General features: G+C 39.8%; 1 protein-coding gene across 1 annotated transcript; it reads right to left on the bottom strand.

Annotated features, from left to right (window-relative positions):
- Window positions 1-33,536: 33,536 nt before the first annotated feature.
- LOC137815670 (uncharacterized mitochondrial protein AtMg00810-like) lies at window positions 33,537-35,248 on the bottom strand. The gene is made up of 3 exons (XM_068618781.1): window positions 34,805-35,248; window positions 33,938-34,573; window positions 33,537-33,557 (listed from the first exon to the last, which is right to left on the bottom strand). Exons 1-3 carry the CDS (start codon window positions 35,246-35,248, stop codon window positions 33,537-33,539), a joined length of 1,101 nt encoding a protein of 366 aa, XP_068474882.1.
- Between the last annotated feature and the right edge of the window lie 36,841 nt (window positions 35,249-72,089).

Raw genomic sequence — 72,089 nt, 5'->3', positions numbered from 1 at the left:
GAACAATAACAAAGAAAGGTGGCTTCAAGGCCATAAGTTCTAGTACCAGTAGGGGGTAAACCTGACTCGTGAAGTATCCACGCCACTGCTGGGAGACCCTGAGACAGATACGACCCACGAGAGGGCCATGACCAGGGGAGAATCACGTGCATGATACGAGAGAAAGGTAGATACACCCCCAGGGCGAGTGACTAGCGATTGGGGCGTATAAGTTGGCGCCCCGAAAGTCACCCCACGCGCCAGAAGCACTTCGAGGAAACAGGGCTCACACAGTGGAATAACCCTAGGTTGGGTTGTGGCGCTATGGGACCCTCTGCGCAGAATAACGATCAAGTCAGAAGGGCACGTGACGATGTGCACGTGCTCATTAAAGGTTTCAGTGAAAGTTTGTCAAGGTACGCGTTGATTCAGTTAAGATTTGAACGTTCTAAGGAATATTTTTATACGCTTTCAATGCACTTTAATGCGCTTTAAACATGAGAGATGTATAAAAAGGGACCTTGGGGCATTTAAAGGGGAGTGTTTTTTTTGACCTAATACTCATAGTTACACAGAGCACAAACCCTAGTTGTTTTCGCTGCGCACCCACTGTGAGCACAAGGCAATTAGGGCAACACAGTTTCAGTGATGCAGTGCAGTTATTTTCGACCACCTCCAAAGGGTGTGTCACCTTTGATGTTTCTCGCTAGCTGACTTGATCGTCGAAGTGCAAATGGTCGTGAGGGCGCCCTTTTTTCACTTTTTTTCAGGTACTCTGAGACAGAGCAAACGAAGGTGCCCTAGCTGGCGAGGACAAGCCACGCGCAAAGACGATTCCGGCCAACCGGCGAGAACATTGGCGCCCACCGTGGGGCAGATATAAAACATCAGTCCCACCACACACGTTTTTCAGTTCCAGTTCTCAAAACCAAGATAAGTTAAGAGGGTTTCCAGAAAGCCATGACCACCAGACCTGCACGCGCTAGGAGTGAAGAGATGACCATGCAACAACTCATGGGCATGATGCAAGGGCTGCAGGAAGAAATGGCAGCGTCGAAAGGGGAGCAAGAGCGCATGCAGGCAGATCTCGCATCTTCTCAGGTGAGAAACGATGAGCTCCACCGTGCCAACGAGGAGTTACGCCGTGGATGGCGCGATGTAGACGAGCCTGAGGCTGCCTCCCCACCTAGAGAATTCACAACACCATTCTCACAGGCGATCCTAGAGACAGTGATCCCCAACACGTTCACAGGGCCCAAGGTAACCTTCACAGGGATGGAGGATCCTGAGGCACACCTCACTGCATTCCACACACAGATGATTTGGTTGGCGGTTCTGATGTCGTAAGGTGCAAGCTCTTCATGAGCACTTTGACTGGGATGGCTATGGATTGGTTCATCAGCCTCCCAGAGGGTCACATCACGTCTTTCGCACAACTCTCACGACTATTCAGAGAGCAGTATTTAGCCAACAGGGCCCCAGCCCCAGTTTCGTACGACCTTTTCGACGTGAAGCAATACCAAGGGGAAACTTTGAAGGAATACATAAGCTGCTTCGGAGCGTAAGTGGTAAAAGTGGGTACTACAGATGAGCCCATGATCGTGTACGCATTCAGGAAGGGGATGCGTCCCGGGTCTTGCAGTAAATCGCTTAACTGCAGCCGCCCCAAAACTTTTGCTGAAGTAAGGCGAGGAGCGGTAGAGCACATTGCCTCAAAGGGCGAGGCATACGAGAAGTGCATGACTGCTGCACCCACACGGCCGAGAGCGCAGATACGCACGCAATCTGCTAGGGTTCACGAGGCTGCCACAGAGAGAAGGAACCCAGACAGGAAGCGCACCTACGAGACAAGGAGGACCCAGCCTAGGGGTCGAGCAGAAGGAAGGAGAGAGGGAAATAGGCCACTAAGGCACAACTTTGTGGTGGAACTCAAAGACCTCATCGTTGTGCCCAACATAGCTGACAGGTTGAGGCCACCAGTAAAGTCTGACAAGGTGCTGGGACCTCACAAGGAATCATGGTGCGAATTCCACGAAGCATTCGGGCACCATATTAACAACTGCTTGGCGCTGGGCTATTAGTTGGATGAGCTCGTGAAGAATGGTTTTTTAAAGGACTACCTCGCAGGGTCTACTACAAGTGCGGCCACGACGGTGCCAGAGGAAGGCCAGGCACACGAGATGCCGATCCATGGGGAGGTTCACACCATTTCTGGTGGCTTCTCAGGAGGAGGGCCCACTGCCTCTCAACGTAAGAAGTATGCAAGGTCCGTGATGTCAGTGGAGGCTTTTGAGGACCACTCGCCCAACGTGGACATCACGTTCACCAAAGAAGATCTTAGGGATGATGTGCCTCATGACAATTGATGGAGATCAAGCTCAAGTGGACATGGAGGCCAATCATCAAGAGCAAGACGAGGATGAGGCCCATGGAGGTCAAAGCCCACCTCAAAGGCTTACAAGGAGCATGTTCAAAGCTTTAGGAGCTAATGGACGTTTATTTTCTCTTTTTGTAATTTCTTTGTTTGAAGATGCTTAGAGGGAAACATTAGAAACCTCTTTTGTTAAAGCATCTTTAGGTCTTTAGATTAGGAGTCTTAGGGGGGGTGCGTTAGTAGATAGGTGTAGGAGTAATAGGGAGGTGCCAAAGTAAGAGAGAAGGTCACACCTTCCTCATGACTATAGTTGGCGCCACTTTCATTTGTATTTGGGGGGAATTTTGAATTTATTTAGCTTTGCATTTCAGCACCTCTAGGCTATAAGTTAAGGTGCTGCCTTTGTATTTTTCAGATTTGAATTTTGATTAGAGAAACTATACTCAATTTTTAAGAGAGCATTGGAGAGCTTTGTGCCTTCCTCACTAGTCTTATCTTGAGAGTTTCATGGTTACCTCAAGTGGTGGCTTGCACACTCATCTTGAAGTCACCATCCTCTAAGTGGCATGATCATCCAACCATTCCTCCATCTTCATGAGCTTTCTCTTCTCCTTCCTTACTTCTCTTGTTATATTCATGTCTTAGTTTGCTTCTTAGCTTTTTCTGTTCGGCATTTTTTATTTCTTGTTGTTTTGGCTTCGGTCTTGTGTTTTCTGCCGATTCATCTTTGCTTCCTTTTCATTTTCTAGCTTATATGTTTGGTACATTTCAGTTCTAATACATTTTGTTCGGTGCATTTGCCTTTCTTCCAATTTAATCGGTTCAATTTGACAATACATGGAACTTCCATATGAGTTTGGGTTTTGGTACTAGTTTTAGTGAGTTCTTGATTATAGAACATTGATCCAATTCTATCATAAAGTGCCTATCCCATATCCAACTCAAGATGATTCCTAAGAATGTCAAGAATCATTCATATTGTGCTAGTGGAATCATATCATGTGGTATCATGAGTTTAGGTGTGTTCTTGTTTAAATTTTGAGTTGTGTTGCACTTTATTTCAAGAGCTCTTTAAATTTCTTGCAATTTACGTTTCTGTTTTAGGCTTATTTGAGTTTTCTTGCTGTTTTCTTTATGTTTCCTATCATATGTTTGAGTATTTTGCTTTTTGAATTCATACAAGTTTTGTCTTAGTCTTGTTTTTCCATAATTGTCATCACTTCTTGTAGTACTTTTATTGAATTTGTTGTTTCTTGCTTTGGTGTCATATATTTTTCTGAGTTTGATATTTGATCCTTTGTGCATTTTATGTTTTAGATTGAGTTCATGCTTGTATTCTAGACCTATACAAGTTCATATACATCATTTTCCATTATGTCTTTGCTAGTTCATAATTCTGTTTTTCATTCCTATTAGGATTCCTCTGTTTTCTGAAAACGTGCTTACTGTTTTTCCTTATTGCAATTGATTTACTCACTGGAAAATTATGAAATTCTGGATTTGTGATCTTCAAAGTGTTAGAAAAGAGTAGAAAAAAGAAGTACTCAAAAATTTAAAGTACACAAAAAATGATAAATAAAATACAAAAAGTGTACAATTCTGCCGAAAAAAATACGGTAATCTGGCAGCGATTTTGAAAAATTTATCTCAATTAATTGGCTTACTTTTTTTAAATGATTCCAGTGCAATTTTTGAGCTAAGATCTTGAAGTTTGTGTGGTTAAAATTTCATAATTCAGTTCGCTTTATATCATTCCAGTTAAATCAGTGAACATCAAGCACAATTTGCATAAATTTTTTTTTTCCAGTAGCTAATTTTTGTTTTCTTCATCTACTCTAGTGCTTTTCTTTAAGTATTCTTTTGTGTGCCTACTTTCTCATTGAGTTCTTTAATTTTCTTGCTTGTCTTTTGTTCATTAATCTTTGAGTTTGTCAAACATCTAGTATTCCTTTTGTTCTAGCCTTTCATTGCTTATACTTTTTCTTGTTTGTCTTTATTGCTTCATTGGTTTTGTTGTGGTTGGCTTTGAGATTGGTGTGCCTTGCTTTGACATATTTCATTTGGGGATTCCTAGACCTCAAGATCAGATTGGTGCAGGGACATTCTTTGAGAGTGACCTCTTTTTCTGACCAAATTCACTTCGGCAATTTGGTTGCCAAACTCATTGTTTTTGCTAACTTTGTTTCTTGACTTGTTTGCTGTTTTTGTGTGTTTGCTGTTTTTATTTGCAAATGGCTGGATATTCAAGTGATGCATCCTACAAGCAGAATTCTCCTTGCAAAGCTTCGGTCCTTGGTGAATTGCATGAAGCTCAACGCACCATTAGGCGTTTGGAAGAGAAATTGCAAAAGATGGAGGTGCAACAAGCTAGGCCATCTCCTTCTGATGGAGATCAAGCTCAAGAGGACATGGAGGCCAATCAACAAGATCAAGAAGAGGTAGAGGCACAAATGGAGGACGCCCATGGAGGTCAAAGCCCACCTCAAAGGATTACAAGAAGCATGTTCAAAGCTTTGGGAGCTAGGGGACATTTATTTTCTCTTTTTGTAATTTCTTTAGTTAAAGGTGCTTAGAGGGAAACATTAGAAACCTCTTTTGTTTTAGCATCTTTTAGGCTTTAGTTAGGAGCTTAAGGGGGGGTGTGTTAGTAGATAGGTGTAGAAGTAGAATAGGAGGTGCCAAAGTGAAGGAAGGAGTCACACCTTCCTCATGCATGGATTAGGCGTCGGTTTTGAATAGTTTTAGGAGGGAATTTTGAATTCTCTTAGCTTTGTTTTTCAGCACCTTAGGCTATAAATAGAGGTGCTCTCCTTGTATTTTTCAGATTGGAATTAATCTAAGAAAACTCTACTCAAATTTTGAGTGAACATTGGAGAGCTTTTGAGCCTTCTTCTCTAGTCTTATCTTGATGGATCCATGGAGTCCTCAAGTGGCGGCAACACTCTCATCTAGGAGCATTCCACACTTCTAGTGGCGAGATCATCCATCCTCCTTCCATCTTCATGAGCAATTCTTCTCTCCTTCCTTTCTCCTCTTTCATTTGCTTTTGTTAGCTTGTGTTCTTGAGTTTGGTTTGATGTTCTTGCTGTTTTTTATGAGTATTTTGGTTCGGCAGTTTTATAATTCTGTCCATTCATCTTGTTCCTTTTCTTTTCTAGCTCCCTTGTTCGGTTCAATTCATTCCTTAAGTAATATGTTCGGTGCAATTGCTTTTTCTTTCACTTTAATCGGTTCAATTTGACTATAATTGGAGCATCCTAATGAGTTTGGGATTTGGTACTAGTTTTTGGTGAGTTCTTGTCTTAGAACAATGATCCAACTCTAAGAAAAGTGCCTCTATAATGTCCAACTCAAGGTGATTCCTAAGAAGGTCAAGAACCTTTCTCTATGTGGCTATTGGAATCACATCACCTTCTATCCATGATGGGCATCATTCTCATAGACCTTCTTCAAGAGGTTCTTCAAATGATTTTGGCCGTGCAGAGGACCATAGGAGAAGGCGAACTCCACCCCAATACCATGGCCATAGGCATCACAACCAAGGGGAGAGACATCACCATGGAAATGGCTTCTACCAAGATGCAAAGGCTAGGCTACCTTCGGTCAAGGTTCCTTGTTTTAATGGCTCTAGTGATCCTAATGTGTATTTAGATTGCGAGGCTAAGTGTGAACAAATATTTGAGATCCATGAGATCCAAGATGAACACAAGCTTAAGCTAGCCACCTTAGAGTTTAGTGATTATGCCATGAAATGGTGGCATGGTGTTGTAAAGGACATTATCTATCACAAGGGTCCTCTCGTGGACTCTTGGAACTCTTTAAAGGATCAAATGCGCGCTAGGTTTGTGCCCCCACATTTTAGGAAAGACCTCATGTTGAGACTCCAACGGTTTCAACAAGGCACGCTAAATGTGGATGAATATTATAAAGAGTTAGAAACGCTTGTGCTTAAAATTGAATTAGAGGAAAGTGAGGAAACTATGATTGCTAGGTTTGTGAGTGGTCTAAGGAAGGATATCCAAGATATTGTTGAGTAACAAGAGTATTCATCATTGGGTTCTTTAGTTCATCTTGCAATGAAGGTGGAAGCACAACTTGCTAAGAAAAATTCTTTCAAAAATGCTTCCAATGATGGGTACTACAACAATTCTTGGAGGAACGAAAAGTCGTTTTCAAAATTTCCTTCTAAAGATTCTTCTTTCAAACCCAAGGAACCTAAGCCATCTACTTCTAGGCCTAAATCACCAACTAGATCGTCTAGTAAGAAATGCTTTAAGTGTATGGGTTATGGTCACATTGCGACTAATTGTCCTACTAAAAGGAATATGTTTGTGCATAATGGCATTGTTATGAGTGAGCATGATTCAGATTCACCTAGGCATTCTTCACCATCTAGGGCATCTAGTGAGGATGAGAGTGAGAGTCCACTTGAAGGGGATTTGTTAGTTGTGAGAAGACTTCTTGGACAAGTTTCACAACCTTTTGATGAAAGTCAAAGGGAAAATATTTTCCATACAAGATGTCTTATTCAAAACAAGATTTGCTCTTTGATAGTGGATGGGGGTAGTTGTGCTAATGTGGCTAGTACAAGAGTAGTAGATAAGCTTGGATTGCCTACTATCTCTCATACAAAGCCCTACAAATTGCAATGGCTTAGTGAAGTAGGAGAAATTGTTGTGAATAAACAAGTCCTCATCCATTTCTCTATTGGAAAATACAAAGATGAGGTATTATGTGATGTTGTGACCATGGAAGCTACTCATGTTCTTTTGGGAAGGCCTTGGCAATTTGATAGAAAAGTTTTTCATGATGGCTTTACCAACAAACTTTCTTTTGATTTCCATGGTCACAAGGTTACTTTAAAATCTCTCTCTCTTAGAGAAGTCCATGAGGACCAAATCATAATGAAGAAAAAGAGGGAGAGTGAAAAAGATAAAAAAGATAAGAGTTCTAAGCCTACACTCCTTGTGTCTAGGCATGAGATTCAAAGGGAAATAGTGGCTCATCATCCTCTTTTCTTAGCCATCCCTAGAACTCTTAAGATTGAACCACTTGTTGATAGTCCTCATTGTTTGGAAAATTTGGTAGAAGAGTTTCAAGATCCTCCAAAAGGACTTCCACCTTTGAGAGGGATTCAACACCAAATTGATTTGATACCGGGCTCTTCTTTACCAAATCGTCCAGCATATAGGACCAATCCAAGTGAAACCAAGGAAATTCGCCAACAAGTTGAGGCTTTGATTGAAAAAGGGTGGGTTCAAGATAGCATGAGTCCTTGTGCTATGCCTATCATCTTAGTGCCTAAAAAGGATGACACATGGCGAATGTGTTCGGATTGTAGGGCCATCAATAACATTACAATTAAGTATAGGCATCCCATACCTAGACTAGATGATTTGTTGGATGAATTGCATGGTTCAAAAATCTTTTCAAAGATTGATCTTAAAAGCGGCTACAATCAAATCCGTATCAAACCGGGTGATGAATGGAAGACGGCTTTTAAGACCAACTTTGGTTTATATGAGTGGTTAGTTATGCCTTTTGGTTTAACTAATGCACCAAGTACCTTCATGCGCCTCATGCATCATGTTCTTAGACCTTTCATTGGTAAGTTTGTTGTTGTTTACTTTGATGACATTCTCATTTATAGCTTATCTTTGGATGACCATAGGTTGCATGTTAGGCAAGTTTTAGAAACCCTTAGGAAGGAACATTTTTATGCTGATCTTGCTAAATGTATGTTTGCTCTTGATCATATAGAATTCCTAGGGTTTGTTGTGAGTTGCAAAGGGGTCCATGTGGACAAAACAAAGGTGATGGCCATTCAAAATTGGCCTACACCGAAAACCTTGAATGAAGTCCGAAGTTTCCATGGACTTGCTTCTTTCTATAGAAGATTCGTACCAAACTTTGGTACCATTGCTGCACCTCTCAATGACATAGTGAAAAAGGATGTGGTCTTTCAATGGGGAGAAGCACAACAAAAAGCTTTTGAAACTTTGAAAGAAAAATTGACTAATGCTCCCATCTTAGCCTTTCCTAATTTCACTAAGACATTTGAGATTGAGTGTGATGCTTCAAGCATTGGCATTGGGGCTGTTCTCCTTCAAGAGAGCCACCCCATAGCCTATTTTAGTGAGAAATTGAAGGGAAGTCATCTCAATTATTCCACTTATGATAAAGAATTATATGCACTTGTTAGGGCTTTGTTTACTTGGCAACACTATCTTTTTCCTAAAGAGTTTGTGATACATAGTGATCATGAATCTCTTAAGTATTTGAAAAGCCAAAACAAGCTTAACAAGAGGCACGCTAAGTGGGTGGAATTTATTGAGCAATTTCCTTATGTGATCAAACACAAGCAAGGCAAAGTAAACATTGTGGCGGATGCACTTTCTAGAAGATACACTTTGCTAAATCTTTTAAGTTCTCAATATCTTGGCTTTGATCACATTAAGGAACTTTATCATGATGACCTTGATTTTTCTCTCATCTATCAAGAGTGTCTTAAGGGAGGACACAAAGAATTTTTTATACAAGATGGCTTTCTTTTTAAAGGAAAACGTCTTTGTGTCCCTCAATGCTCTATTAGATTATCTCTTGTTAGAAAAGCACATGAGGGGGGTTTAATGGGTCACTTTGGGGTTGCTAAAACTTTGGATGTGTTGCATGAACATTTTTGTTGGCCGCATATGCATAAACATGTTCATAGTTTGTGTGATAAATGCATAGCTTGCTGCAAAGCTAAGTCTAAAATGCATCCCCATGGTTTATATACTCCTCTTCCTATCCCTTCAATGCCTTGGGTTGACATATCTATGGATTTCATCTTAGGATTACCCAAGACATCAAAGGGAAAGGACTCCATTTTTGTGGTAGTAGATCGTTTTTCAAAGATGGCTCACTTTATTCCTTGCCACAAAGTGGATGATGCATGTCATATTGCAAACCTCTTCTTTCAAGAAGTGGTTCGCTTGTATGGAATCCCTACATCTATAGTATCCGATAGAGATCCCAAGTTCTTAAGTTACTTTTGGAAGACCTTGTGGGGCAAGCTTGGAACTAAACTTTTATTTTCTACCACTTGCCACCCACAACCGAGGTGGTGAATAGAACTTTGGGACAACTATTGAGATGTTTCATTTCGGGGAATCCTAGAGTGTGGAGAATTTACTACCCCATATTGAGTTTGCATATAACCGTGTAGTAAATTCTACCACCTCACATTCTCCTTTTGAGGTTGTCTATGGTTTTAACCCCTTAACACCTCTTGATCTTCTTCCTATTCCCATTCTTGGAGATGTCTTGTGCAAAGATGGGGATGAAAAGGCTTCTTTTGTGAAAACTTTGCATAAAGACATCAAGAACTTTGGGACAACTATTGAGATGTTTCATTTCGGGGAATCCTAGAGTGTGGAGAATTTACTACCCCATATTGAGTTTGCATATAACCGTGTAGTAAATTCTACCACCTCACATTCTCCTTTTGAGGTTGTCTATGGTTTTAACCCCTTAACACCTCTTGATCTTCTTCCTATTCCCATTCTTGGAGATGTCTTGTGCAAAGATGGGGATGAAAAGGCTTCTTTTGTGAAAACTTTGCATAAAGACATCAAGAAGAGAATTGAGAAGAAGGTTGGCAAGTATGCTGAACTTGCCAATAAAAGGAGAAAAGCATTGTTGTTTGAGGAGGGTGATTGGGTTTGGCTTCACTTGAGGAAGGATCGTTTTCCTACTCAAAGGAAGTCCAAACTAATGCCTCGTGGAGATGGACCTTTCCAAGTCCTAAGGAGGATTAATGACAATGCTTATGAGTTAGATATGCCTGATACATTCTTAGGTAGTCATACTTTCAATATCAGTGATCTAACTCCTTTTTCTGTAGGTCTCCAGAATTCGTGGTCGAATTTTCTCCAACTCGGGGAGTATGATGGAGATCAAGCTCAAGTGGACATGGAGGCCAATCATCAAGAGCAAGAAGAGGATGAGGCTCAAATAGAAGACGCCCATGGAGGTCAAAGCCCACCTCAAAGGCTTACAAGGAGCATGTTCAAAGCTTTAGGAGCTAATGGACGTTTATTTTTTCTTTTTGTAATTTCTTTTTTTGAAGGTGCTAAGAAGGAAACATTAGAAACCTCTTTTGTTAAAGCATATTTAGGTCTTTAGATTAGGAGTCTTAGGGGGGGTGCGTTAGTAGATAGGTGTAGGAGTAATAGGGAGGTGCCAAAGTAAGAGAGAAGGTTACACATTCCTCATGACTATAGTTGGCGCCACTTTCATTTGTATTTGGGGGGAATTTTGAATTTATTGCATTTCAGCACCTCTAGGCTATAAATTAAGGTGCTGGCTTTGTATTTTTCAGATTTGAATTTTGATTAGAGAAACTATACTCAATTTTTGAGAGAGCATTGGAGAGCTTTGTGCCTTCCTCACTAGTCTTATCTTGAGAGTTCCATGGTTACCTCAAGTGGCGGCTTGCACACTCATCTTGGAGTCACCATCCTCTAAGTGGCGTGATCATCCAACCATTCCTCCATCTTCATGAGCTTTCTCTTCTCCTTCCTTACTTCTCTTGTTATATTCATGTCTTAGTTTGCTTCTTAGCTTTTTCTGTTCGGCATTTTTCATTTCTTGTTGTTTTGACTTCGGTCTTGTGTTTTCTACCGATTCATCTTTGCTTCCTTTTCATTTTCTAGCTTATATGTTCGGTACATTTCAGTTCTAATACATTTTGTTCGGTGCATTTGCCTTTTCTTCCATTTTAATCGGTTCAATTTGACAATACATGGAACTTCCATATGAGTTTGGGTTTTGGTACTAGTTTTGGTGAGTTCTTGATTATAGAACATTGATCCAATTCTATCTTAAAGTGCCTATCTCATATCCAACTCAAGATGATTCCTAAGAATGTCAAGAATCATTCATATTGTGCTAGTGGAATCATATCAACAATGATCCCATTGTGGTCTCGCTTGTTACGACGGGGAGGATGGTTCACCGGGTGTTGGTCGATGAAGGAAGCTCGACAGATGTGATGTTTTGGCCGACTTTCGAAAAGTTACAGTTGTCTCCTGACCAGCTGAGGCCATATGGGGGTACATTGAGTTAAGGATGACGTTCACGAATGGGTCGGCCTCGCGCACAGAAAAGATCAGGTACCTCGTTGTGAACGCTCCGTCGGCATACAACATCTTGTTGGGAAGGCCAACACTCAACAGGACAGGAGTTGTGCGTTCAACAAGGCACATGAAGGTCAAGTTACCATGAATGGAAGGGGTAGTTATCACCATCCGTTCAGACCAAAAGGAGGCGAAGAAGTGTTATGAAAACAACCTCAAGAACAAGAGATCGGTATGCCACGTAACCACAACGCCCCCCTGGTGTGGAGCCTGAGCAGGAAAACCAGCGAGTTGTGGATACAGCGTTGGAGGTGGCCGCTGAGGGCGATGTGATGATGGAGGATGTCGAGGCGAGATCCGAGAGTGCCGCTCGGGTGGAGGAAGAGAGAAACTGCCCAGAGATCGCCAGGGAGTTAGGTATTGCGAGAGCGCTGATCGCCAGCGAGAAGAGGCCTCAACCAGTCGAGGAGTGGCTTGAGAAGAAGATCAACGGCAAGACGTTTAAACTGGGGAAAACCTTAGACGGCGAGACACAAGACCAGATCGCCAAGGTAATAAGTAGGCACCTGGACGCGTTTGCATGGTGCTTCAGACATGCCGGGGATTGACCCCGATTTTTTGTGTCATCGTTTAGCAATGGATCCCCAGGTCAGGCCAATCCGCCAGAGAAGGAGAAAGTTCAACGAAGAAAAGAGGCAGGCGATCAAGGACGAGACGCAGAAACTCCTTGCAGCAGGCCATACCAGGGAGATCCAATATCCAGAATGGCTCGCCAACGTCCTTCTGGTCAAGAAGAGCAGCAGGAAATGGCGGATATGTGTTGACTTTCACGGATCTGAATAAAGCTTGTCCAAAGGATTCTTATCCTTTGCCAAGTATAGATGCCCTGGTAGACAGTGCGTCAGGGTGTAAGTTGCTCAGCTTCTTGGATGCCTTCTCAGGATACAACCAGATCAAGATGCATCCCATGGATGAGGAAAAGACTGCTTTCATGACCGAAAGGTCGAGCTATTGCTACAAGGAGATGCCCTACGGGCTGAAGAATGCGGGGGCCACGTACCAGAGGCTAATGGACAAGGTGCTCGCCCCTATGCTCGGGAGGAATGTGCAAGCGTATGTTGACGACACGGTCGTAAGCTCCCTGGAAAAGAGCAGGCACGTCACTGATCTGGAAGAGTTGTTCGTCACAATAGCCAGGTACAAGCTGAAACTGAATCCTGAGAAGTGTATTTTCGGCATGGAGGCAGGGAAATTTTTTGGATTTCTCTTGTCGGAGAGGGGAATCGAGGCAAATCCAGACAAATGTGCCGCTATTCTGGCGATGAGGAGTCCTGCCATTGTAAAGGAGGTGCAGCAGCTCACGGGCCGGATGGCTGCCCTGTCTCGATTCGTATCCGCTAGCGGAGAGAAGGGCCACCCGTACTTCCAATGCTTGAAGAGGAATAACATGTTTGTCTGGACGAAGGAGTGTGAAGAAGCTTTTGTGAGGCTCAAAGAGTACTTGGCAAGCCCGCCGGTTCTGTGCAAACCTCAAGGGGCAACGCCCCTCAGGTTATATTTTGCCATAACTGAGAGAGCGATAAGTGCGGTGCTCATCCAGGATCAAGATCAAGCCCAAAAGCCCATTTATTTTGTTAGCAAGGTGTTGCAGGGCCCGAAAGTGAGATATCAGGCCTTAGAAAAAGCGGCGCTGGCGGTCGTGTTTTCGGCGAGGAGGTTGCGCCATTACTTCCAGAGCTTTACGGTGTTGGTAATGACTGACTTACCCATCCAGAAGGTTTTGAAAAAACCAGATGTAGCTGGGAGGATGGTAAAATGGGCGGTGGAGTTGTCGGAATTCGACATCAAGTATGAGCCCCAAAGACCAATCAAGGGGCAAATCTTCGTTGACTTTGTGGTCGAGCTATCTTCTGAAGCAGTGCAGAGCGCCGGGGATGATTTTCGTTGGGTACTCTCGGTGGATGGGTCGTCTAACCAGCTGGGTAGCGGGGCTGGGGTCATTTTGGAAGGACCCAACGGCATGTTGATAGAGCAATCTCTGAGGTTTTCCTTTAAAGCCAACAATAATCAGGCGGAGTATGAGGCTTTGATCGCTAGTATTTTGTTGGCAAAGGAGATGGGAGCAAAGGTGCTGATGGCCAAGAGTGATTCGTTGTTGGTCACTGGCCAGGTAACCGGCGAGTTTCAGGCCAAAGATCCGCAGATGGCGGCTTACCTGGAGTACGTGCAAGAGTTAAAGAGGTACTTTGCCTTGTTTGAAGCCAAGGGAGCAGAATGCCCGAGCTGACTTGCTGGCCAAGCTTGCCAGTTCGGGCAAGGGGGGCAGGCAGAGGACCGTCATACAAGAAACTTTGAAGACACCTCGAGCGTTTGTGGCAGATCACCAGGTTCTTCAAGTGTGCAGGTCAATGGAAGGGACGACGAGGAGTCATAGATCCTTGACTCAAGAGACTTTGAGGACGCCGAGAGTTAGGGCACATCCAGCGGGAGTGACAAAGATGACGCAAGTTTGCGCTATCCATGAGCCGGATACATGGATAACGCCCTACCAGCGCTACATGGCGGATGGCGTGCTCCTAATGAACTCGATAGAGGCCAGAAAGATAAAGAAGAACTCCAGCAGGTTCACCCTCATCGATGGCGAGTTGTACAGGTTTGGGTTTACGCACCCTCTTCTGGTATGTGTACACGGAGAAATGTGCGTGAGAATTATGGCTGAGCTCCACGAGGGGGTCTGTGGGAGTCACATCGAGGGTCGAGCTTTGGCAACAAGAACCCTCCGTGCGGGTTATTACTGGCCCACAATGAGGGAAGATTGCAAGAAATATGCCCAGCGTTGCAAGCAATGCCAGCAGCACGCTGATTGGCACAAGGCGCCTCCAGAGGAGCTAAAGTCGATTTACAGCCCCTGGCTGTTCCATACGTGGGGAATCGATATTCTGGGACCCTTTCCGTTGGCGATCAGGCAAATGAAGTATTTGGTTGTGGCGATCGAGTACTTCACAAAGTGGATTGAAGCAGAACCAGTAGCCCAGATCACCGCGCACAAGATTCAGAGTTTCGTGTGGAAGAATATTGTGTGTCGTTTTGGTGTGCCCAAGCGTTTGGTGGCAGATAATGGGACTCAATTTGCGAGTCACCTATTGAAGAAGCTGTGTGGGGATGTTGGAATACAACAGGTGTTTGCTTCAGTGGAGCATCCACAAACGAATGGGTAAGTGGAGTCAGCCAATCGGGTTTTGCTGAGAGGCTTGAAGAGGAGGTTGGAGAAGGCCAAGGTGATAAGAATCAAATAAAGGAGGCTTTTATTAATGGAGGAAGAGGACATCCACCCTCACATTTGAAGTTCTTCCTTCTAGTCTTCTCAAAATTAAAAGAAGACATAAAATAAAGATGAGGCCCAAGCCCAAAGCCCAAGCCCAAGAAGGCCAAAACCCAAAGAGCCCAAGTCCATCCCATGAGGGGCAAGGCCAAGCTTTGAAATACTCTTGTATAGTTTTAGGAGGTGTGGTTATTAAATAAAGGAGTGTGAAAAATGTAAAATAAAGTCACATTGTCCATGTGACTTAGGAGAGTGGTGTAGGTGTAGTTTTTAGGAGGTGTCATAGTAGAAAAAGGTCACACCTCCCATGTGACTTGTTTTTGGTGGGAATTTCAAATGAGTTTATTTGAATTTTCCCACCTATTTTTCAGCACCTCTAGGCTATAAATAAAGGTGCTTAGCTTGTACAATTCAGATTTGAATTTTGATTAGAGAAACTATACTCAATTTTTGAGAGAGCATTGGAGAGCTTTGTGCCTTCCTCACTAGTCTTATCTTGAGAGTTCAATGGTTACCTCAAGTGGCGGCTTGCACACTCATCTTGGAGTCACCATCCTTTAAGTGCCGTGATCATCCAACCATTCCTCCATCTTCATGAGCTTTCTCTTCTCCTTCCTTCTTTCTCTTTTCATATTCATGTCTTAGTTTGTGTTCTTGCCTTTTTGGTTCGGCTTTTTCAATTTTCAGCTGGCTGTTCTTCTTTTGTTTGGTTTTGGTTCGGTGCTTTTAAGTTTCCAGCATTTCTATTCGGTAATCTTGCCTTTTGTTCCATTTTAATCGGTTCAATTTGACAATACATGGAACTTCCAAGTGAGTTTGGGCTTTGGTACTAGTTTTGGTGAGTTCTTGTTCATAGAACCTTTATCCAATTCTATGAAAAAGTGCCTATCTCATATCCGACTCATGTTGATTCCTAAGAATGTCAAGAATCATTCATATTGTGCTAGTGGAATCATATCACAAGGGGTCATGGGCTGAGGAAGTTCCCCGTATAGTATGGGCATACCACACCACCGAGCAATCGGGAACCCACGAAACCCCGTTTAGTTTGGTGTATGGGTGTGATGCTATGATTCCAGTTGAAGCCCAGGAAAGCTCGCCGAGATTCCAAAACTTTGTGGCGGAAGACTCGAACGAAGAAAGGAGGATGAACTTGGATTTGCTGGATGAGGTCAGGGAGGAAGCACGGGTTAAGGCCGAAGCAGTGAAGAGAAGAGTTGAAGCAAGTATAACTCTAGAATAAGGGCAAGGCAATTCAGAGATGGCGACCTGGTGATGAGGAAGGCCTACCAGTATGAGATGAAGAACAAATTGTCACCCAAGTGGACAGGACCGTTTAGAATAACCGAAGCACTCGGGAACGGCGCCTACCGCTTGGAGACACTGGAAGGAGGGGCGATTCCTCGCACTTGGAACACCACCCATCTCAAGTTTTATTACAGTTAAAGCATTGTAAGTAGCAATTAACTCGAACAGTTTAAGATGTTTCAGTCAAAAAAGTTTTTCAAGGGGGCACTCTTTTTTCCCTGAGGAGGGTTTTTAACGAGGCCACCCAATAAAGAAGGTTTCGAAGTTTACCAAAGTTTCCAAGTTCATTAAGTTTGCATGCTTATCGTTTTTAAGTTTTCGGAAAAGAGACATTGTCGCCCTTGCGTGATTTAAGGCAACAGTGAATTCAGGTCGCGTGCATTCGGTATAAAGTTTTAAACCCTCATCGCCACCTAGTGATCGGAGGTGAAGGTTAAGTTTTAAGTCCTCATCGCCACCTGGCGATCGGAGGCACGTGTATAAAGTTTTAAACCCTCATTGCCATCTGGCGAACGGAGGTGAAAGTTAATTTTTAAGTCCTCATCGCCACAAGTATAAAGTTTTCTAAGTTCTCATTGCCTTCTGACGAGAAGAGATTAAAAAGTCCTCCTCGCCGTGAGCGAGTGTAGGCGAGAAGAGATTAAAAAGTCCTCCTCGCCGTGAGCGAGTGTAGGCGAGAAGAGATTAAAAAGTCCTCCTCGCCGTGAGCGAGGGTAGGCGAGAAGAGATTAAAAAGCCCTCCTCGCCGTGAGCGAGTACAGGCAAGAATAGATTACAAGACCTCTTTGCGTAAGCAAATCGAGGCAAGTTTGAAAGGCCTCAGTGCATCCGGGGGAGGAGGAGATGCAACCCCTGGGCAAGTTGAGGCATCAGAAAAGTCCTCCTCGCCGTGAGCGAGCGCAGACAAGAACAGGTTGCAAGACCTCTTTGCGTAAGCAAATCGAGGCAAGTTTGAAAGTCCTCAGTGCATTCGGGGGAGGAGGAGATGTAACCCCTGGGCAAGTTGAGGCACCAGAGAAAGTCCTTCTCACCCTCGAGTGAGTTTAGGCAAGATGAAACTGAAAGGTTAGGGGTGTCAATGATCTTAGGTATGGGAAAGGAAGGTCGATAGAAGACGCCCTTTCCCTTGAGTGAAACATCAATGTTGACCTAGTAAGGCCAATTAAAGCTTCCACGCTTGCGGGCGTTGTGAAGGTAGTTAAAATCCTTCTCGTCTTGAACGAGTTCAGGTGTAGTGCAAAGGGTGGAAGAAGTTACGGGGTGGCTGAGGTAGGTTCGTAAAGGACACCTCACTACCTAGATCATTGTTCTGAAACTCAGGGAGGTAGAGAGGGATCCGAAAGGCAGCTCTACCCCCAGATGAGGGAACAGTGGTCAAGATCAAGTTGTTTCAGATTAAAGGCTCAGGGAAGGCAGAGGGAGATCCGTTAAAGGCGGCTCTCCTCCCAGAATGAGCAAAGCTTATAGCTCAAGGTATGAGGCAGCTCCGCAAAGGACGCCTTGGCAGTTAAGAGGAAAATAGCATCCTTGGAAGCCTATGGCTTTGTGGTTGAGGCTCGAAAGAAGAAGTACACGGCGAGAACTAAGCTAGCAGAGTTTTAGGCGATGACATAGAAATGTGCATAAAACTTAGCAGTTCAGGCGAGCGATATTTCATATATTAAGATTGGCCCAAGCCTACTGCCCAGTAAGTGATCTTGCATTAAGTGTTGATCCTGCCGGTTGACCAGAGCGCAAGGGTCTTGCCACGTCAAAGGTATCTTCCTCTGGATCGACTTTGCACCACGCTAGCTTCCGTCCTTCACACCTCGATTCTCCTCAAGAACCTGCAAAAGACAGAGTGGCGCCGCTGCGGCCGATTGCGCTCCGACACTCAAGTCAGTGACAGAATCACCAAAACTCTAAGAGAGAAAAGCTAGAAACTCAAGGAACCGTGCAAAATCTCTCTCAGCGTACTCAAGTGTTCTCCAAGCGTAAAGAAGTGTTCTAAATGTGCGTACCTCATAATCTGTTAAGAGTTCCTTATATACCTGTGCGTTTTCTCTCTCCTGACGGTTACACCTCTGGACACGTGGCTCGCATCCAGCTGTACACGTGTCACCATCTGGAACGTCTTCTGCTTGAGCGCCACTTCTACTCTTCAGGCTGTTCGACTGAGTTACTCAGGTGAGGAGCAACTCGGTGCATAGCTGCCTTGGAGCGCGATCTCTTCTAATGGCGAGCACGGGGTGTCACCATGCGCACCTTCTCTGTGGTCTCACCTATCGCTATCACGATCTGCATTACTTGCTCATCGTGCATGTTCTGGTAAACTGTTCCCTGGCCTCAACCTCTGGCTAGCGAATGATCATCTGATAACTTCATCCTTCATACCCGTGCCCTTTGAAAGCCTTCAACAAGCTTTCCTGATCTTTCGACGATGTCCCCCTCTCGGCGATCTCTGATCACTTGGTCGCCTAAGCTCGCATACGGCGACTACGGCACAAGCCTGGTGACCGCCGATTTAGAAATGTTAGAGATCGGAGCACGCCAACTTAACGATTGGCGACTACACGAGCTTCCCGAAGTCTTTCCCTTCCGTCAGCCAGGTGTTCCGTTCAACACGCCTATATTATCGCTTGCTGCCACGTCATCACTCCCGACTACCTGGTCGGTACAAGTGTTATTGCTACGAACTAATAGTTTGTTCAGTTAAGTTGATTTTCACAGAATTAAGCACCAGTTGGTGCTAAGTTGATTTCTTTAAAGCAAGAGTTAACCAGTTATATCAGATGATTACACAACAGATAAAGGCGAAACCATGTGCATATTTATATGTATTTAAGCAATTTGGATAAAGAGAAAGTCATTACAAATAGGTTCATTACACATAAACAAAGGTTGAATATATAAATTTTTCAGAATATTTTGAAACAAAGTGGCAAATGGAAATGTTAATCTGAAGGTACAATTTTGCCATCTACCACTTCATGGAAAATCGAGAACTGAGAGAGATCCAAGTCGGGGTAAGCGCAAGCGAACTGCTCCAAGGCCGTGCCAAACCCTGAAGTCAGAATGTTTGCGACGCTAAGCTCGAGTTCTTCGATTTGTTTCTTTAGCTTTTCGTTCTCCTCAAGCGCCTGGGCAAGCTTCGCTACAGACTCGCTCAGCTCCTTATCTTTCTCTCCCAGTTCCTTAGCTTTTTGGTCTCTGTCAGCTTCAACTTTGCCCAGAAGGTCCTCCCTCTCGATTGACCAGGCCTCGAGCTTAATCATGTGGGCCTTGTTAGCCTCGAGGGGCCCCTCCAAGTCAACTATCTTTTCCCTCTGAGGCACGAGCTTGCTCTCGAGTTCGACGGCCTCTAAGAGTTTGGCATTAAGCTTTTGGCGTAGCTCGGCGCTACTTTTATGTTCACTCCGCAGCTCGTCCCTCAGGGCGTTCTCTAGCCGTGAGAACTCCAGTCCTTTCATCGTCATATCGCATTTAAGTTTTTGGACTTGGGCCCTCGCAATGCTAGCTTCCTCCCGTTGAGCGCGGTTATCGAACTCGTATTGGCTCAAGGAGTCCCTTAGAGCCTCGCTCATCATCTTGTGAAGACGTTTCTCCACGCACTCAGTAGTTATGGCGCTAAGGTGAGCGGCGTGGGCCTTCAAGACTTCTTCAACGGGGGTTGGGAGAGCTGGGGTGGGAGGAGGTGTTGAGGATTGGTTCTCACCACCACCCTCATAAGCTTGGATGGCGAGGGGAGCATCAGGGCATGGTGGTGAGATGGTTGACTCCACTGCAGGTTGTGGGGATGATTGAGTGTCCACAACCTGCTCTTGAGCACCCCCAACAGCCGAGGTGTTTGATGGGAGAGCATCCCCAGCGCTCTCAAAGGGTGTGGAGGCACTGGGGGGGTTCTCTGCATAATTTGGGCTTGTGTTTTCAACCGCTGGTGGCTCAGTTGTGGTTGCTCTTTTCCTTTTGCAAACAAGCCCATCCTCAGTGCTCTCGTCCTCTTCTTCGTCCGATACCACCGTGGGAGTGTTCCTCTTGGCCCTTTTTAATGGTAGTTTTTTCCTCTCAGGGGCAGGAAGAGTGGCAGAGGAAGGTGAGCCCGCTTGGGGGGACTTGCCCAGGGCAGCAGCAGCTTCCGCAACTGAATTTGGGACGGTTTGAGAGCCCGCCGCTAGCTCGTGACGTTTGACTATAGAGCGTAGCCTAGCCATGTGCTCCTTCCCCAACATTGTATCTGCACAAAGAGATCAATATTTGCAAATCAATTCCGTTCAAGCAATTAATAATGCATGGGAAAGCAAGCAATGGGAACACTAATGCATGAATCAAACAGCCAAGAACGAATGCAAATCAGTGTAATGCAAGCAAATTTGATAAAGAGTAAGGTGGACTTAATACAGAAAGACAAATTTGGAGAAGAAGGGAGGGCAGACCTATGTGAAAGTCCAGTTGACTTTCAGCGAATTCGAAGTTGATGATGGAGAGGGTGGCCAAAGTGATGTTGGAGGAGGCAACTTCTTTCCAGAAGTTGCACAAGTCTTTGTCAAGTTCCCCCATTTTTTCTGGACTCCCAGCCCTCCGAAAATTTTCCTTGGACTCCTTCTTCCCCTTGTTCACCCAGTAAAAGGGGAATCCGTCAAGAAGGGTAGGATCCTGATCGTTGCGGCACACGCAGACAAACTTGCCCTCCCAGTCTTTGTAGGATTGCTGGGAGATTGAGAGGATGGATCTCCCAGCAATCCCATTAAGGCTCACCCATAAAGGATCCCCTGGATTCTTGGCCTCGATTAGAAACAGGAATACATCTACAGAGGCTGGGTGGCCTAGGTGTGCGCAGATGATTTGGTATGCCCTGACGAACGCCCAGCTGTTGGGGTGCAGCTGGGCGGGGGCGATGTCAAGTTCAGTCAGAAGCTCCCTCTCAAAGCGAGTGAAGGGGAGTCTGAGCTTGACCTTCTTGAATATAGTTGCGTAGACGAAGCAAAAGGGGTGACCGTTGTTCCCTTCATTGTCAGTGCAGATAGCTTCCCCAGGAAGACAAGGGCGAATGACCACCTTGTCATCATGTTCCTTACTAAAGGAAAGGTGGGCCTTATCTCCTCTCTTCAAACAGAGAACATCTGCTTCAGTGTTAATAGAGGAGGTCTCACTCAACAAGGCTGGAGTGGCCCAGGGGTATAGTAGTTTGTAGTCAAGGGTGGGGCGTACATTGGCACTGGTTTGTGGAGGGGTTTGTCGCTGTTGGTCAGGTCGAGAGGGTGCAGGTCTCTCAGCCCGGTTTGAAGGGACGCTGGGATCCCTAGGTGGGTTACGAGATGAGGAAGGGTTTCCTGATGAAGGGATTCTGCGTGTTTTTGGAGGTGGGTTTCGAGAAGAGGCAGGGGGGTTTGGTGTGATTCTTGTACGAGCCATCAGGAGAACTGCAAAGAAGACGAAAAGAAGATGAAAAAGGGAAGAGTGGAAGGTTGATAAACAGAATGACTCGATTGAAAAACGAAAAAGAAAACAACATCAACAAGGGGTCTCGCAGAGAAGAGAAAACCTAAACACAGAAAAAGAAAAACAGAGAACAAACAGCCCACAACGTATGCTCCAGACAGTCAATGGATGATGCAAACCGATTAAAATGCAGCAAATATCAGTGGGAGAAGTAAAAGTGTTACCTTTTGATGAGCGAAGATGCTTCGAGGAAAAGGGTGATTGAGGGAGATGAAGCGTTCGCTAGGGTGCTTCGAAAGTTTGAGAATGAAGAAGAAGATAATGGAACAGTAAAGTGGCGCGAGAGTTTTAAGAGTTTCGAACGTTACAAGAAGCGCAAACGGCAATGAATGATCGTCGTTGATAAGTCCACGTGTCAATTGACAGGAGGAGGTTGGTGAAATGTCAAATCAGTAAACAGCGTGGGCGTTAGCGTGCAAGGCCACGTAGGTCGCCGAAATTTCAACTTCTTAGTCTTTTCGCTGGACAAGTCACAGCTTAAGACTGGGGGGCTTGTGTACTGATCCTGCCTGTTGACCGGAACGCTGGAAACTGCCTCGTCAAAGGATCGACGTGTGCACCGCTTCTCACCTCCGTTCCTCTTCGGGATCTACCTCAAGAACCTGCAAAGAAACAGTACGGCGCCGCTGCGGCCGATCGCACTCCAACGCTCAAGTCAGTGACGGGATCACCAACTACTAAGAGAACAAGAACCGTGCAAATCCTCTCTCACAGTCAGCTCTAACTCTCAAGCGTAAAGTGTATGAACTGAACGTGCGTACCTCAGAAAGTTCGTTGAGAACTCTTATATACCTGGTTGTTTTCTCTCTCCTGGCAGTTACAGACCTGGACACGTGGCTCGCATCCAGTCGTACATGTGCCATCATCTGGAGCCTCCTTGACTTGGCGCTGCTTCTACTCTCATTTTGGCTAAGTTACTTATGCATGGTACTGCCCAGTGCATAGCTAACTTGGGAGTGCGATCTCTACTGGAACTGGCGGGTCAGGGGCCTTCATACACCTTCCCTGTGGTCTCGCCGGCCGCCTTCACAATCTGCTTTTCCTTCATCTTCGGCGATGTGCTTTCTCTGGCGATCTCCAATGACTAGGTCGCCTGAATCTACACCTGGCGACTTCATCCTTGAACCTGGCGATCGCCGACTCTGGTAAGCTGGTGATCGGAACACGCCAATATAACAACTGGCGACTACACGAGCCCCCCGACTTCCTTCCCTTCTGCCAACCTGGCGCCTTGTCAACACGCCTATACTGTGGCAGGATGCCACGTCACCACACCCGACCACCAGGGCGGTACATGTACCGATCAGGTCATCGGGTGTGATGACGTGGACAAGAGAAAGGTGGGTGGTCAAGAAGGCAACATAGTCGCCGTTTATGGAAGTGGCGTTCTGTGGCATACATAATCGGTTGTCGCCGCATTGTGTGTCACCAACGTGTTAGATAATGGAAGATCAGGTGGTCTGACATCGCCCAAGAGATGCATCGCCGAGCAAGACATCGCCAAGATAAGGCATCACCAAGAGAACACATAGCCAAGCAGAGATATCGATGGTGTTACCCCCCCGATGCCCATGGGTAGGAAAGACCGTGGAGGGGGCGACACCGTGAGGAAGCCTTGGACCTTGATAGCTCAGAACAATAACAAAGAAAGGTGGCTTCAAGGCCATAAGTTCTAGTACCAGTAGGGGGTAAACCTGACTCGTGAAGTATCCACGCCACTGCTGGGAGACCCTGGGACAGATACGACGCACGAGAGGGCCATGACCAGGGGAGAACCACGTGCATGATACGAGAGAAAGGTAGATACAACCCCAGGGCGAGTGACTAGCGATTGGGGCGCATAAATTGGCGCCCCGAAAGTCACCCCACGCGCCATAAGCACTTCGAGGAAAGAGGGCTCACACAGTGGAATAACCCTAAGTTGGGTTGCAGCGCTGTGGGACCCTCTGTGCAGAATAACGATCAAGTCAGAAGGGCACGTGACGACGCGCACGTGCTCATTAAAGGTTTCAGTGAAAGTTTGCCAAGGTACGCGTTGATTCAGTTAAGATTTGAACGTTCCAAGGAATATTTTTATACGCTTTCAATGCGCTTTAACGCGCTTTAAACATGAGAGATGTATAAAAAGGGACCTTGGGGCATTTAAAGGGGAGTGTTTTTTTGACCTAATACTCATAGTTACACAGAGCACAAACCCTAGTTGTTTTCGCTGCGCACCCACTGTGAGCACAAGGCAATTAGGGCAACACAGTTTCAGTGATTCAGTGCAGTTATTTTCGACCACCTCCAAAGGGTGTGTCACCTTTGATGTTTCTCGCTAGTTAACTTGATCGTCGGAGTGCAAACGGCCGCGAGGGCGCCCCTTTGTTCACTTCTTTTCAGGTACTCTCAGACGGAGCAAACGAAGGTGCCCTAACTCGCGAGGACAAGCCACGCGCAAAGACGATCCCGGCCAACCGGCGGGAACAATGTCAGAGATGTAAACACCAATTATATAGCCTAAAAAATAGTCGTTTAAGACTTTTAATCAGGGGCAAAAACAATTTAAAATCATGTAAAACAGATTTTCCAGACTTAAACAATCAATTGAAAGCTCGATTCAACCTATTGAATTGGCCTTGAATGTGAGGTCAGCCAATTTCATCTTTTTGCAAATCCTTTTCAAAACCACTAAGTGTAAAACAACTGATTGAAACGATAAATCAACAGGTTGTTTTTCACTACTTTGAAAACACTTTTCTTTTGAAAGAACTTGATTGATTCAGTTTTGGATTAAGCTAAGAGTGGATTGACAAATTCTAATCTACCCAAAACCCATGCCCACAAGCAACAACCTAGTCTTCAATCAATCTTCATGGATTTGAAGACATCAAAGCTTTAAGTTCAATAATCTCCCCCTATTTAATGATGACAAAACCCTGGTTTGCTTGGGATGTTCTGTTTGAATTTGACAATACCTGCAAAACACAAATGTGCATGTACTAGAGGTAATAATTTCCAGATATCATTAGCACCACCGAACCAGTTTTCACTTAGTGATTCCAGTTCTCGCCGGTTGACGCAGCCGTCGTTGACTCCAAAGGCAGATGGTGACTCCTCCTATTTCCTGGTGGTTTCAACTCTCTCCTTGGGTGATTGAGAGTGGTTTCGTTGAAACAGAGGGGGCCCTACCTGTTGATTTCACTCAGACGATCAAGTCAGTACTGGGCTAAGAAACAGTAAAGTACGTAAACCAGTTTCAGTCTTAGAAACGGCGTACCTTTCAAGGGTTCTTACCACCCTTTATATAGGCTGTAATTAGGTCAACTCCCCATATGATGTGAGTTGGATTGACACAAGACACTTTTCAGCATATGAACTCTACAATATATGTGATGTGATTCCACTAGCTTAGAAGAGAAAGGTTCTTGACCTTCTTAGGAATCACCTTGAGTTGGACATTATAGAGGCACTTTTCTTAGAGTTGGATCATTGTTCTAAGACAAGAACTCACCAAAAACTAGTACCAAATCCCAAACTCATTTGGATGAACCAATTTTAGTCAAATTGAACCGAACAAAAGAGTAAGAAAAGCAAAGGAACAACATGAATGGACTGAAATATAAAACTGCCGAACCAAAACTCATATAAAAACAGCAAGAACACCAAACCAAAACTCAAGAACACAAGCTAACAAAAACAATAGAAAGAGAAGAAAGGAAGGAGAAGAGAGTGCTCATGAAGATGGAAGAATGTTGGATGATCTCGCCACTAGAAGTGTGGAATGCTCCTAGATGAGAGTGATGCCGCCACTTGAGGACTCCAATGATCCATCAAGATAAGACTAGAGAAGAAGGCTCAAAGCTCTCCAAAGTTCACTCAAAATTTGAGTAGAGTTTTCTTAGATTAATTTCAATCTGAAAAATACAAAGAGAGCACCTCTATTTATAGCCTAAGGTGCTGAAATATAAGCTACACAAATTCAAAAAACTCCCTCCCAAAAAGCTTCAAGAATTTGCGCCTAAAACAAAGCATGAGGAAGGTGTGACCTCTTCCTTCACTTTGGCACCTCCTTTTCTACTCCTACACCTATCTACTAATACACCCCCCCCCCTAAGACTCCTAGCTAAAGACTAAAAGATGCTTTAACAATAGAGGTTTCTAATGTTTCCCTCTAAGCACCTTCAACAATATTCTTTATTATTTAATACTTGGCCTTGCCCTTCATGAGATGAACTTGGGCTTTTTGGGCTTTGGCCTTCTTGGGCTTGGGCTTGGGCTTTGGGCCTCATCTTTTGCAAAGAATAATAAGAAGAACTTTAAATGTGAGGGCGAATGATCTTGTCCTTCATTATTAAAAGCCTTCTTTATTTGATTCGCATCATACTCCCCGAGTTGGAGAGAATTCGCCCACGAATTCTGAATCCCTGCATATAACAAAGTCAGTTTACTTTTACAATCAAAAGTGTAAGAAAAAGGAATACATGACTTAGCGGATGGAACCAAAGGGATTGCAGAAAAGGAGGTCCTATAAATCGACCAAGTTGGAAAAATTTGTTTGGGAATGATGATGTTTTTTGGAAAAAGACCTCTTAAATGGTGAAACCCATTAGGAGGTATGAAAAAATCATCCCTAACATATTTTAACCAAGTTGGTGTTGAAATAGGAACCTTGGGTAATGAAAAAGATAAAGAAGAAGAAGACCTTGGAGGGTCCATTTGAGGCATAGCACGAGTCAACATGATGGATTTAGAGGAGAAAATGGTGTGACTCGGTGTAGTACTTACTTCTTTTTCTTTCTCATTTTCTCTTTTAGTTTTCATTTTTATTTGGTCCTCATGAACCTCTTTGGGAGAGAGGGGTTTTAATATAACCTTGCGCCCTAGGAAGGAAAAAGACATTGTATTGGATAGGCCATCATGTAAAACATGTCTATCATATTGCCAAGGCCTTCCTAAAAGAAGATGAGATGCTTCCATGGGCACAACATCACATAAAACCTCATCTTTATACTTTCCTATTGCAAAGTTAATGAGGACTTGTTTATTCACCATGATTTCACCTACTTCACTAAGCCATTGTAATTTGTAGGGCTTGGTATGAGAGATAGTGGGTAAGGCTAACTTCTCCACAACTCTTGTACTAGCCACATTAGTGCAACTTCCCCCATCAATAATCAAGGAACATAACTTGTTGTTGATAAGACATCGGGTGTGAAAAATATTTTCTCTTTGAGTATCATTCAAAGATTTTGGAATTGTGCCCAACATACGTCTTACCATCAATAAGTCACCTTCACAAGGACTTTCACTCTCATTTTCACTTGATGGTCTAGAAGGTGAAGAATGCCTAGGTGAATTGGAATCATGCTCACTAACTACAATGCCTTCATGCATGTACATACTTCGTTTAGAAGGGCAATTAGCAGCAATGTGACCATATCCCAAACATTTAAAACACTTTTGACTAGACGATTTAATTGGGGATTTAGGCCTAGAAGTAGATGGCGTAGGATCCTTGGGTTTGAAAGAAGAATCTTTGGAAGGATGTTTAGAAAAAGAATTTTTGTTTCTCCAAGACTTGGAGTAGTATCCATCATTGGAAGCATTTTTGAAAGAGTTTTTCTTAGCAAGTTGGGCTTCCACCTTCATTGCAAGATGAACTAAAGAGCCCAATGATGAATACTCTTGTAACTCAACAATGTCTTGAATATCCTTCCTAAGACCACTCACAAACCTAGCAATCATAGCTTCCTCACTTTCCTCTAATTCAATTTTAAGCACAAGCGTTTCTAGCTCTTTATAATATTCATCCACATTTAGCGTGCCTTGTTGAAACCGTTGGAGTCTCAACATGAGGTCTTTCCTAAAATGTGGGGGCACAAATCTAGCGCGCATTTGATCCTTTAAAGAGTTCCAAGAGTCCACGGGAGGACCCTTGTGATAGATAATGTCCTTTACAATTCCATGCCACCATTTCATGGCATAATCACTAAACTCTAGGGTGGCTAGCTTAAGCTTATGCTCATCTTGGATCTCATGGATCTCAAATATTTGTTCACACTTAGCCTCCCAATCTAAATATAGATTAGGATCACTAGAGCCATTAAAACAAGGAAGCTTGACCGAAGGTAGCCTAGCCTTTGCATCTTGGTAGTAACCATTGCCATAGTGAGGTCTCTCCCCTTGGTTGTGATGTCTATGTCCAAGGAATTGGGGTGGAGTTCTCCTTCTCCTATGGTCCTCTTCAGGGCCTATGTCATTGGAAGAACCTCTTGTTGAAGGTCTATGTGAATGATGCCCATCATGGATAGAAGGAGATGGTCTAGCTTGTTGGACCTCCATCTTTTGCATTTTCTCTTCCAAGCGTCTAACAGTTCTTTGTGCTTCATGTAATTCACCAAGGATTGAAGCTTTGGAAGGAGAATTCTGCTTGTATGATGCATTACTTGAAAATCCAGCCATTTGTAATTAAAAACAGCAAACACACAAAAACAGCAAACAAGTTAAGAAACAAAATTAGCAAAAACAGTGAGTGTTTTAAGCAAAATGCCGAAGTGAATTGAGGCAGAAAAAGAGATCACTCTCAAAGAAATAATGTTCTTGCACCAATCTGATCTTGAGGCCTTGGAATCCTCAAATGAAAGATGTCAAAGCAAGCACACCAATCTCAAGAGCAACCACCACAAAACCAAAGAATCAATAAAGACAAACAAGAAAAGGTATAAGCAAAGAAAGGTATTTGCAAAAGGAATACTATATGTAAGACAAACTCAAAGAGTAAGGAATGAAAGACAATCAAGAAAATAAAGAACTCAATGAGAAAGTAGGCACACAAAAGAATACTTAAGGAAAAGCACTAGAGTAGATGAAGAAAACAAAAATTTAGCTACTGGAAAATATTTTTTTTTATGCAAACTGTCCTATGTTTACAGATTTTACTGGAACGATTGAAAGCGAACTGGAATGTGAAAAATTAACCACAGAAACTTCAATGTCTCAACTCAATAATGGCACTGGAACGAAGTAAAAACAGTAAGCCAATTGAGCGAAATAAATATTTAAAAATCGCTGCCAGATTACCGTATTCTTTTCGGCAGAATTGTACACTTTTTTTATTTTATTTATCATTTTTTGTGTACTTTGAATTTTTGAATGATTCTTTTTTCTACTCTTTTCTAACACTTTGAATATCTCAAATCCAGAATTTCAGAATTTTCCAGTAAGTAAATCAATTGCAATAAGGAAAAAAGTAAGCACTTTTTTTCAGAAACAGAGGAATCCTAATAGGAATAAAAAAACAGGATGATGAACTAGCAAAGACATAATAGAAAATGATGTATTGGAACTTGTATAGGTCTAGAATACAAGTATGAACTCAATTCTAAAAAGAAAAATGCACAAAGGATCAACATCAATTCAGAAAATTATATGACACCAAAGCAAGAAACAATCAAAACAATAAAAGTACTACTAGAAGTAATGACATATATGGAATAACATGACTAAGACAAAACTTGACATGATTCAAAAATTAAAAGACACATCACAAATTGTAACAAGTGAAAGGAAGCTTAAGGTAAACTCTAGGAAGGATAATGCCATTCCAAAAGAGCAACCATACTCATAAGAATTATGAGTGCCATAAACCTTTTCACAAGCACTTGGTGTAAAAGAAAAAAACAGCAAGAATACTCAAATAAAATTCTAAAACAAAAAATTGCAAGAAAATTAAAGAGCTCTTGAAATTAAAGTGCACACAACTCAACAATTAAACAAGAAGAACCTAAGACTCATGATACCACATGATGTGATTCCACTAGCTTAGAAGAGAAAGGTTCTTGACCTTCTTAGGAATCACCTTGAGTTGGACATTATAGAGGCACTTTTCTTAGAGTTGGATCATTGTTCTAAGACAAGAACTCACCAAAAACTAGTACCAAATCCCAAACTCATTTGGATGAACCAATTTTAGTCAAATTGAACCGAACAAAAGAGTAAGAAAAGCAAAGGAACAAGATGAATGGACTGAAATATAAAACTGCCGAACCAAAACTCATAAAAAAACAGCAAGAACACCAAACCAAAACTCAAGAACACAAGCTAACAAAAACAATAGAAAGAGAAGAAAGGAAGGAGAAAAGAGTGCTCATGAAGATGGAAGAATGTTGGATGATCTCGCCACTAGAAGTGTGGAATGCTCCTAGATGAGAGTGATGCCGCCATTTGAGGACTCCAATGATCCATCAAGATAAGACTAGAGAAGAAGGCTCAAAGCTCTCCAAAGTTCACTCAAAATTTGAGTAGAGTTTTCTTAGATTAATTCCAATCTGAAAAATACAAAGAGAGCACCTCTATTTATAGCCTAAGGTGCTGAAATATAAGCTACACAAATTCAAAAAACTCCCTCCCAAAAAGCTTCTAGAATTTGCGCCTAAAACAAAGCATGAGGAAGGTGTGACCTCTTCCTTCACTTTGGCACCTCCTTTTCTACTCCTACACCTATCTACTAATACACCCCCCCCTAAGACTCCTAGCTAAAGACTAAAAGATGCTTTAACAATAGAGGTTTCTAATGTTTCCCTCTAAGCACCTTCAACAATATTCTTTATTATTTAATACTTGGCCTTGCCCTTCATGAGATGAACTTGGGCTTTTTGGGCTTTGGCCTTCTTGGGCTTGGGCTTGGGCTTTGGGCCTCATCTTTTGCAAAGAATAATAAGAAGAACTTTAAATGTGAGGGCGAATGATCTTGTCCTTCATTATTAAAAGCCTTCTTTATTTGATTCGCATCAATATGTAAGGAAAGACAACAATTAAGAGCTGAAAACAAGGACAAACAATTAGGAACAAGTGGAGGAACTTAAGGAATTATCATTGAAGTACAAAGCCTTATAATAGATGAACCAAACTCAAGATTGAGTGCCATTCCACATTGAATCCATAACATCACAAGGAATAGAATACAATTACCGAATCAACATCAAACTATAAGTGCAGAATTGAAAGGAGAACAAAATCGGAACAAAATTAAACGGTGGAAATTGAAGAATAAAGCCAAGGAAACTAAGCTATAAATTGAAAATTGCTAGAACATTGAAAATGAAGTTGAAAGGAGAATGAACTTAATTGGATGAAGATCGGATGAGATGGAGTTGGAGAGGAACACGCCACTTGGTGGTGAAAGCTCCACGATGAGTGTGTGATTGCCGCCACTTGTAGCCCTCCAAAGCACACAAGATAAGACTAGGAATGAGATCAAATCTCACAAAGCTCTCTCAATTTGAGTAGAGTTTCTTTTCATCAATTTCCAAATCAAGCATAGAAACTTTAGGAACTTTAGGAACACAATAAGGAGGCTTAAGGACAATTCAATGGAGGACATTGCCTTCCAAATGAAGAGCCAAACTCATAAGAATCTTTAGTACCATATCCTTATACACAAATATAGGGCAAAAATGGAAAGGAAAGCAAGATCAACACATGAACACAAGTAGAAACAGAATATAGAACAATTAAACCAATTAAAAACAACAACTAACACATATGAACCAATTGAAAGGAGAATTAAGTGCTGGAAATAAAAGGAAACACAAAAGAATCAAGAACAATCGGTGGAAAATGAAGAACAACACAAAAGGAACAATAACAACCGATTGGAATTGCTAAAACATTATTCTAAATGGAAATGGAGATGGAAGGAAGAAGGAACTTAATTGGATGAAGACTAGAAGGAGATGGACACGCCACTTGGAGATGATGATCCAAGATGAGTGCTAGTTGCCACCACTTGAAGCCCTCCAAAGCTCACAAGATAAGACTTAGTGAAGGAGATCAAATCTCTCACAATTCTCTCTCAATTTGAGTAGAGTTTCCTTTCTTCAATTTCTAATTCTGAATTTACAAGATCATGACCTCTCTATTTATAGTAGAAGAGGGCTGAAAATGAAAAGGCACAATTCAAAAACTACACTATTCAAAATTGGAGCCAAAACAAGTCACATGAGAAGTGTGACTTGCTTTCCTACTTTGGCACCTCCTAAAACTATATCTACACCTACTCTTTTATGTCATATGGAAGGTGTGACTTTGTTTTGTACATTAGCACCCCTTATTTAATATCTACACCTTCCTTTTAAAGTTCTACTAAAAACTACACAAAAGTAATTACAAAAAGAGACAACCATTGATGCTCATTTATTAATGTTTGGCCTTGTTCTTCATAGGTTGGGCTTGGCCTTGGCCTTCTTGGGCTTGGGCTTCTTGGGCTTGGGCCTCATCTTTTGAAAACACTAATAAGAAGAACTTTAAATGCTTTGGCCCTTGTCCATTCTTCCTTGTGATGAAATCTTTCTTTGCTTGTTGAGATGACCCTTCAAGTATAGCATCCTTGGTCATCTTCATGTATTGTTGATTCTCATCACTATACCACAAGGATATTTCCTTTAGTGGAATTAAGGTTACTAGTGAGGCATCCTGTGACGCATTGCACAAGCTTAGCGCAGCCGCGACACAAGACTTGCCTCTTATGGTGTGCAATATCTCTAACAGTATGGCCGCCAGGGTACCAACTCATGTATTAGCCTTGCGGCGCCATCTATTCTGTGGATGCTCTAATTATTCACGTGTAATGCATGCAGTCTTTCCTTGGAAACCCTAACCCTTACGGGCCTTAGTTCCTCTAGGGAACACTTGTGTTCCGGCCGGTTGACCTGGGTACATCTTTGTGCGCAACCTTGCCTGTCAGCTAGGGACACCTTCCCTCAAGACTCGAGCAAGCAACTATAGTGTATTCTGGGAAAATTTGCCAAAAGTTCCAACCCCGTTTCCAACATCCAAGGTTCTATTTAAACGCCTCTAGCATTTAAAGCGTCTTAAAGCGCATTTAAGGTTATGAAACGTTCAGCGCCTTTAAGACGTTTAAACCGCCTGAAGCATTTAAAGTACCATAAAACGCTCGAAACGTAAACTTTAATTACCTTTAAATAGCTTTAATTACCTTATACCTGACAAATGGATGTTGCTATTCTGACTTGGCTGTTATTACACGTGGAGGGCCTCACAGCACCGTGACCCAACTTGGGGGTATTTCGTCGTGTAAGTCCTCCTTCCTTGGAGTGCATCTGGCGCAAGGGGTGACTTTTTGGGTGCCAACTCATGCCCCCAAACCTCTAGTCACTCGCTTTGAGAGCGTATCTACCTTCCTCTCGTACCCTACACCTGGTAACCCTTGGGCGTGACCCTCTCATGAGTTGTATCTATCCCAAGGGCCTCTCTGGGGTGACATAGGCACTTCGCGAGTCAGATTGCTCTCCACTGGCGCTAGTACTATGGCCTTGAAGCCACCCTTCTCTTCACTTTATCATTGTTTCTGCACTTGGCGGGCCCGAAGCCTTCGTGGCGTCACTCCCTCTATGGTCTTTCCTACCCACGGGTATCGGGGAGTGACACTACCGGTGGCTTGTTTGGCGATGTCGTATCTTGGCGACACCTTGTCTAGGCGACGCCTTATCTCGGCGACGCCATGTCAGGGCGACGCCCTTCTTTGGCGACGCCTTGTCCTGGCGACGCCTTGTGTAATTATTCTGTTGACTTCCTTTCTTTGACCCCTTCGCATGGTCTCACCACATGTTGACCTTGGCCCCAACGTTGACTTTGACTTTGGTCAACGCCCGGGGGCGGGACGGTACAACTTGTATGTGTCGTACCCAAATATACTATACACACCCCATGCATGATCATCTCGTGATTTAGGTCTTTCTGGTATCTAGGTGTTAACTCACATTAACTCATACTATTTGTGGGGCCCAGCTTACGTGGCCCATTATTATTGTCGGACCATCGAGGTCTGATGTCGACCTCTTCTTCAGCCGATGTCCGAGGTCTGGCCAGTACAATTTCCATAAGGAAAATCAGTAAAATCAGTGTGAAAACTAGTGAAAGCAAGGTGCAAATAAGAGTTTATGCAACAATTTAATCAAAGTAAAGCAACAACTATCTAATCCATATAAACCAGTTTTAAAGCAGGATATGTAGCAAATATTAGCATATTACAAACCACATTACAAATCATATACTTCTCCCCCTATTTGTCTTCACAAATAGAATACAAGAAGGAAAAAAAACAGCATTAAGATAGAACTTGTGAATCAAGAATTCCTAACTCATTTCTTAAAAAGAAGAACCTGTCCTTTAGCAAAGGCTTGGTGAAAATGTATGCCAGTTGCCTTTCAGTTGCAATGAACTTCACCTCATAATCTCCATTGCTCACATGATCCCTTATGAAATGGTGTCGGATCTCAATATGCTTTGTTCTAAAGTGTTGAACTCGATTTTTTGTGAGATTAATAACACTTGTGTTGTACAGAGCAAAGTTACTTTGCTAACTTTCAACCCAAAGTCTTCTAGATGTTTTTTGATCCACAAGATTTGAGCACAGCAGCTTTCTGCAGCGATGTATTCAGCTTCAGTAGTTGAGAGTGCCACACAAGCTTTCTTCTTGCTATGCCAAGATATAAGACTTGAGCCAAGAACATGACAAGTTCCACTTGTGCTTTTTCTGTCCAGTTTGCACCCTACAATATCAGAATCAGAGTATCCAACTAAATGTTTAGAAGAGTGAGAGGGATACCATAACCCAACATTGGTTGTACCTTTTAGATACTTCAAAATTCTTTTGGCAACTTTAAGGTGTGATTCTTTTGGACTGGACTGGAATCTATCACAAAGACACACTGCAAACATAATGTATGGCCTGCTAGCTGTAAGAAAGAGCAAAGAACCAATTAATCCTCTAAATTTGTTTTGATCTACAACAATTCCAGCTATATCAGCATCCATATAGCAATTTGTGGACATTGGTGTTGGTGCTTCTTTGCAATTATCCATTTCAAATCGTTTGAGAATCTCTTTATAATACTTTGCTTGACTTAGGAAGATGCCCTTTTTAGATTGTTTAACCTGCAGTCCTAGAAAGAAGGAATGTTCTCCCATCATTGACATCCCAAACTCCCCCTGCATTGTTGTCACAAATTCTTCACACAAACAATCATTAGCTGCTCAAAAAATAATATCATCAACATATATTTGGACTAAGATAATAGCAGAATTTGACTTTTTAATAAAGAGAGCTTTGTCAATCTTCCCTCTTTCATAGTCATGAGACAAAAGGTAATTACTTAACCTCTCATACCACTGCCTACAAGCTTGCTTGATACCATACAAGGCCTATTTCAGCTTGTATACATGCTTGGGATGTTGATGATCTTCAAACCCGGGTGGTTGTAAGACAAAGACCTCGTCATTGATAACTCCATTAAGGAAGGCACGCTTCACATCCATATGAAATAGTTTGAAGTCGCTTATGCAAGCAAATGAAAGTAGTAACCTCACAGCTTCCAATCTGGCCACTGGTGCAAAGGTTTCATCATAGTCTATCCCTTCTTCCTGAATGTACCCTTTTGCAACTAGTGTTGCTTTGTTCCTTGTAATCATCCCTCCTGATTCAACTACCTTGTTTCTGAACACCCATTTGGTTCCAATGATGTTTATTTGATCTATTTTAGGAACCATGAACCACACATCATTTCTGATGAATTGATTTAGTTCCTCATGCATGGCGACAATCCATTTTTCATCCTTGAGAGCTTCATCAATTGACTTGAGTTCAACTTGAGAGACAAAAGTCATGTGCCTGCAGTAGTTTGATATGGTTCTTTGTGTAGAAACTCCTTTATTAATTTACCCAATGATCTTGTCCACAGACAGGTATCTAGGAATCCTTCATTCCTTGGGTAGCTCATCCTGTTGCAGAATTTCAACCGGTTGTTTCGCATAATCAATCGGTTGTTTTTTCTGGACAGGTTTCCAGATTCTTTAGATGTTTTGCTCATCTTCTTCTGCACAATTCTTCAGAGAACCTTGTTTTGCATGGTTAGTCTCATCAAATACAACATGTATAGACTTCTCTATTGTCATGAGTCTTTTATTATAAACCCTATAAGCATGACTAGATAAAGAGTAACCAAGAAAAATACCATTGTCCGCTTTCTCATCAAATTTGCCAAGGTTTTCTTTACCATTATTTAGAATGTAACATTTACATCCACATACCTTCAGATGAACTATATTGGGTTTCCTTCCATTGAACAGTTCATATAGAGTCTTCTTCAAGATAGGCCTGATGAGAACCCGGTTCATTACATAGCATGCAATACTTACAACATCTGCCCAAAAGTATTTTGGCAAGGATGATTCACTCAATATTGTCCTAGCCAGTTCTTTAAGTGATCTATTCTTTCTTTCCACCACACCATTCTGTTGAGGTGTTCTTGGTGCAGAGAAATTGTGAAAGATACCAAGCTTTTCACAAAAGGAGCTAAACTTCTACTTCTGGAGTTTTCCTCCATAATCACTACGAATAACAAATATGTTGTTGCAGCAAGTATTTTGCAACCTCTTGGCTAGCTTTTTGAATGCAAAGAAGGCATCAATTTTTTATTCCAGAAACAATCTCCATGCGAACCTGGAAAAATCATCAACCACAACAAGAGCATAGTAATTCCCACCAAGACTCATAGTTCTTGAGGGACCAAACAATTCCATGTGAAGTAGCTCAAGGGGTTTTGAAGTGGAAACCATATTTTTCAGTTTAAAGGAAAGTTTAATTTGTTTCCCTTTTTGGCAAGCTTCACATATATGATCTTTCTCAAACTTGAGCTTAGGTAACCCTACAACAAGATCATTTGTTTAAGTGATGCATACGAATATGAGCAATTCTTCTATGCGAAAGCCATGATTCCTCATGCTTGGTTAAAAGACAACCTATGAATGTGGGATGTGATATATCAAAAAGGTAAACATTATTAACTCTTTTACCAATCAGCAGCACTTCCTGTGAATTGGATAAACGAATCTCACAAGTGTTGGGTTTGAAATTTACTTGATACCCTTTATCACATAGATGGCTTATGCTGAGGAGATTATGCTTGAGTCCTTCCATATGTAGGACATCATGGATCAAGAAGTTGTTCTCATTACCAATAGTGCCTTTCCCAAGAATCTTCCCTTTATTGTTATTCTCATAAGTCATGACCTTCTTGATTGAGGATGATGTTGACAACCTGGTGATGCGAAAAGCTCACCCCTACAGTTGGAGAACAAGTTGTCTCCCAAGTAGACCAACCCATTTCGCGTGGTAGAGGCACTCAGAAATGGAGCTTACAAGCTCGAGACTCTGGAGGGTCGAACTATACCCCGAACGTGGAATGAGGCCAACCTCAAGTTTTATTTAAGTTATTGTATTTTTTGTCGATCTTTACGAACAATTTGAATGATTAAAGGGACACTTCTTTTCCCTTACAGGGTTTTTTTAATGAGGTCTCCCAATGAAAGCTATTCTTGGAAAGATTTTTTGCCAAGATATTTCATTAATACACAGGAAGGCGACTTGACCGGTATATTATCCGAGTAAGCGCAATGTGTACATGATCGACAACTAAACAAGGTCACCTATTTCTCTAGTAAGATTTTGGGGCCTACGTGACTCAACGATCATACTATTCAGATGGGGAAACCTTTTCTTAGTAAGACTCTGAGGCTAGGCCCTCTGAATGGAATTAAGATTATTTATCCGAGGGCAGGTGAACTAACTTACCCCGACGTTAAGGAGTAGACTTGGTGTGCCAATATCCAAGTCAGATACTCCGAGTGGTCAAAATTGTTTAGGAGTAGACTCGGTATGTCAGCCAAACACCCAAGTTAGATACTCCATTCGAAAGGCCTTAATAGAGTAGACATGGCGTGTGAGTGAACACCCAAGTCAGATATTCTAAAGGCCAAAAAGTTACAAATGAAATATTTATAATTGGACATCAGATAGGACGACTTTTGCTCAGTAAGATTCTGAGCTCAGATGCCCCGAACCATAGTTAGCCATAACTAAGATTGTCGGGCTTAACCTGGGAAACATGACCTGACTCGGTAAGATTCTGAGTCCCGACACCCTAAACGTATACCATGAGGTGGTACGTTCTCTCCTCAGTAAGATTCTAAGTCCAGGAGGTGCTAAGCCACGGCTAACAGCGCCTAAGAGCGCACAGCTGAAGGTATGGAGAGCAACCCACCTCGGCGTTGGTGGAACCATCCAAGCTCGGGCGCTCTATGGAAAAGAACCAAGACTGACCCCGTAGGGTAGCAATGCACCACGAAAGTGTTAAGAGTAGACTTGGTGAGTACGTCAACACTCAAGTCAGATACTCCAAGTAGTGAAAATTATTAAAGGTGTGCAAGCCAACACCCAAGTCAGATACTCCAAGCTACTAAATGTCGTTCAAGGGCAAACTTGGTGCAGAGATTGGCCCCAAGTCAGATGCTCAAGTCACCCCTGGTCTTGGGGAAGGATGTGTGAAGAAAGCAGATAAACTTTCCAAGTGCACAAGCCTTAATCCCTTGCTCATGTAGCTAGTCAATGCTCGAGCAAGGGTGACATCCTTCGCAGTTAGAAGCTACAGGTCATCCATGGGATCGCTCCACCAAGAGCACTGTGATTTACCATCCTGAATCGATGCATTACATTAATAAGGTGATTGATTATGTCATTATCAGTTGATTAAGTTATAATAGTCGTGTTTAACGAGACATGCATTGTTTACTAGTCGAGGTATGGTAAACACAAGTAAGCTAAATAAATAAGAGTACTGATATATACAAAAAGGGTGAAAAATTGTTCAAAGAGCTACGAAAGGCAGTTGATTACAAGAAGGCTCAACCCTCTACTCCTCCTCATCCACCAGTCGCCCATGTACCACGATTTGGCCCAAACCGAGTTGGGAGAAATCCATCTCTGGGTAGATTCCCGAGGCCTGTGCGACGGCGTCTTCAAAGCCCACCGTGAAGGAGTTAGCGGCATCGTTGGTGAGAGCCTCCCTTTCTCGTGCTTGCTCCTCATACTTTTGGATTAACTATTAATTCTTCTTGGTCAGCTCCCCCTTTAATCTCTCCACTTCATCTTGGAGCTCCGCATTCTAGTTGGATAAATCTAGGGCTTCCTTGGACTTCTTAGTCAAAAGAACCCTAGACTCTTCTTGTGTTTGTTGGAGTTTTTCGTTGAGTTTAGTAGTTTCATGCTTTAGGCCATCCATCTGTCGCGAGAGCTCAACAACCTTATGGGTTTCTTCCTTGGTTGAACATTTCCACCCCCTTAGTTTAGAGATGGCTAGGCAGCTCGCAACCAAGGCATGGCCCAGTTGCCTCACTGCTTGCTCCACCAGCTGGTCCTCCTCCAAGCTCTCAAGCTTCTCCTTAGATTGAACAGATAGCAAGGTCTTCTCAAGGAAGGTAGGGGCATCCAAGGTAGGATCCCACAGTCCTCCCACTGGCGCACTTGCACCCACACTCTCCTGCACCACTATGTCGCGAGAAGGAGGAGGGTTGGGTGGAAGATCTTGAGGGGAAGGAGCGCGGCCATCTGAAGCAGAAAGTTCAGCAAGCTCAACAGCGATCTGTCACCTTCGCTTGAAGACAGGCCCATAGTAGGTTTACTCATCATCAGAAGGGACGACCTCAGCCACAACCTTGAGCTTCAAATCTTTAGCAGGTGAAGCTTGGGCAGCTGCCTTCATCTTCTTGGCCCTGGCTATGAAGTCCTTCTTGTTTTGTCTACCTAGCATGTTGTCTGCAAGAGAACAAAGGTAGATCAGCAAGCAAGCACACAAGTTAACATTAGTAAAAGTAAGAGAACGAAGGATACCAATGTATGTTTTAAGTCCCACAGAGTAGAACACTTTGCTTGTGAGGGTGGCTGTGTCAAAAACCACCTTCAAGCTAGAGAAGAATAGGCACACCTCTCGGTCCTGTTGGGGCATATCCTCCAAGCATTTGGCCCCTTGGAATCTTGGTTTCTCAGTCCAATACAAGGGGAACCCATCTAGAAGAGTTGGGTCAATCGTATTGCAGTGGATTTTCAGGAATTTGCCCTTGAAACCCTTGTAAGATTGCTGGAAGAGGGACAACAAGGCTCTCCTAGCCACCCCGTTGAAGGACACCCATAACTGGCGACCTAGGTGTTTGGCCTCAAAGAAGTGCAAAAAGACCTCCACTGATGACTGATGGCTGATGGCCGAAATGGGTGCAGAGAATGGAAAAACCCCAACAAATGCCCAGCTATTTGGATGTAGTTGGGCCGGGGCGACATTTATTTCGGTGAGGAGTTCTTTTTCGAAGTTATATAGGGAAGTGGGAGAAGAACTTTTTTGAAAATGGTGGTGTAAAAATAGCAAAAAAGGACCATCTGGGTCCGAAGACTCGTCACAACAAACTGGCTTATCCCTACAGGGCCTTAGCTTAAGAGCTCTATCATTTTCCCTACCCAAAATACATTTTTTAGGGTGCTCGCTTTTCATATATAAAACTATTTGTTCAGATGAGGTGTAGATAGAAGTTTCCTCTATAAGGTTATCAAGAGCCCAGGGGTACATTTTATGATAATCTATCACTCAGAATATCTAAAACAAGAAAAGAAAACAAACAAAGTACAAGCACACATTCAAAAAATGATGCAAGGTTCAAAGAAAGGTTACAAAGCTAAATAGACATAGCAATCAGAATCAAATGAATGCAGTATAGTTCCAGAACAGTTGATATGAGCATGGTGAAAGCATTAAAAGATACCAGCACATAACCATGAATCAGAGGGGGTACCTTGATTCGAACGAGTCGAGGCGAGAAGGTTTCCCAGGTTTAGGAAGGAGGTCCAGAGAGTCTGAGTGAAGGCGCGAAAGCTTTGTAAAAGAAAGATGGAACAGTGAAAAACGATGAAGTTTTTTCAAACGTTATAAAACCCAATGTTGGGAAGGGCAAACGACAATGTTTTTCAACAGTTGATGAAAGGCCACGTGTGCGCTTGTGATGGAGTGTGGTGAAATGTCCACTCAGAAACGCTTCGTGCGTTGTGTTGCATGTGCCACTACCTACAAGACATGTAAGCCACCAAGGGCGAGCAAGTAGCCTTTTCACTGAAGCAAGCTCAGCTCAAGCCTGTGGGGCTTGTGTACTGGACCAGAGCTCAGGGTTCGTTGGTCAGAGCTCAGCATCTGCCTCAAAATCGTCAACTCGGCTATTGGGCCAAGTTGATGGGCCATGTGGTTGGGCTCAAGATGTGTGTCAACTCTTTCCTGTATACTTAACGTAACCCCCATGCACGGGGCCTGGGCGGTCAGCAAGGGGGTGATAATGGACCTAGGGGTGCGCTTAGTGCGTATGGATCTAGTACAACCAAAATTTTTTCTCTAAACCTAAGGCCATGTGTGCTAGAGCACGATGAGTTAGGTTGCATGTATGATGTGTAATGCCTCGTCGAGGGTGCCTACAGGAAACAGATTGGACCCCTGAAGCCGGTACATGAGTTGGTACCCTAGTGGTTATTCTATTAAGATTTTATGCACTCAAGAGAGGAAAAGTTTTTTTTAGTTGTGGCGCTAAGAGAGTGTGCCCTAAAACAGAATATCTTCCTATTGCATAGGCTTTCAGTTGAGATGATGCTCTCATGATAGAAAGTTCTTACAAGAAGTAGGTTATAAAAGGGACTTGAGATCCCAGGTTAAGAGACGTTGTTTCTAAGATGGAAACTAGTTACTTCTTGTTTCTTATAAGCCCTGTACTGACTGGATTGTCAGAGTGCAATCAATAGGTCGCGTCCCCTCTATCTCAACGGAGTTGCGTTCCAACGTAACAAAGGGAAAAATAGATTCCAACAGAGATAGACGGAGCCAGAACTTGTCTTTAAGGTCAACCGACAAGAACAATTAATAAATTAAAAAAAAAGTTATAGTTAAAAAATCACTACAGGATTCCATTATTTAGTTTGAGAATATAGTTGACTTTTGTTTTATGTTATGCATTATAACGTCACAAAAAGATTACTAATAACCTTTGCGCATTGGTTTATTTATCCAAATTACATATGCATATTTATTGATTTGTCCAACAAAAGTTACATGCACTTTTAAATTTATATAAATATATTAGGCCAGCTTATGAAATGCCCGATTTGTTCGAAATTATTAAATTTATAAAACAAAATTTAAGTAAAGGTTATTATCCTAATTTAAGTTAAATAAAACTTCTTAACATATTATAATTTATAATTAGTAAGAAACAAATGGTAACAAGTATATTATAGATTACCGTGTAACGAATTATTTTTTTTATAGAGAAGTTATAATCATCCAATTAGAAGAGTCTACAAGAAATTATTTTAACGGGAGTTTATTTTTACATTATTCTGGGTTAAAATCTCCATTAAGTCATTTATTCAGGGTTGCAGTTTCTCCTGTTAAATCATTCCTAGGGAATGTGTTCTCCGGGATTTTTCTAAACCACAATAAGAGTCTTTCAGAACCTCCATAAAATACCATGGGTTTAAGAACTTTGTTAAAATACCATGGGTTTAAGAACCTCTGTAAAATACCATGGGTTTCAAAGCTGCCATAAAATACCATGGGTTTCAAAGCCTCCATAAAATACCATATGTTTCAAAGCTCTATACAATACCATGGGTTTCGAAACCTCCGTAAAATACAATGGGTTTCAAAACCTTCGTAAAATACCTCAAGTTTCAGAACCTCCGTAAAATATCATGGGTTTCAAAACCTCTATAAAATATCATGGGTTTGAAAAGCTTCATAAAATATCATAGGTTTCAGAACCTTGGTAAAATACAATAGGTTCCAGAACCTCCGTAAAAAATACGATTGGTTTCAAAACTATGAAAATTTGTTTTTTTTATTCATTTATCGTATAGGCATTCATGTGTTTTTTAAACTACAATTATTTTCATATACTGTATTTATTTATCTTTGTTTGTTAAAGTACTTTTGCAATAAATAAAATAAATAAATGGATATTGTTGAAGCTGGAGGAAGCTTCTTCCCTACCAAGGCTTGATGTGTGTTTGATGAAGAAAATAGCTTGAGTGCTTTGAAGTTTGTAATAGGTTTTAGATTCGTTTGTAATTAGGCTTGTAAGTGTGTAGGGTTGCCTTTTGCTGTATAACCCATCCTAGATGCCTAACCAAGTCTAGATCAAGCACATGATGTGGTTAAATGGTTTTTGAAAAGCTTTTTAAAATGGTTTTAACAGTTTTAAATCAGTACACAAATAAGTCTGTTTTATGGAGAAAGAATCTGTTTATTTCTTCTCTGTTAAAAGGCTTTTCTAAAATTCTGTTAGGGCACCAAGGCAAAGCTTAGTTAGTTATTTCTGTTAAAGCTGAGCTGGCTCATTTGCTATCATTTAATCTGTTTCACTGTGAAAGAACAGGTTTATTCTTTGGTCTGCTGAAAGGTTTTTCATAAGTTAGTTAGGGAACCAAAGGTACAACTCAGACAGTTATTTCAGTTAGCTGAGTTGGCGGTTTAAACAAAATAAATCTGTTAAGTTCAAAAATGAATCTGTTGTTTTCATAACTGCTTTTCAACTGTTTTTTGAAAAGAAGTTAGAAACTGTTTTCTATATAAAGAAAAGTCTCTCCAACATGAAAAAGTGTTGAGCAATTACGTTTTTGACAAAGATCAAACATTTTCCACGTGAGAAGAAGGATTGAAAGATTTTTGAAAGGTTTTCCAAAGAGATTTTCAAGTGTGCTTGTTCTAGGAAACCTTTGTTCTTGGTGAAGGTGCTGGTGCAGTTCTGCAGCAAATTGAACTACTGGTTTTGAGTTCTTGCATCTTCTTTTCAGGTGTAATCTTTCCTTTATTCTGGTTTGTAAAGGTGTAAGTGTTAGTCACTCCTTGATAGGGTTTCTTGGAGTGCAAGGTGTGCTGAAATAGGGTTTTTCAGCATTGATTGTGTTGTTCTTGTAGTGTTCAAGAACTGGTGTGTTTGTAAGTAATTGGTACTATTTTAGTGGATTCCACCTTGGGGTAAGGTGAGACTGGACGTAGCTCTGTATGAGTGAACCAGTATAAAAACTTGTGTGCCTTTTTCTTCTCATCCCTGCACTCATTTCTGGTTTTGCTTAATTCTGTCAAAAACTAAATCTGTTCTTTTGAAATTGAATCTGTTAATTCTGGGTTTAAGTAAGAACTGTTCTTTCTGATTTGTTAAAGCTTTCTAATCACAAACAAGGCAGTTGTATACGATGGTTTAAGTGATCTGTGAACAAACAGTCTATTCATTAAAATCTGAGAAAGAATCATTCTTCTTAGAACCTTGTGTTGAGTAAATTTGTTTGATCTTTAAGCATAGTTGTATCCTTCATCCTCGTAATATTCAGCTGATCTGACTCTGTTATAATCCTCTGTTGATCACAATTTTATATTGAACAAATTCAAACTGTGCTAGACTGCTCTTTTTGCCTCTGGTATACTGAAAATTGTGTGTTCTTGCGAAAATTTTATAAGCTCAATTCACCCCTCCCCTCTTGAACTTAGACACTAATAGACCCAACAATTGGTATCAGAGCTAGGGCTTGTATTTTGCTCAAGTGTATGCATGATGTCTGAGTTTAAAATGCCTTTTGCTGAAGGTGCGTCTATTAATAGACCTCCTATGTTTGGTGGTGTTAACTATGCTTTCTGGAAAATCAGGATGAAGATCTTTATGGAATCTATTGACATGGGAATCTGGGATGCAGTGGTCAGTGGACAATTTATACCTATGCAGGTTGTCAAAGATGAAACAATAAAAAAGCCTTGGTCTGAATGGAGTGAAACCGAGAAGAAGAAGGCCCAATACGACTCCTTGGCCAAGAATATCATCACCTCTACACTGAATATGGATGAGTTCTTTAGAGTCTCTCAATGTAACTCAGCAAAGGAGATGTGGGATGTACTAGAGGTGACTCATGAAGGAACTGATGATGTGAAACGGGCAAGGAAGCACTCACTAATTCAGGAGTACGAGCTGTTCAGAATGCAATCAGAAGAAAGTATTGCAGATGTGCAGAAACGATTTACACACATTGTAAATCACCTCATTGGCTTTGGTAAAGTCTTTGACAAGGAAGAGCTTAACATAAAGGTACTAAAATGTCTTGATAGGAGCTGGCAGCCTAAGGTAACAGCAATCTCAGAATCCAAAGATTTATCCAAGATGTCCACTGCTGCACTTTTTGGAAAGCTGATAGAGCATGAAATAGAGCTGAAAAGATTGAAAGAACAAGAAACTGTGGAGAAGAAGGCCAAAGGAATTGCTTTGAAAACTACCATGGATAAGACTGTGAGTCTGCTCACCAGAAAATTCAGCAGGTTTCTTAGAAAGAAAAACCATGACAGAACTCAACAAAGAAAGAGGTACTCTAAACAACCTAATGATTCAAATTCTTCCAATTACACGTGCTTTGGATGTGGTAAACCAGGTCATATAAAAGCTGATTGTCCAAACAATCAACATAAAGAAAAATCAGCAAGCAAGAAGAGTGACAAAGGCAAAGGTAGAAGAGCATACATCTCATGGGAAGAAAATGATGTATCCTCATCCAGTAATTCCTCAACTGAAAGTGAAGAAGCAAATCTGTGCTTCATGGTGAATGATGAAGGATCCAACTCTGACTCAGTAAGTGATTTTTCCACTGATTCTGAAAACTATGATCAGCTGTTAATAGCTTTTAAGGAAACACATGATGAAGCAAACAGGTTGGCTATAATGTGCAACAGATTGAATAGAATAAATAGGGTACTTGAACCTAAGGTCAAAACTCTTGAAGAAGAACTGCACAAAGCTAAAACTGAATTGGTTAGCCTTGAATTAACATGTTTGCATGCATCAATTAAAACCTGTGATAATTGTAAGAAGCTGGAAAAACAGGTTGAATATTTGTTAAAAACTCTCTCAAATTTCACTAAAGGAAGAGAAAATCTTGAAACCTTATTAGGTTCACAGAATGCTGTTTTCAATAAAAATGGTCTAGGATATAATCCTGGATTGAAAAGTAATGTGAAAAAGCTGTCTAGTTTCTTTGTTCCTTCCAAAATTGGTTTTTCCTCTCTTAGTTATTCAAAAACAATGCATACTGCAACATGTTTTTATTGTATGAAGTCTGGTCATGTATCTAGAACATGTAAAGCTAGGAGGTACCTTGTTCCTAAAGGATTGGCCAAATGGCTTCCTAAGGAAAGGTATTAATCATGCTGGACCCTAGACTAAAGGGGTACCATATGTGCTAAATCTATTTTGTTGCAGAAAAACAGCAGGAGAAACCAGTGGTACCTTGACAGTGGCTGCTCAAAGCACATGACTGGTGATGTGACTCAGTTCATAAATCTGAAACTCAAGGCTGAAGGGCATGTCACATATGGGGATAACAATAGAGGAAAAATTCTTGGAAGAGGAGATGTTGGTACTAAAGACTCAACCACTATTGAGAATGTACTGTATGTTGAAGGGCTAAAACATAGTCTTCTAAGCATTAGTCAGCTGTGTGACAAGGGATACAAGGTCAATTTCGAAGCCAACACTTGTACAATTTCAAATGAAATTTCTGGTAAGGTGCTGTTCACTGGAAAAAGGGTAAACAACATCTATCTCTTAGATATTATAAAGAGCTGTTCTGAAAATGAGTGTTTGTTGTCTAAAAATGATGAGTCATGGCTGTGGCATAGGAGGCTAGCTCACATTCACACAAATCACTTGAATAAGCTAAAATCTAAGGAACTTGTTTCTGGTTTACCAAACATAAAATTTCAAAATAACAGATTGTGTGATGCTTGTGTAAAGGGAAAACAGATTAGAACTACCTTTAAATCAAAAGATATGGTTTCTTCAAATAAATCTTTGGATGTTTTGCATATGGACTTGTTTGGACCATCTAAGACTGCTAGCTTAGCTGGAAATTACTATGCTTTGGTGATTGTTGATGACTTTTCAAGATATACATGGACTTTGTTTCTTGCTTCTAAAAATGATGCATATAAAGCCTTTAAGAAACTAGCTAAGGTTTTGCATAATGAAAATGAAAATAGGATAAAACAGATTCGTAGTGATCATGGGGGAGAATTTCAAAATGCAAAGTTTGAGAAATATTGTGAAAAACATGGGATCATACATAGTTATTCTGCTCCTAGGACACCCCAACAAAATGGTGTTGTTGAAAGAAAGAATAGATCACTAGAAGAGTTAGCTAGGACCATGCTAAATGAATCTGGTTTACCTAAATATTTTTGGGCTGATGCTGTATACACTGCTTCTTATGTGCTTAACAGAACATTGATTAGACCAATTCTTAAGAAAACTCCCTATGAATTGTATAAAGGTAGGAAGCCTAGCATTAGTCATCTTAGGGTGTTTGGCTACAAATGCTTTGTTTTAAATAATGGTAAATGTACAGTCCCGTACCCGGGCGTTGACAAAGTCAAGGTCAAAGTCAACGTAAAGGTCAAAGTCAACGTAACGCGTCGCCAAGATAAGGCGTCGCCCAGGCAAGGCGTCGCCTAGCAGGGAATCGCCAAGATAGGGCGCCGCCCAACTGGGTGTCGCCAAGATGGAATGGCACAAGGGCAAGGTGACCACGGCGCTGCTCCCCGATACCCATGGGTAGGAAAGACCATGGAGGAGGCGACGCCATGGGAAGGCCCCAAACCCTGGATAACCAGGGAACAGTAATAAAGAGGAGAGAAAGGTGGCTTCAAGGCCATAACAACAACACCAGTGTAGGGCAGCCTGACTCGAGAAGTACCCCTGCCGCCCCAGAGACGCCTTTGGGACAGATACGACTCGAGAGGAAGGTCACGCCCAGGGTAGCCGGGTGCAGGGTACAAGAGGAAGGCAGATACGCTCTCAAAGTGAGTGACTAGATGATTGGGGGCATGAGTTGGCACCCAAAAAGTCACCCCTAGCGCAGTAGCACTCCCAAGCAGGAGGACTCACACGTAGAAACGTCCTCAGATGGGCAGAAACGCCCCCAGATGGGGCCACGGCGTCGTGAGGCCCTCCACGTGTACGATAGCCACGTCAGAATAGAAACACCCTCTAGTCAGGTGCCAAGTAATTAAAGTCATTCAATACAGTTTCCGTTTCGAGCGTTCAGGTACCATAATGGCTCCCAAGCGTTTCGACGTCTTAAATGTGCTACGTTTTCTAAATTAGATACGCTGATTGAGTGCGTTACATTTGTAATTAAAGGCGCTTTAAGGCGCTTTAAATGCTTGGGTAGTTTAAATGGCGCGGAGAATGTTGGAAACGGGGTTCGAACTTTTGGCAAATTTACGAGAACTCTCTAGTTGCTTACTCGTGCTTTGAGATTACGTACAAGGGACTGGGGAAAGATCTTTGCCTGAGGGAGAAAACATACACACAAACACAGTTCTTTTTACCACCTTCAGAGTGCCATACGCGGTGCTCAGAGACGGAGGTGCACAGTTTTGGTGTTTCTTGCTGGCTGACTTGAGCGTCGGAGTGCAAACGGCCGCTAGGGCGCCCTTTTGTCCTCTTTTTGCAGGAATCCACAGGTAACCAGTGGGAAGGAGTCCCTAGCTGACGGTTGAGGTCGCGCACGAAGACGTCCCAGTCACCGGACAGAACAGTAAAGATAATCTGGGGAAATTTGATCCTAAATCAGATGAAGGAATTCATATTGGTTATGCTATAAATGGTCATGCTTATAGAGTGTATAACAAAAGATTGCTTGCAGTTGAAGAATCTATACATGTTGTGTTTGATGAAACAGATTTTTCTGTGCCCAAATCTGTTCTGGATGAACCTGGTATGGATGATTTAAGAACCATTTTGCAACAGAATCAATCTAGTGAGCTTGATGCAACTAATTCAAATTCTATCAAAGAATCTATTGTGAATGCAGGACTGCCTAAAGAATGGAAGACTCCAAGGGATCTCACTCTTGATAATGTAATTGGTAAAATTGAGAAAGGAGTTTCAACAAGGAATTCACTCAACAATTTCTGCAGAACAGTGGCTTTTGTGTCACAGATTGAGCCTAAAAGTCTGGAAGAAGCACTGCAAGACAGTAATTGGATAACAGCAATGCAAGAAGAGTTGAACCAGTTTGAATACAATGAAGTATGGACCTTGGTTCCAAGAAAGCATGAGATGAATATCATAGGAACCAAGTGGGTGTACAGGAACAAGATGGATGAACATGGAGCTATCACTAGAAATAAAGCAAGGCTGGTTGCTAAAGGTTATAACCAAGAAGAAGGGATTGATTTTGGTGAAACTTATGCACCAGTAGCACGTCTTGAAGCTGTCAGATTACTTCTAGCATTTTCCAGCATACAAGGTTTCAAGCTGTTTCAAATGGATGTTAAAAGTGCATTTCTAAATGGCTACATCAATGAAGAGGTGTTTGTATCTCAGCCTCCAGGGTTTGAAGATCACAAAAATCCAGAACATGTGTACATGCTTAAGAAGGCCTTATATGGATTGAAGCAAGCACCTAGGCAATGGTATGAGAGACTCGGTGAGTTTCTGCTCTCTCAAGGGTATAACCGTGGCAATTCTGATAAAACTCTATTCATAAAGAAGAAAAGAGAAGATATTATCCTTGTACAAGTATATGTGGATGATATCATCTTTGGGGCCACAAATGAAGAAATGTGTGAAGCTTTTGTTGCTGCAATGAAGAGTGAATTTGAGATGTCAATGTTAGGGGAAATGAATTTCTTCCTTGGTTTAAAAGTAAAACAACTCAAAGATGGAATCTTCATAAATCAAGCAAAGTATTGCAAGGAGTTGCTTAAGAAGTTTAATATGGATCAATGCAAAGCAATCAGCACTCCTATTTCAACAAGCTGCCAGCTGGATCAAGATTTGGCAGGAAAATCAGTGGATCAAACTAAGTACAGGGGTTTGATTGGTTCTTTACTATACTTAACTGCTAGCAGGCCTGATATTATGTTTGTTGTGTGCTTATGTGCTAGATATCAATCTGATCCAAAGGAATCACACTACAATGCAGCAAAGAGAATTTTGAAATACTTGCAAGGATCTAAAGATGTTGGATTATGGTATCCTAACAATGTATCTTTAAGCTTGACTGGTTTTTCAGATTCTGATTTTGCAGGTTGCAAAGTTGATAGGAAGAGCACAAGTGGGACTTGTCACATGCTTGGATCAAGTCTCATCTCTTGGCATTGCAAGAAGCAAGCTTGTGTTGCTCTCTCCACAGCAGAGGCAGAATACATAGCTGCTGGAAGTTGTTGTGCTCAAACCTTATGGCTAAGGCAACAGCTAAGTGATTTTGGAATTTTGTTAAACAAGATCCCTATAAACTGTGATAATACTAGTGCCATAAATCTGTCTAAGAATCCTGTCATGCACTCAAGGACTAAACATATTGAAATTAGACATCACTTTCTAAGAGAACATATAGCTAATGGAACTTGTGATATACAATTCATTGGTACTGAATTTCAACTAGCTGATTTATTCACTAAACCACTTGCTAAAGACAGGTTTTACTTTCTTCTAAATGAATTGGGTATTATTAGCTTAAATTGTCCTCTGCAGTGAAAATTTCAATCTGTTGTTTTATGACTTAACATGTTTTGTTCCCTGTTTCAGTAATCACAGCTGTGACTAGGAAAGAGAAAGATTTACTTTTCTCTCTCTCACATTATTGTTGACTGCTTTTACGGTTATTGACCAGCAGGTCTATGCCAATTAATGTGTGGGTATCCTAACTAATTGAATTTTGTGTAGATGCAACAGATTTGATGTGCCAAAATCAGGTTCCAAGATATTCTTACGTGAATCCACACCTGAACCTGCTGCACCATAGGAATAAAATCTGTAGCATATCTGAGAGATTTGATTTTCCTTCAAAATTAATAATTTACAAAATCTGATCAAATTGCCCTTCGTTAAAATCTGTGTTTTTCAAAATTTGGTTTAATGATTCTATATAAACCTAGCACAAATTAGCTTTTCTCTCACACCTTCTCACTTGTGCTATAAGCTGTCCAGGTTCACACTTGCTTCACCATAGGTTTCGTTTCTGTTTTGAGTGTTAATCTGAACTGCAATTTTTTTTCAGCTAGAATTGTATATTAATAAACTGGTGCAGGTAAAAACAGATTGAGCATGGCATCCTCATCACACAGAAAAAAGAAATCCAATGAGCAATCCAGCAGCAACCAAGGCATTCTGGAGAAATGGTTTGCTGGAGATTCTGAAGCAATGACAAGGTACATCCATGAGACAAGCAGAAAGCAAGTCAATGCGCCCAAAGTGCTGGAATTTTCTTGGCTGAGAGAAGAAAATCTGACTGAAGCAAAAACCTTGCTCAAGCATCAAAAGCTGAAGAACTTCCTAGAAATGACTGGAAATGTCTATCCAGATTTGGTGGAAGTATTCTACAGCAACTTGGTTCAAGATGGCAAAAATCTGGTCTCCCATGTGAAAGGTGTGAAGCTGAAGATTACAAGAGAAATATGGAGCAATGTGGGAGGAACCAAGTACTCTGGAATGAAGGTAAGCAAAGGTAACACTGCTGGAATTCAGGGATTCAACAAGATGCAGTTTTACAGAAGTTGTGTGAGGAATCCTGCTGAACCAGTGGCTAGATTTCATGCTGGAAATCTCACAATCATTCCAAGACTCCTTGCCTACATCATTGCTTGGCAGCTTACTCCAAGAGGAAGTAATCATGCAACTCTCCATGAAGAGGACTTGATTTTGCTGTACTGCATCATGAATCAACTCAAGGTAAATTGGGTGAGTACTATGGTAGAGCATATGCTCAAATCCACAAGGTTACCAGACTATCGCTTTCCATATGCAATTTTTGTGTCAAAGCTAATTGATTACTTTGAAGTTGACACTACAAATGAAAGAAATGACACAATTAAGGCAGCAAGTGAGATAGACAACTCCACTCTCCTCAAGATGGGCTTTCAAAAGGAGGATGGCAGCTGGGTATTTAGAAGGAATGCTGCAAATAGGGCCGAAAATGAAGCAGCTGATCCAGAAAATGAAGAAGAAAATGCTGATGGAGTGCAGAACATGGATGCATCACCAGGGCACTCTGCTGGACATGAAGATGTTGCTGCTACGAGTCAAAATGCAATGGTTGCATATGAGGCACCTGAGTACAGAGGTGAACCTCTGCCTATGTTTGAAAGGCAAGTGCTAAGCAGGCTGGACACACTCACATATAAGCAGAAGGCACACTATGAAATGACTTACGCCAGGTTTCAACACTTGGATGACCAACTTGAAGGAGTTCAAGTGCAGCTAGCTGAGCTTTATTACAACAACAAGTGATCCTATTTCTAAGTCCTTATCTTTTATATGTTGTTGAACAATTTGGGATTAGTCTGTTTTGTCTTTATTCGGCACTGGTTTTTAGTTGATTTGTGGTTTGTAATGGACCTCTATGTTGGTTTTATTTGAACTGTTATGTATGGCTATGAACTCTTTGGTATCTTGTGCTCCCATTCTGTTTGATGAATCCAAAGGGGGAGAAGAATAGCCTGATACAGGTTCTGCAGCTGATATTCACAGAGGTTGCTGATATGATTCAGATGTTAAATCTGCAGGTACATCAATTCTAAATCTGTTTGTTCTGCCTTGACACCTGTGTATTTTTTTTCTGGTATATAGTACTGTACAGATTTGGTCCTTCAAAGCTGTGCAAAGCAAAGGGAATTTGTCTCCATCAAACAGGGGGAGATTGTTGAAGCTGGAGGAAGCTTCTTCCCTACCAAGGCTTGATGTGTGTTTGATGAAGAAAATAGCTTGAGTGCTTTGAAGTTTGTAATAGGTTTTAGATTCGTTTGTAATTAGGCTTGTAAGTGTGTAGGGTTGCCTTTTGCTGTATAACCCATCCTAGATGCCTAACCAAGTCTAGATCAAGCACATGATGTGGTTAAATGGTTTTTGAAAAGCTTTTTAAAATGGTTTTAACAGTTTTAAATCAGTACACAAATAAGTCTGTTTTATGGAGAAAGAATCTGTTTATTTCTTCTCTGTTAAAAGGCTTTTCTAAAATTCTGTTAGGGCACCAAGGCAAAGCTTAGTTAGTTATTTCTGTTAAAGCTGAGCTGGCTCATTTGCTATCATTTAATCTGTTTCACTGTGAAAGAACAGGTTTATTCTTTGGTCTGCTGAAAGGTTTTTCACAAGTTAGTTAGGGCACCAAAGGTACAACTCAGACAGTTATTTCAGTTAGCTGAGTTGGTGGTTTAAACAAAATAAATCTGTTAAGTTCAAAAATGAATCTGTTGTTTTCATAACTGCTTTTCAACTGTTTTTTGAAAAGAAGTTAGAAACTGTTTTCTATATAAAGAAAAGTCTCTCTCACATGAAAAAGTGTTGAGCAATTACGTTTTTGACAAAGATCAAACATTTTCCACGTGAGAAGAAGGATTGAAAGATTTTTGAAAGGTTTTCCAAAGAGATTTTCAAGTTTGCTTGTTCTAGGAAACCTTTGTTCTTGGTGAAGGTGCTGGTGCAGTTCTGCAGCAAATTGAACTACTGGTTTTGAGTTCTTGCATCTTCTTTTCAGGTGTAATCTTTCCTTTATTCTGGTTTGTAAAGGTGTAAGTGTTAGTCACTCCTTGATAGGATTTCTTGGAGTGCAAGGTGTGCTGAAATAGGGTTTTTCAGCATTGATTGTGTTGTTCTTGTAGTATTCAAGAACTGGTGTGTTTGTAAGTAATTGGTACTATTTTAGTGGATTCCACCTTGGGGTAAGGTGAGACTGGACGTAGCTCTGTATGAGTGAACCAGTATAAAAACTTGTGTGCCTTTTTCTTCTCATCCCTGCACTCATTTCTGGTTTTGCTTAATTCTGTCAAAAACTAAATCTGTTCTTTTGAAATTGAATCTGTTAATTCTGGGTTTAAGTAAGAACTGTTCTTTCTGATTTGTTAAAGCTTTCTAATCACAAACAAGGCAGTTGTATACGATGGTTTAAGTGATCTGTGAACAAACAGTCTATTCATTAAAATCTGAGAAAGAATCATTCTTCTTAGAACCTTGTGTTGAGTAAATTTGTTTGATCTTTAAGCATAGTTGTATCCTTCATCCTCATAATATTCAGCTGATCTGACTCTGTTATAATCCTCTGTTGATCACAATTTTATATTGAACAAATTCAAACTGTGCTAGACTGCTCTGAAGAATCAATCTGTTTTATGTAAAAACAATCTGTTCTTTTTGCCTCTAGTATACTGAAAATTGTGTGTTCTTGCGAAAATTTTATAAGCTCAATTCACCCCTCCCCTCTTGAACTTAGACACTAATAGACCCAACAGATATAACATTCATCAATTGACAAAATATACCAAACTATTGATAAAAATAGGTATAATTACCTTTTTTGTCCATACATTTGGGGTCAATATTCAATTTAATATAGCGGTTTTAAAAAAAATCAATTTGAATCCATGTCACCTTAATAAAAATTTATAAGTGATGCTTCAATCAATTAAGGAAGGATTCAAGGAACTATATGATTCCACCACCATAGTCGTGTCGCCCCTCCCTTGGCTCCACCACCACAGTCACTATTGTCGCCGCCTCCCTCTCCCTCAATCTTCTTTTCCCAATTTCCACATCCTAAAACTTTATTTAGTTCACGTGTGCAAACCAATGCCACTGTGTGTGTCTGATGTGATTCCACTAGCCACATAGAGAAAGGTTCTTGACCTTCTTAGGAATCACCTTGAGTTGGACATTATAGAGGCACTTTTCTTAGAGTTGGATCATTTGTTCTAAGACAAGAACTCACCAAAAACTAGTACCAAATCCCAAACTCATTTGGATGAACCAATTTTAGTCAAATTGAACCAAAAAAGAAGAGAAACTAAAAGGAACCAAACAGAATTGAAATTAAAAGGCAAGAACAGAACATAGGTGCTGGAAAAACAGAAAAACCGAACCAAAAAAACTCAAGAACACAAGACAACATGAACAATTGAAAGAGAAGAAAGGAAGGAGAAGAGAGTGCTCATGAAGATGGAAGGATGTTGGATGATCTCGCCACTAGAAGTGTGGAATGCTCCTAGATAAGAGTGATGTCGGCACTTGAGGACTCCATTGATCCATCAAGATAAGACTAGAGAAGAAGGCTCCAAAAGCTCTCCAAAGGTCACTCAAAATTTGAGTAGAGTTTTCTTAGATTAATTCCAATCTGAATTTTACAAAGGAAGCACCTCTATTTATAGCCTAAGGTGCTGAAAAATAGGTGGGAAATTTCAAATAAACTCATTTGAAATTCCCACCAAAAACAAGTCACATGGGAGGTGTGACCTTTTTCTACTATGACACCTCCCAAAAACTACACCTACACCACTCTCCTAAGTCACATGGACAATGTGACTTTATTTTACATTTTCACACACCTTTATTTAATAACCACACCTCCTAAAACTATACAAGAGTATTTCAAAGCTTGGCCTTGCCCCTCATGGGATGGACTTGGGCTCTTTGGGCTTTGGCCTTCTTGGGCTTGGGCTTGGGCTTTGGGCTTGGGCCTCATCTTTATTTTATTTCTTCTTTTAATTTTGAGAAGACTAGAAGGAAGAACTTCAAATGTGAGGGTGGATGTCCTCTTCCTCCATTAATAAAAGCCTCCTTTATTTGATTCTCATCATACTCCTCGAGTTGGAGAGAATTCGTCCACGAATTCTGAATCCCTGCATATAACAAAGTCAGTTTAGTTTTACAATTAAAAGTGGAAGAAAAATGTAAACATGACTTAGCATTTGTAAATAATGGGATTTCAGAAAAGGAGGTTCTATAAATCGACCAAGTTGGAAAAATTTGTTTGGGAATGATGTGATGTTTTGGAAAAAGACCTCTTAAATGGTGACAACCATTAGGAGGTATGAACAAATCATCCCTAACATTTTTTAACCAAGATGGTGGTGAAATAGGAACCTTGGGTAATGAAAAAGATAAGGAAGGAAAACACCTTGGAGGTGAAAGGATAAGACCCATGTCAACTTGGCCTTCTTTGTCTTTTTCTTGTTTACTTGTGGTAGGTGGGTGAGTTAGGTCTTGTTTTACCTTGTTGATCTTTAAGATTTGCTTTTGTGGACAATGAAGAGCTATGTGCCCAAAACCTAAACATTTAAAACATTTGATATTTGAAGTTTTGGTAGGTGACTTAGGAGTAGAAAGATTTGTAGTAGAAACTTTGTTTGGAAACATGGTTTGTTTGGAAAAATTGGAAGGAGAAATTTTGTTTGCATCCTTCCTAGAAGAGTTGTAGAAATCATCATCATGAGTATTTTTGAAAGTTTTGTTCAAAAGATATGATTCTACCTTGATGGCTTTGCGAAACACGCTCTTTAAAGAAGAATATTCTTTTAATTCTACAAAATCTCTAATATCTCTTTTCAAACCACGTACAAACCATTTAATCTTTGACTCTTCATTAGCATGCATATTCATTTTAGTCAAAGTTGTTTCAAAATCTTTAAAGTATTCTTCTACCATCCTATGTCCTTGAGGAAGCCTTTGGAACTTCAACAAGTGTTCCTTCCTAGAAGGAGGAACAAACCTCGCGCGCATACACTCTTTCAAAGCATTCCAAGAAACCACGGGAGGTTTCTTGCGATACATAATGTCCATTACAATTTTATGCCACCATTCTTTGGCATAGCCCAAAAAGGATAAAGAAACTAATCTCAGTTTTTGGTCATCTTGGACCTTATACACATGAAAATAATGGTCAACCTTAGTCTCCCATTCTAAATACACATTAGGATCACTATCACCATTAAAACTAGGGACTTTTTTACAAGCAATGTTGAACACTTGGTGATATCTTTGGTCACGGTTATAGCTCTCTTCATGAGAATGATGGTGATGCCACCTTCTTCTATGTTCTTCTTCACCAAGGACTGAAACTTTGCAAGGAGAATGCTGCTTGTAATATGCACCACTTGAATAGCCAGCCATTTTGCAAATAAAAAACAGCAAACACACAAAAACAGCAAACAAGTTAAGAAACAAAATTAGCAAAAACAGTGAGCTTGGCAATGAAACTGCCGAAGTGAAATGAGGCTGAAAAAAGAGATCACTCTCAAAGAAATAATGTTCTTGCACCAATCTGATCTTGAGGCCTTGGAATCCTCAAATGAAAGATATCAAAGCAAGCACACCAATCTCAAAAGCAACCACCACAAAACCAATGAAACAATAAAGACAAACAAGAAAAGGTATAAGCAAAGAAAGGTAATTGCAAAAGGAAAACTATATGTGAGACAAACTCAAAGAGTAAGAATGAAAGACAATCAAGAAAATAAAGAACTCAATGAGAAAAGTAGGCACACAAAAGAATACTTAAGGAAAAGTTCTAGAGTAGATGAAGAAAACAAAAATTAGCTACTGGAAAAAAAAAATTTTAAAAGGCAAACTGTGCTTGATATTCACGGATTTAACTGGAATGATGTAGAGCGAACTGGATTATGAAATTTAAACCACAGAAACTTCAAGATGTTAACTCAATAATGGCACTGGAATCAATTAAAAACAGTAAGCCAATTGAGAGAAATAAATTTTTCAAAATCGCTGCCAGATTACCGTATTTTTTTCGGCAGAATTGTACACTTTTTTTATTTTATTTATCATTTTTTGTGTACTTCGTATTTTTGAATGATTCTTTTTTCTATTCTTTTCTAACACTTTGAATATCTCAAATCCAGAATTTCAGAATTTTCCAGTAAGTAAATCAATTGCAATAAGGAAAAACAGTAAGCACTTTTTTCAGAAACAGAGGAATCCTAATAGGAATAAAAAACAGAATGATGAACTAGCAAAGACATAATGGAAAATGATGTATTGGAACTTGTATAGGTCTAGAATACAAGTATGAACTCAATTCTAAAAGGAAAAATGCACAAAGGATCAATATCAATTCAGAAAATTATATGACACCAAAGCAAGAAACAATCAAAACAATAAAAGTACTACTAGAAGTAATGACAAATATGGAATAACATGACTAAGACAAAACTTGACATGATTACAAAATTAAAAGACACATCACAAATTTTAACAACAAGTGAAAGGAAGCTTAAGGTAAACTCTAGGAAGGATAATGCCATTCCAAAAGAGCAACCATACTCATAAGAATTATGAGTGCCATAAACCTTTTCACAAGCACTTGGTGTAACAAAAGAAAAACAGCAAGAAAACTCAAATAATTCCTAAAACAGAAACTTAAATTGCAAGAAAATTAAAGAGCTCTTGAAATAAAGTGCACACAACTCAACAATTAAACAAGAATGAACCTAAGACTCATGATACCACATGATGTGATTCCACTAGCCACATAGAGAAAGGTTCTCGACCTTCTTAGGAATCACCTTGAGTTGGACATTATAGAGGCACTTTTCTTAGAGTTGGATCATTTGTTCTAAGACAAGAACTCACCAAAAACTAGTACCAAATCCCAAACTCATTTGGATGAACCAATTTTAGTCAAATTGAACCAAAAAAGAAGAGAAACTAAAAGGAACCAAACAGAATTGAAATTAAAAGGCAAGAACAGAACATAGGTGCTGGAAAAACAGAAAAACCGAACCAAAAAACCTCAAGAACACAAGACAACATGAACAATTGAAAGAGAAGAAAGGAAGGAGAAGAGAGTGCTCATGAAGATGGAAGGATGTTGGATGATCTCGCCACTAGAAGTGTGGAATGCTCCTAGATAAGAGTGATGTCGGCACTTGAGGACTCCATTGATCCATCAAGATAAGACTAGAGAAGAAGGCTCCAAAAGCTCTCCAAAGGTCACTCAAAATTTGAGTAGAGTTTTCTTAGATTAATTCCAATCTGAATTTTACAAAGGAAGCACCTCTATTTATAGCCTAAGGTGCTGAAAAATAGGTGGGAAATTTCAAATAAACTCATTTGAAATTCCCACCAAAAACAAGTCACATGGGAGGTGTGACCTTTTTCTACTATGACACCTCCCAAAAACTACACCTACACCACTCTCCTAAGTCACATGGACAATGTGACTTTATTTTACATTTTCACACACCTTTATTTAATAACCACACCTCCTAAAACTATACAAGAGTATTTCAAAGCTTGGCCTTGCCCCTCATGGGATGGACTTGGGCTCTTTGGGCTTTGGCCTTCTTGGGCTTGGGCTTGGGCTTTGGGCTTGGGCCTCATCTTTATTTTATTTCTTCTTTTAATTTTGAGAAGACTAGAAGGAAGAACTTCAAATGTGAGGGTGGATGTCCTCTTCCTCCATTAATAAAAGCCTCCTTTATTTGATTCTCATCAGTGTCACATCAGCAATAGTTAACATCGTTGCTCGAAACTTAACGGAAGGGAGTAAATTAAACCTGTTTAAAAAACCTTGGGACCAAATTGATTTTTTTAAAAACCACTATATCAAATTGAATATTGACTTCAAATATAAGGACCGAAAAGGTAATTATACCATAAAAATATACCAAAATATATCAAGTAAACACATTGAAATTCAAACTCAAAAGCAAAATATGAGTTAAAAAAACTATGAGGAAGCAATATAGGACGAATAGTACTATGAAGTACTACAAATGAAAACATAACATATTGTTCACAAAGCAAAACATATGTAAAAAATATTACCATACTATACTATATTCTTCAACAATCACATATGCTCCTCTTCATGTCTAGAATATTTTGGCATATTTCCTTGATAAAAAAACCTGCAATATAAACATGTAACACAATTAAAAATATAAATATGAAAAATAAACAAGTTATTTAACTATCTTAAACATTACCGATGAAGGATTGAACATAGTCAACTCGGGAGGCAATTGACCTTGATAATGTTGAAAGAAAAAATTCATCATTGTCTCAAATCTTTTTTCATGTTCTTCATATCTTTTATTTTGTTCATCCAATTATGACTTTAATGCAATAACCTATATTACAACACAATTTATCATGAAAAAGAGTGAGAAAACTATACACATTAAAAAATTAATCAATCTATCAACAAAAGCTATACTACATTTGCTACAATTTTTAATGTTGACCCAATAATATTCAACACAACATTTCCAATCTTGGCATGATAATCTAAAGTAAATAACACCAAAAAGCTACATAAGAAAATGCATATTCAATAACCTGATTCTCCAATTCTCTATGAGAAGAAGTTGAAGATATCCCAGTGCGAGAATTCTTAGTATATCTAAACACATGAGAAGGGCAAGGTCCCAATCCCATCCCTCGAACACGACCACAATGTTCTTGACTTCCAAAGGCATGAGCTAATGAATCTTCAATTGATATATCTTGTGAGAGGGAAGATGTATTTGACTCATATGCTTGAATTTTTTTCCTACAAATAATGGAAAAAGTTATAAATGAAGTTCACATCCAATTTGGTTGAGTTTTCATCTTTACAAAAGTTATGCTTACCCCAATATCTTTATGTGTTGCTACCCATACTTTTCTCCTACTAACTTTGGGACCAAGATCTTGCTCCTATAAAATATAACAAAAGTATATGAATCATGATATATGACATAACAATTATTAGAGAATCAAGTTAGCATCTCATCTTTCTTTCGTGCAATGCTCTTTGATCCACTAGTATGAGGAACTGTTTACTTCTTTTTATTATCTTTGTTTTTTTTTTGGCAATTTCCTAAGCATACATGTAGTAAAATAACTAAATATAGGTAAATAAACACTTCAAAGAATAAAGTAGTTTTTATTACCTTTGTCCTTGAATTTAGAGGGTAGTCAACAAAAGAAGCTCAATGGTCTCTATTCATTTCTCTTGAACACATTGTAATAATTTCATCTTTATTGTGTGTTCCATCATCTCTTTGTCGCCATAGTTATTTCCTATACTCAGTCCATTTTGTGTTAAGTGATTTGAAGATATATCTTACATGAGCAGCAGATTCAACTTCAAACTTAGCCTTCAAAATTATTACACAAGTAAATTTAATGATAATTGCAATATAATATCAATTAAAACATAGGAAAATCCAGAAATCAATTACTTGAATGGCTTTCTTAGATATATCTTCTTTGTATTCTTTGGGAATCTTCCTCCAACTTTGATAGCTAATAGGAAATGCATTAACATTTCTTGCAACACGACCTAAAAGCCTATTAAGTAATGTTCCACGATCATCAACTGGTTGGTTCTTGATATTCCAATTCACAAGAATCCTCTCATCAACAAATAAAAACTAAACATCATTCACTGTTAATTGTTTTCTAGCTTTTGTGCCTTCATTATCTTTCAAAGCTATTGTTAGTTTAAGAGGACGAACATAAAAGAATTACAATGTGAGTTTGCAATGTTATTGATTCGAGCTTACCAATGACATCAACAAGCCATGATCTTTTATGTAATACATGCTTTGATTATTTAGTTTTCATCTCAATACCCACATTTTATTTCCCTTCTTCATCAGATTGTAACCTTGGTGTAGGTTCAAATGTAGATTCATGGACATATTCATTTGTACAATCAAATTTAAATTTAAATTCAGGTGCAACATTGATCTTAATAGTAGAAATTAACCTATGAGGTGCATGTGGGGGATGAGGTTTCTTATTATTCTCTATAGGATGAGAATTAACATAAGGTGATGCATAATAGTTAAATAAATACATGTGAAAAATAAGATATTTTTAAAGAGAATGCCAAATTAAAATAGAAGTACAAATATCTTACTAAATTTAGATGTTAATTGAGGTGTTAGGCTAGATTGTGGTGCAAATGGAAGTTGAGTATGAACTTGAGGTGGATTATTAAGCCTAGAAAGATAAGTATGTACTTGAGGTGCTCCTAATGTATCATGTTCAAAATTAGCATGCAGACTGAACATTTTAAATTCAACTTACTTGAGTTATTAAGGGCTGAAAGTTGGTCAAAAGTGTTATTGAGGGTTGTAAGAATTAATGGCCTTAACAAGAGGGGGGTGAATTGTTTAAGGAGCGATTTTCGCAAATATATGTTAAGAATGAACATTGATATTGATTTACAGATAAATGAATTAGATCAGCCAAGAAAACAGAACTGTTAAACCAGCTATCAGAAAAACAACCGGTTGAAATTACATTTTAACCGATTGTTTATGGCAGCAGTGTTAAAATCACAATTCAATCAGATTTTAAATGAATGAGTGAAAGAGAAGATCACACAATCAATTATATTGGTTCACTCCTTACTAGAGCCACATCCAGTCCCCAAAAAACCATTGGGTATTCACTAAGTAACCAACAACAGATTACAATGACACAACACTACAAAGAGGTGATCTTGATCCCACAAGAACACACACCCTCTTTGCCTTTTCACACAATCACAGTCAAAACAACCTCTGACCTTACAGATTTAACGTTTTACAAGTATACAAAATGAAAAACAATTACAAGAATAGAAGGAACAGATTACACCTGGTGTACAGGAAATCACAGAGCTCCTAATTCACTTCTTGAACCAATTGCACAACTTTAGGCAATCTAGCAAAGCTTGAATAAAATCTTCCTAAAAAATGTTTCTTAATCTCACTTTCTGTGTCTTTTCAAATATGGAGGGTAACCAACTTTATAGCTCTTCAATCTAGCCGTTTTAGGCAGTTAAACACGAGCCAAAACAGATTCAAAACAATTGAAAACAGATTTAACAAGTTTTTCATAAACTATTAAGAACTTCAAAAATCAACCGGTTGAAATGTCGTTTTAACCGGTTGAATTGGTTTTGACAGTTAGTCAACCAAGTCAAAAACAGTTTTGAAAACCCTAAAACAAGTTGGGTGTAAAACAACCGACTAAACCGAGAAATCAACAGGTTGTTTTTCACTTGGCCTAGAAAAAACACTTTTCTTTTTCAAAACAGATTGATTCAGTTGTGCATTGGTTTAAGAATGAACTTTACAAATTCTAAACAACCTAGAACTAAACCCCAAACACAGTAGCACATGCATCAAACCTTCCTTTTCTACAAGGGCCTCATGTTTTGTTGCTCTAGTCTTCTTGATGTATATTTTCTTCATCTTCAGGTATTTTTGAAATAATAACATTAATAAAAGTCAAATCACAAATTCAATAAATCATAATTACCTAATATAATGCATGTATAAGTAATAAGGACCATAAACCCTAAACAAAAATAATATACAAGTTTTTAATTAAAAATAGGACCTTGTTAGTGATATACTCCCTTCTCCATTTACAAATAAAGTTTCCAATTTTTTTTTACAAATGGTTTACATTCATGAAAAGTGACATCATTATTTTCACCCATATCATATAAGTCTCGTGGCTTTAGATGCACAGGAATGCTCCAATCTTCTTTAAATACCTAATTCATCCACTATGTAATAAAGCATTTGTGCTTCTTTAGCTTGGATGCATGGTTTGTCATCATCATTATCACGAGTGTGTATCAAACGTGTAAAGTTTACTAGTGTAAATCCCAGGTCATCTATCATAATCCCTTTAGAAGTAGTTGTATTAGCCCACATACATTTGAATAAAGTAACAGAAAATCAACCATTATAGTTTATCTCAATCATGTCTACCAATTTTGCATAATAAGGCACACTCCCAAATTGCATTTGATTGTTGATGCTACTTGCATAACTCCTTGTCCCAAAAGTACCAAATATTCCACTACTTTGTGTGTTAAGTCCTTAATCTCTCTCCAATGTACGAAACTTAAAGCCATTTACATTGTAAGCATTATAACGTTTTGCACAATCAATTGGCCCCATAGCCAAGAACTTTAAATCATCTAAGTAAGGTCCATTCAACTCATTTCTTATCTAAAAAGAGGAAATTACAATCAAAACAATTCTATATATTCAATATAATCAAAGCTCAACAATTTAAATTATACATACATGACGAGAAAATCATTTTGAAAATTCTCTATGAACCCTCTTATCTATCACAGAGGATGACCGTGTATGACTTCTTAATTGACTTCGTATAACATCTCTAAATTCTCCAAATTAAATAAATAATAATTACATGGTTAGTGTTCAATTGCGGATGGATCATAATAAGTTATAAAGTCAAAGTACTTAATGAAGAAAAGGGTCAACTTGGGCACAATTAGTCAATATATGACGATGTGTTTGTAACTTTTCCTTTGTTGATAAAGAGAAAAAAGTAAAAGACTCAATTGGTTTTCCAACAGGTGGAAACAAAGTGCTTACAGTAGATGACATATTGTCTGGTTCATGATGAACATGCCTTATTTAATTAAATACAATCTCAATTTCATTTAAATATCTTGAACAAAAGGTTAAAGACTCTTTAGCCATGTAGCCTTCATCTATTGAGCCTTCTGGTTGTGCCTTGTTACGCACATAAGACTTCATTTCTCCTAAATATCTCTCAATGGGGTACGTCCATCTATATTGGACAGGTCCTCCAAGATTGGCGTCTTCCACCAAATGCCTAATCAAATGAACCATGACCATAAAAGTGCAAGAGGAAATAATATCTCCATATGACATAATGTGAGAACAACTCTATTTTACAATTGGTTAAGTTCATCCACTTTCAAAACTTTATAGCTTAAGTTTTTAAAAAACGAACATAAATCAATCAAAACATAACACATTTTTTTAGGAAGTGTCTTTCTCATTTCTAAAGGTAGAAGTTGCTCCATCAAAACATGTGAATCATAAATTTTCAATCCTCCAAGCTTACATTGTTTGGCATCAACACATTTACTAATCTTACTTGAGTAGCCATCTAGAACAATGATGTTCTTTAATCTTGTCAGAAATGTATGCTTATTTTCTTTTGTCAATGTATATATAACAGGAAGATATCTTGATGAGAATCAACTAAAGGTGGCTTTTTATAATGAAGAACAAGATCATTCGCCTTCACATTTAAAGTTTTTCTTGTTAATCTTTGCAAAAGATAAAGCCCAAGCCCAAGCCCAAGAAGGCCAAAGCCCACAAAAGCCCAAAGACCATCCCATGAAGGGCAAAGCCAAGTTTTAAATAAATATTGTTTAGAAAGGTGCTTAGGGGGAAACATTAGAAACCTCTATTGTTAAAGCATCTTTTAGTCTTTAGTTAAGAGTCTTAGGGGGGGTGTGTTAGTAGATAGGTGTAGGAGTAAATAAGGAGGTGCCAAAGTGAGAGAAGGGATCACACCTTCCTCATGCTTTGTTTTAGGCGCAAATTCTAGAAGCTTTTTAGGAGGGAGTTTTTTTGAATTTGTGTAGCTTACTTTTCAGCACCTTAGGCTATAAATAGAGGTGCTCTCTTTGTAAAAATTCAGATTGGAATTAATCTAAGAAAACTCTACTCAAATTTTGAGTGAACTTTGGAGAGCTTTGAGCCTTCTTCTCTAGTCTTATCTTGATGGATCAATGGAGTCCTCAAGTGGCGGCATCACTCTCATCTAGGAGCATTCCATACTTCTAGTGGCGAGATCATCCATCCTCCTTCCATCTTCATGAGCATTTCTTCTCTCCTTCCTTTCTCCTCTTTCATTTGTTTTTGTTAGCTTGTGTTCTTGAGTTTGGTTTGGTGTTCTTGCTGTTTTTATGAGTATTTTGGTTCGGCAGTTTTATAATTCTGTCCATTCATCTTGTTCCTTTGCTTTTCTTATTCTTTTGTTCGGTTCAATTTGACTAAAATTGGTTCATCCAAATGAGTTTGGGATTTGGTACTAGTTTTTGGTGAGTTCTTGTCTTAGAACAATGATCCAACTCTAAGAAAAGTGCCTCTATAATGTCCAACTCAAGGTGATTCCTAAGAAGGTCAAGAACCTTTCTCTATATGGCTAGTGGAATCACATCATATCTATTATTTTCATTAGGACAAAGATCAGGTTTAACACTTTAATCTTATAAGTCCTTTCTTCTCTTTAGGTTGTCCTTTGATTTTTTACCTTGGTTCAATAATGTATACACCATATTATCACATACATTTTTTTTCAATGTTCATAACATCTAGATTGTGGTGCAATAAATTGTTTACCTAATAAGGAACTTCAAAAAATATACTCCTTTTGCCTATTGTAGAGGACCATCAATAGGTTGGCAATCTCTACATTATCTTTTCCCCAAATCCTTAACTTTTGGTTCTTTCCCAAATATGATATTGACATTCTCAACTTGTCTTAAGACATCTATTCCTAATATTATCAAAGGAGAATTTCTATTTTCAACACTTCCATCAAAATGAATGCGGGCAAATCTAAATTTGTGTCTTGCATTTAAGCAACGTCGATGATTCATGAAAAAAATTTACCCTGAATCTTCTTAGCAGTAGTGTAAAAATTATACTAGGGTAAGCTAAACTAGTATGTGTATTCCACCCAGATAAGGTTCCAAGACCAGGAAAATCACTAATGGTCTACAATATAGCTGCATGCATATTAAACACTTCATTGCTATATAAATCAAAAGTTTTAAGTCCATTGTTCCATAGCTCTTTTAATTCTTTAATTAATGGCATTAAATACACATCGATATCATTTCCGAGTGCTCTTTTACTGGGAATGGTCATGGAAAGAATGAATGAACTCTTCTTCATACACATCCAAGAAAGAAGATTGTAGCATATGAATACAATAGGTCAAGTACTTTGACTTGTACTTAAATCACTAATTAGATGACATTATTGATTAATATAATTAAGGTTTTAATTATGTCACTTAACCCATCCTTAAGTCTACAACAGATAATAATAATAATAATTGAATCTAAGAAAGTTAAGTTAGTAGAAATGGTTGAAACGTCACAATTAAAAGATATACATAAAGAAAATAACACAAAATTGCACTGTATTAATGCATATTGTAGCTTTTGTATTCCTCTGCTACCTATTATTTCTCTTTTGGTATGTCCCACAAGTTTTGTCAAAAACATTTATCATTGTAAAAGATCAACAAGTTACACAATTTTCTTTTCTTTTAAAAACTTTATATCATCACACTTTTTATATTATATATGCACTTCTTAAGGTTAAAAAACACTTATATTCCTAATAGGAAGAGTCAAATGGTGAAAAAAAGAGGATGATTAAATATCGTTTCGAAAATTTTTAAGGAGTGTTGTTGTAATTTGTTCTAAAAATATATATTTTCAACTTTAGTAAAATATTTCTTCTTTTAATTCCTTACCCAACATAATTCTAAAACTTTATGTGTGACAAAGGCAACTTTATCTTATTTTTCTTTTTCAAACCTTGCTTCCATCTTTTTCATAGTAATGATTATGTAGCTTACGTTTTTTCCTGTCTCCTTATTCTTTCTCTTTCTTTTTTGTATTCTCTCTCTCTCACTTCAATCTCTTTTTCTCTCTAACACAAACAAACAACACAAGGCACACCATTCCTACCCTATATTACTTCCTTATAGGGTCCCGATATGTTGAGACCTTCTGCACATAACACACATTTGACGTTGCAAAGGTGGCATAGACGTGGCAGACTCAGATAGCGTTGCGTGACATGGAAAAGTGAGATTGCGTTCGGTGATGTGGCAACTTTGAAAGGGCGAGTTTTTTTTACATCAGTTCTTAGTGATAACCGGTGTAATATATTGTAGTTTTTAGTCATACACCCATATTACACCGGTTTAGCCATGTAACCAGTGTAAAATATGTGAATATAAATAATTTTTTATGTCAAATTAAGTCATGTTGCTTTCTCTCTTATTTGAGTGTAGTCCTTGAGCTTCAGTTGTTCTCAGTGTCTCCGTTTTGTTCAACTTCCGAGTGGGTGGTTCGTCTTGGGTTTCGTTTCCCTTCGTTTTCGTTGTGATAGTGACATCATTTTTACGGTGTGTTGCGGTTTATTTTGTTCTTCTGTTGGTGTGGTTATGGTTTCATCTTCGTCTTGGTATTGTCTTAGTGAGTATGTATGCTTTCTTTGGTTGTGTTTTGTTTTGCTTCGTTCATTTGGGCATTTTGTGGTCTAGCATTTGTTCTGTTTGCTGATTTTTTGGGTTTTCGATGTCAGGTTTGTTTTTTAGGGAAAAATATGGCAAACGAGTATGGTGTGAATGAAGTTAATGTATGTTTATCTTAAAAGGTATATTTTGTTTTTTATGATTTTGTAAAGCAACTAATTCGTTTATTGTTTACAATTACAAATTAGGGTGAGACACAGGGTAAGTATAAAACATATCATTGAGATTAATGGTATGTTATCATCTTCCATACGTAAGAGGATTGAAAGTACATCGTTTAAATGGTTGCTTGGATTAGAAGAACCATTAAATATTTCAAGTACTATTTTAAAGGAGTTGGTTAGTAGGTGGTCTGTTGAGGACTAATGTTTTAGGATAAGGCAACATCTTGTGCCATTTAGTCCTTTTGATGTCTGTATTAGTTTGGGATTAGGAATTAGTGGTATTAATGTTGAATTACAAGACGATGAGGGGGGCCTTGTTAAAAAATTATTTGGTGGTGAGGAGATTACAATTGTTGGCATTGGGGCGAAATTGAATGACAGTAAAATAAGAAAAAAAAATATGTTGATGTATTTTGTAGACTGTATATATTGCTTGGGTTTGCCTTTTTTTATTTTCCGCGAACATCTAGGTCTTTTGGTTGTTTTCTGTTTAGTTTGTTAGATAACTTAGATTCCTTGAGTATGTATAACTGGGGTGAAGCTGTCCACGGGTTACTTGTTAGCAGACTAGGGTAGGCTTCTGAATTTTTGAACATGAAAAAGAATTCAGCCGGACTGCACCTGGTTGGATGTGTTGTTGCGCTACAGGTTAGTTGAAGTGCTTTTTCAATATTTTCATAATGGAAAATTCTTGTATTTTTTAAACTGAAAAATTAAAAAAAGAACTTTGTTTTCCATTGTAACAGTTGTGGGAAGTTCAACATGTATGTGCTGGTGATGGGAGTCCAACATATTGTTTTCCACGTGTTCTTCAATGGCCAGGTGTAAATGACCGATCAAGCAAAATACATGCTACATTTGCTTCGAATGAGGTAATTAGAAGTTTTTCATGAAGTAATTGGTGATTGATTTTTTTAAGTTTTTAAGTGGTGATTTTCATTTATCTAAATTGGTTTATTGGAATTTTTTTAGATTGTATGGGATTGGGATCTGTCAGAGGAAGAAGAGGCGTTGGATGTAGTGCTTGAAGCAGGCAATTTTGGTGGAGAGCCCTCACCAAAATGTATTGAGAATGATGAATCCTCCTTCACTTCCATTGATTTGGAAAGGATTTTGTCTGACAAATAAAAGTGCAAAGAAAAGGCTGAGGAAAATGACATTCGCATTAGCGCCATTGAAGAGAAAATAAGAGTTCTACTGGAGCAAGTCTTCAAGGGCAACCATAATGTGGAGTCATCATCATACTGGACACCAACACCAAGAAATACTGGTAAGATGCATGATGATGTTGATTGTGAGCTTATTTATCAGACTTTGACCTCCAATTCTGATGCTGAAAACAATAGGTTTGTGAATATTAAAGTGTGAAATTTTGGTTATGGAGTAAAATCATGGTTTCTTAATATGATGTTTGTTTTTGTGTAGATTCGTGGTTGAGGTGAATAAGCAGATCCTGACATAAGTCGACATCCATTCGCTTAGGCCTAGAGAGAAAGTCGACAACATGATAAAATTTATTGTAATAATTTTACATATAAAGTTTGCTATATAATTCATCGATGATTATCGTTTGTAGGTTATGTTGTTTGGATGTAGTACAATGATGTACGGTGAAAAAAAAGAAAGTGGAAGTGGCAAGCTGAAACGAGTTTTCTTTAGTCCTTTTTTTGTTGTATGTGTAATATATTTTTTGGTTCACACATAGATTTAGAGTGTTGTTGTAATTATGTTATTCCATTTCTTTACATACTACTATTATCAAAGAAATTAAGAACCCAAAATCTAAATTGCGAGCTTGGGATACAAAGGATTACAAAGTTTTTTACCAAAATGGCATCCTAGAATTCCAACATATATCACATGCTGATTTTATGAGTGGCACATTCGAAATGTACATATGAAATACATGATTACAAACTTTATAAATATGCATGATGACCATTGTTTTGCTAACACGTAGGTCTTTGTGCCAACTGTGCATGATGACCACTAGTGGTGTTATGTGGTCAGTGTGATAGTAAGAAGTTGTTTGTGTTGGATTCCCTTGGACACAATGATCGGTCACGCAAACGCATTGATAAAGTTGTGATATGTATGTTGTTGAGTAAATGTCTAGTGTTCGTTAAATGTAAAATATGAATTGATTTTTGTTGTGTATGTTATGTATTTTTTGAAATTGATTTTATTTGGCTAGGCACAAAGACTTCAACATATGTTTAGTATGGTTGGAATGGATGTTATTCTTAAGTTTATTCAACCAAAGCTTCCAACAGCCAAATACGTGAGTAGTTATCCATTTTTTAATAGCATGTAATTAAGGTTACATGGGTTTATGTTCTACTACTGAATGATGTTGTTGTGGTTGACATTTTTTAATTATGATTTTGGGGTGATGGTCCTTAAATATATGGAGTTAAGGGACAGAGTCCCAAAGTTTGACGACAACAGTATGGCAGAATATACCTCAGTCGGTTTTAGTTTCATTACATTTTAATATGTTTTTGTTTCTGTTTTAAGGTACACAAACTGTGAGTTGATTTTAGGATTGTTTATTTGTATGGTGACACTTTACTTAGATTTGGATTTTAATACAATTATAGGTGAGAACCTAAGGAAAATCCCCAAGTGGTTAAGTAGATGTGAATGTTCATTTCACAAAGGCAAAGGAAAAACACAATTCAATGGTGAGAATGATGACAAATATGGTGCGGAAATTTAACAAACACTAGAAGAGCAAGAAAATGGACTGAATTGTAAGCAAGGAAACAAAGCTAAAAGCAAGAATAGAAAACCGAATTGACACAATCAAAATGGAATGGATTAATGGAAGAGAAGATGAAAGAAGAACTTATGGAAGTGGAGCTAGGATGAGACACGCCACTTGATGGGATGGAATCACCAAGATGAGTGCATGGGAGGCCGCCACTTGAAAGCTCATTTCTCACAAGATAAGGCCAATTTTAGGAGGAGATTCACTCACTCACAAATCACACAAAAATTATGCAGAATCTCTTTACTCTAATTTCAACTTGTGAGTACATGAGGTAGGCCTCCCTATTTATAGATTTAGGAGCCTTGGAGAGCAAGCTTAAAGGGTAGAAGGGTAAAAGAAAATGTGGTGCGGTTTCTAGGGTAGACTTTAATCAAAACCGCACCTTATGCATCATTCTAGAAGCTAGGGTTTCCTTCCTACCCTAATGGACTTCTCATGGGCCCATTCTTATATCTTCACCTCCTATTATTGCTATATAGACCTACTCTTCCTTATTCTGTTATTTCGACCCCGCAAATGAGCCCAAATTGTTTACAATATTTCTCTAAACATTAAGAAGACTAGCAGGAAGAACTTTAAGTGCTCTGGTCTTTGTCCAATCCTCCCTCTGGTGAGGTCTCTACTTTGAGATGAATTTTCTTTGTGTGCTTTAACATCCTTGGTCCTTGTGGGCTGGGTTTGCATCATGCCCCCCAAGTTGGAGAGAATTCTACCACGAATTTAGAACTCCTGCAGATAACAAAGTCAGTTTGCAGGCATATAAGAGAGTGCAAGAAGAGATATGCAAACTTGACTTATATTCTTTAAGCGTGGGAAGTTCAAAAAATGAGGTTCTATATACAAACCATGTTTGGAAAGATTGTTTGGGAATGACAATGCTTTTTGAAGAAAGTCCTCTTAGAAGGTGAAAACCTTTAGGAGGTGTGTAAAAACCATTCCTAACATTCGTTAACCAAGATGGTGTGTAAGGAGAAACCTTCGGTAATGAAAAAGATAAGGAAGAATGACACCTTGTGATGTGAGTTGATTAGGAGATGAAACATCATAAGACACTTTCAAGAATTGGATCAAGATTCTACAAGCAATTCAAGAACACAACAAGAACAAGAGAACCAAATGGAAACCCATTTCAAGAACACAAAATAAACCCATGGGAAACCCATTTCAAGAACATGAACCAAATAGAACATCAACAAGTAATTCCAACCGATTAAAAAAATAACCAATGACAAACTATTGATTAGACACGTTCAATAGCAACATATTGTTGATCAAGAGTGATCAAGTGCTTTGTAGAATCCAAATCCAAAGTGTTTGATGAAAGGCTGGTGTTGCTGCTGTGTTTGGGAGGGATCTGGGTAGGATAGAATGTGATCCACTCCTTTGTTGAATTTAAAACTGATGTGATTTAAAACCTTTTTGAAAACAAGTGTTTTTCCAACTAAGTGAAAAACAACCTGTTGTTTTGTCGAATCAACCGGTTGTTTTACTCTTAGGAGTTTTGAAAAGGTTGAAAATTGTTTTAGTTTGGTTGACTTAACTGTCAAACCAAACAATCGGTTGTTTCGTGGTTTCAACCGATTGTTTCTTTGAAAATCCTAACAGAATTCAGTTTTGGTTGTTGAATATGCTTTAAATGATTTTCAACTTAATACGGTCATTCATTTATTGCTTTGACCAATCTTTTGAAAATATAAATGGTTTGTTTATGTTTTCAAACAAGGAAGAGAAACAGATTTGAGTTTTTCATTTGTGACAA

This window comes from Phaseolus vulgaris, chromosome 1 (assembly GCF_000499845.2).
Source record: "Phaseolus vulgaris cultivar G19833 chromosome 1, P. vulgaris v2.0, whole genome shotgun sequence".
Classification (NCBI taxonomy): domain Eukaryota; kingdom Viridiplantae; phylum Streptophyta; class Magnoliopsida; order Fabales; family Fabaceae; genus Phaseolus; species Phaseolus vulgaris.
This window is presented reverse-complemented; position numbering and strand designations above follow the sequence as displayed.

Excerpts from the sequence above, each read along its gene's own strand:
- LOC137815670 (XM_068618781.1), bottom strand. The coding sequence starts at position 35,248 with ATGACTTTTGTCTCTCAAGTTGAACTCAAGTCAATTGATGAAGCTCTC. Across the intron at positions 34,574-34,804 it reads ATCATCAACATCCCAAGCAT|GGGGAGTTTGGGATGTCAAT; the intron begins GTATACAAGCTG and ends ACAACAATGCAG. Across the intron at positions 33,558-33,937 it reads TTGGGTTGAAAGTTAGCAAA|ATAGTTGTTGCTTTACTTTG; the intron begins GTAACTTTGCTC and ends TATATGGATTAG.